This window comes from Terrapene carolina, unplaced genomic scaffold, assembly GCF_002925995.2.
Source record: "Terrapene carolina triunguis isolate 2854851 unplaced genomic scaffold, T_m_triunguis-2.0 Scaffold66, whole genome shotgun sequence".
In the NCBI taxonomy this organism is placed as follows: Eukaryota; Metazoa; Chordata; order Testudines; family Emydidae; genus Terrapene; species Terrapene triunguis.
The window spans coordinates 15,204,652-15,268,654 of record NW_020664417.1 but is presented as its reverse complement, the minus strand read 5'-3'; the positions used below and the strand labels follow the sequence as shown (position 1 = coordinate 15,268,654).

The following is a 64,003-nucleotide window of genomic DNA, read 5'->3' as shown; positions in this document are numbered from 1 at the left end:
GCTTCTTGCCCCCTGACTGCGCCCCCTGGGACCCCTGCCCCCCCCTGCTGTCTGTCCCCGGACCCCCCGCTCCTGACTGCCCCCCAGGACCCCTGCCCCATCCAACCACCCCATCCCCTGATTGTCCCCAGACCTCCCGCCCCTAACTGCACCCCACCGCCCTATCCAACCCCCCCTCTCCTTCCTGAATGCCCCCCAGGACCCCTGCCCCATCCAACCACTCCTCCCTGACCGCCCCTGGAACCCCGCGCCCCCGTTCAACCGCCCGTTCCCCGCCCTCTGACCACCTCCATCCACACCCCCGGCCCCGACCACCCCCCAAACTCCTCTGCCCTCTATCCAACACCCCCCCCCCCCGCTCCCTGCCCCCTTACTGCGCTGCCTGGAGCACTGGTGGTGGCATGGCTGCACCAGGACAGGCAGCCACGCCGCCCGGCTAGAGCCAGCCGCGCAGCACAGAGCATTGGGTCAGGCCAGACTCTGCAGCTGCACTGCCCCAGGGGCTTGCAGCCCCGCTGCCCAGAGCATTGCGGCAGCACAGTGAGCTGAGGCTGCGGCGGGGGACAGCAGGGGAGGGGCCAGGGCTAGCCTCCCGGGCCAGGAGCTTAGGGGCCGGGCAGAACAGTCCTGCGGGCCGGATGTGCCCCATGGGCCGTAGTTTGCCCCCACCTGGTATAGAGGGTCCCAGTCTCCACTAGTGTAACATCTGCAGAGAATATGGCCCATACTGGTCTTGTTCATTTTGAGTCCTAGTAAATGAGTTTAGTGATAGGTGACATACTAAGATTCAAATAGCAACTGCAGAAGGGGTTATACTGGAAGACTGAAAAAATGAATGTAAAAACATCAGTCGCTATTGTTAAGGGACATTTAGAAAATGTCAACTTGTCTCGTTTATAGATCTACTTCAGCAGATAGCAGGGGCCCCTGAACATTCATCTGGAAATTAACAAATCTTGCCTAATGTAGAAGAGATTAATAAAGCCACCATTTCAGTTTAGATAATCCCCCTTCTTGGGGGTCTACAATCCTGCTGACCTTTTTGTTTGGGGGTTTTAAGTAGTTCAGGAACAGTTAAAATGCATTTGCAATACGCTTACTTTAAATGGGTAGAGAATTTTGTGTGTGAGACATACAAAAATTGTAGGGAAAATTAGACCTAAATTTCTACAACAGCAGTAGCATCTTTGATCTGTTGCTTTAAGAGATGAGAGCTACCCATCCAGTTTTCCTGGATCTGAAAACTAGTATGAATGCAGGTTTCCAATTCAAATAGGGAAAGTCATCTGACAGTATAGGAACTAGATGGTTTTTAGAGAATGCATTGGATGGACCAAAGACACAGAAGAATGATGTTGCTATTTTACGCTCTGTGAGGATCTTCAATGTGGTGTACATACAAAGTTAGGGAATTTAAGTAAGGCCCTTTTTAATTTGGAGCTCTGTTTATTTAGCTCATACAATTGTTGATCACAAAGCCTTTTCAGGACTTTAACATTTAGGCTTGCACAGAAGCTAATCTTCAGTGGGTGGGTCTATGCCATGGGTTCCATGGCACTCTCCCAGCAAAGATCAGAATGCAGGCTTTTCCAACACCCACTCCCTCACTCTGGAGATTGTAGCCACATCAGTGTTTCTTCATATATGGTAGGTGGTCTACACAGATGATATTTTGGTGACTCAGCTTGGATATGCTGAGAGACCAAACTGATCCTCAGACATAGCAGAGAGTTGTCAAAGGCTGATTGACAATACCACTTCAGCAGATGACCCTCAAAAGGAAATATGAATTCCTGCCTCCACACAGATCAACATTTTAAGAGCATCACCGCAGATCAACATTTTAAGAGCATCACAATGTTGAGGTGTAACTGCTGCTTTATTAGAGGCATGTCTTCCTCTAAACTGTTGGAAGGGTATTGAAAATTAGGGTTGTGTTTCAATGGGAAACAAAAATGGTCTGGCTGAACTCTGCTATGAATGAATAGCAAATGGATTTGACTTACTCTAGGTAATTGTCCATAGGGAGGTTGCTTACGTTTCCATGTCACTTGGAAAATCTTGTATAAGCTGTTCTGTCTGCTACAGTCCTCTTGCTTCACTTTGATCCCTGCTTCTAATGTTTCCCATGAACTTTGGGCATGGAGGTGATCTGTTTTGTTTTTTTAAGGCAAACATTAGACAAATGCTTTCTGCTAGTTACAGACTTGATTATTGTGTGCAAAAATAGAGAATTAAGCCCTCAGATTGCCAAAATAATGGTTTTAATTGTTTGTTCTAAAGCCATTCATTTTGGTGTTGGGCAAGCAGATTATCAAACACTGATTTGAGGATGTTGAAGTCTGAGGATATGCCATAATCATGATAAGCAAAAGCCTAGTCTCTCTCTTCACATTCTATACTACTACTCCCTGCTCCATTAGAATCTGTTGATCCTCCTGCTGGTTCTTCCCCAATTACACATCTTATAACATCAGCATCTTTGTTTTGAGTCAGATCTGATTCTTTTTCATTTCTCCTGTGGGCTCTCAGGGACTGGAAATTGCTGGTGTGAATATCGATTTCTTTTAAAGGGACACCAACTTTGGCTTGAAATGCAATCTGATATATTCATTTGTTTCAATGGCCTTGTTGACTCAATAACCTTTGATTGTTCAGAATTATATGGGTAGCCTCCAGTTTAATTTATTAATCTATCCTAGACCTTGCAGATAAACTTTTGGAAGCCTTCAGGTAAAATATCTTTGTAAAATGAGTTGAGGGTAGTGGCACTTAAGAGACCTATACCAGAACATTTTTCTCTCTCTTTCTGGTTCTAGGCAAGTAGTCTTTATCCACAGGAGAATGGATACATTTACTGTGTTGCTAATATGTTATTAAACCAAAATCTAAATAGTTAGATTCACATGAGGGCAGCAAACTCTTGTGCTCCGAGCCTGGCAAAGACATGTCCTATTACAAGAAATTGAAGGCAGATGAACTACACATGCTTGACTACGTGGTGTAGTATTCTTTATTCTTGGAGGATGCCCAGCAGAACATGTAGTCCCCTCCTAGATGCTCATTGTGATTTGGGTGTGACTTAGATTCCAACCTCCTTGTTTGTATCAGGGTCTGCAAAATCTTCCCACAAATAAGCCTCTGTAATAAGGTGATTGTCCCAGCTCCTCCTTATGAAGGAACAGCACATAAAGCAGTTTGCAAATCAGTCCTCAGCCTAAATACTGTGGTGATTTGTGCCCTAGATCGCCTTTGTCTTTCTGCCAGGTAATCTGGCTAGGACTAAGCACTGCCAAGACAGCAGCTTGTCATTGTAATCAGGAACCCAGTAGTTTGTGGAGAGCTAGCATCAAGTCTCTTAGGAAACTAGAGAAATGGAGGAACCTGAGGTTGCTGAAAGACCTAGTAATTGTAGAAGAGCCAAAGCAGCATGAAAAGAAGGGCTCTGACCTGTAATGTTTGCTGCAGGGTGTCTTTTGTGGACATCAGGAACAGGGAAGTGGGATTAGGCTGTTTTTTTTTTTGTTTTTTTTTTTTGTTTTTTTTTAGTCATGCTCAACACATCGTGCCTTTTAAGGATTCTAAGGGGTTTCCAGGAGATTCTGATGCCATAATTTGGCCACCTTGCATTCCTGTATCTGTTGAACCTCCCTCTGGTTTTGGCCATTTTAACTACAAATCTGACGAGGGTGTCACACTGACCTTTGCTCAAGTTAAGAGGAATTAAAGCACAAAAGTCAACCTGACAAATCTGAGCTGGGATAATTTTGGAAAATCAAAATCGTGTTGGAGCTGGGTTTTGCTCGCCATTAGTCAACCTGAGTGGAAAGCGGAATGGGTTAGAAAGACTTGACTACATGAATTCTCTACTTCATTCTACCTTTTTGCAGTTCTGACCTACTTTTAACTGCTCACTGGTGAAACAGACAGTCAAAAGATCATCTGGGACCTTGCTTTGATGATGATCTCCACCTCTGTGATGATCTGTGGTGCGAGAGCCTAGACATTTATGGAGTGAATACAGCTTTAAGCCTTAAAAGGCTAAAATTAAAGGGGAGACTATCGTTCCACAATCCCAAACAAGGGATCAGAGCCACAATAATGTTGCTGTGTTCAAGAGGAACAAGAGAACTCAGCAGGGCTGCGAGAGGGATCCACAACCACCACCATGTGCTTCAGGCACAAAACAGCCAGTGCACCTAGTTTGCTTCTAGCTACCGCTGGATGTCCATGTAGTGGTAGATGTAGCCCATCTGCTTCCCTTTTCCATTGGCTTTGGACCATATTGATTCATACTGTGTGGTCCCATTTACCCCGCTGCTGTTTGTGGGTGTCACTTATATTGCAGTAGAACCTGAAGATGCCAATCAGGATTGCAGCCCTATTGCACTAGTGGCTGTATTAAAACACAAGAAGGCATTGTCTCTGCCCTGAAGAGCTTTCAATTTTGACCATTTTCGCTTGACTTGACATCCCCACTGAAGGTCCTATTGGTGGTGTTCAGAGTATGGGATTCCCCAGATCAGATTCTCTGTGGCTTTTATTTCATCTGCACAACAGATGTATCCTAAACCCCATACATGCCTCTGGAGGCCACCTCTGAATTTGGTCCAGTGGTACCAGATAACTTTTTTTAATTATTTTTTTTAAAACACAACGAGCAAAGGAAAAAGCACTATTTCCCATTTAGCTAAAACATGGTCCTTACTAAATACATTGCCCCAGTTTTTTTTATCATAAATAACATAATGTTCGAGTATTTGGATGGGAAACTTGAGACCGAGGACCAACTTCACCCATCTGATAAAAGCAGACACCACTCCACTAGAGTCAATGGATTTGCACCTACTTAAGCCAGTGGAGAATCCGGGGATATCTCTATGGAACTAGCAGCCTTAAAATGATATTTTGGAAGTAGTGATTATGAATTGTATTCCAAATTACTTCAAAAAATTGTTGCAGAATTATGGTTGTATGTTTACCTGTCATAGATCAAAGGTTTTGAACACTCTCTGATTTCTAACTATCCAATGGATCCTCCTTGTGTCTGTCTTCTCACTCCAGTAAGCAGAAGCTGCCCTTCTCTAATTTTATTTTAAGTACACTTGATTTTTAAATAGACTTCATCTTTTTTTCAAAGGAACTAGGTATATCAATTCAAAGCAATGAATTATTCAAGCCATAAAACCACAGGTGTGGGAAACCCTTTTCACAAGTTTTAACCTGTTTGTATGTAAATAGATGTTTGTATGAAATATTTTCATGGTAGAATGAATATATTTTAAAAAAAAAATTCCCCTCTATTTGAAATCAGATTTACAAGAGTGTCTTTTTGTAAGATCTGAGTATAATTGAAAACAAATACTTGAAACTTTTAAAATGTGGAGATGCATCATATTGTCCTTACAGTAGCTAATAGGTCAGCTATTGAGAGAGAATATGTATGTAGTGTTGCATATAACTGTCATAATTTCAATACCGTGGCCAGTCACATCTTTAAGACAAACATTTCAATTGTTCCTCAGTTATATGTATTATATAATAAAAGCTTCAGTATCTGTCTTTTCCTATGAAACTTTTTTCAACGGTAATTAATTTTATTTCAAAATAATTACTGTACTGAGTTAACTAAAACTGAGGCTGGAAACAATTCCATTTTATCTAAGCTGCCAGCTCTGACAGTTTCTGCTATTTTTTCACTTTTTAGGCCACAATTGTTCAGTCTCTAAATTCTGATGTATTCTAAAGAATCCACAGTCTGGGGGTAATCTTACATGTGAATTGAGAAATTAATCCCACAATAATTAGCTTGTATACAGAACTTGATAGGTGTTTTATGACATTTGTACTAGAACTGTGAGCCTCATTGAACATCATTAGGTTTATTTGACTTTTAAAACAATGGATAACTCTAAAGAAAGATGTTTACATGAATGATGCCTGCCCTTCCTCTCATGTTATGAATGAGGTGTTTTTTTTATACAGTGTGTTTGGGTGCATGTGCCCAGATGTAGGAAAGATGTTTCTGGGGGAAAATATTGACAAACATTTGTGATAAATGAATCTTACAGACTGTGTTTAATTGCGTGATGAAGGCAATGCAGGTATTAAAATATTCAAACAGAACAATCTCTGTTCTTTTGTTTTTTAATATAAAATCTTGGCCTGCCACCACTCTGCCCTGTTTTGTGTTTTCTGTTACTCTGATGCATCTCTGATCCCTGCAACCATATTTATTGGTGGTGCATAGGTAGAATTTGGCCCAGTTTCAACTGTCTTTTGGGCTATGTTATACTAATACAAAATAGTGAACTAACAAGAAAACATTTCTTGTACTAGTCAGTTCCCCCATGGAATTAGGTTTCATGTAAAAGTAACATGAAGTGTGTCTTGTGCATTGGAAGAATACAGCAGACTTTTGTTTACCTAAAATACTTCTAAAAACACTTTAAAAGCTATTTGGTTGTAGCTGGGACTCTATTCTAACTCTTACTGCTGCAGTCAATGTTGTGTGCATGGGGAAAGAGAGGGAGAACTACAAATGCTTCCTGCCTAATGTGACCAGAATGCTATAAATAGCTGGGATACCACATTGAAATGTGCATCAGTCCTTGCCCCCCATGCACACCTCACTCATTCATGCTGATGCTCATTCTCTGATTGGATGCTTTTCTAAAAGATACGCTCTAGGAATTATTTTGTGGAAGTTCTATGGCCTGTGTTATACAAGCTAGACTAGATGATCACCACAGTCCGTTCTGGCTGGGATCTATGAATCTGGTTGGTGTGGAAAGGAGCAAGGCTATTGTCCTATCTCAGCCTTGTGAGATCTCCAATTTCTTAAATTTTCCTGGTCCTTGTGTGGATATGCTGTCCACTGTGCAGGTGTATAAAGGAAGACTACTTGTACCATCCGAAGAAGTGAGGTTTTTACCCATGAAAGCTTATGCCCAAATAAATCTGTTAGTCTTTAAGGTGCCACCAGACTCCTTGTTGTACTTGTACCTTTGCCCCTTTTCTGCTCTGTCACTGTTGAACTTCCATAATCATAATACTGAAAAAAATGGGCTGCTACCACACTTGTCCAATACCCAAATCATGAAGTAACTTGGAAGATGGTGTTAGTGACAGAACTTGGAAAAGGACTAGCTTAATAGTCCTTTTCACACATAATTACAGTGGAGGATGTGTAGGTTACATTTTGTATGGGTATTAATCCCAAACCTCCTGCATGTAAGGAAAAGGGCTGCCTTTAAAAAAAAAAAAAAACACATTTTTAATATAAGTATTCCTATTTTAAAATTTGGCACACTCCTCAACTAGTGTGGTGGTGTAGCCTTTAGACATTAGAAAACTTAAATGAGCATCTGTGTCCCATACCACTTAAGAATTAAGCTAAATCAGTATTAGCCATTCTGGTACTGATTTTTAAGAGTGCTCACACAAGAGGATTGCACTGATTGAATTAAATCTCTTTCTAAATCAATAGTGTTTAGATGATGCTCTATCGAGGCTTAAAACTGCTGCTGTATTGCCATGGTACAGGGCCATGAAATCTTGATTATAATGGCTTTAGAGTCTAGTTGAGAGATGGTATAAGGGGAATATGGAAAAAACACAACTGGAGGTTGTGGGAAAAGTGGACAAATAGGTCATGGAGACTGCCTTTGTGTGCAAAGTGGAGGAGGTTAGAGGATGATGTTATAAATTGGAAAAATGGATAAAAGGAGGGAGGCACTAAATGGTTAAGATCCTTTAAACGTAAACCTGTGGTGGTTACAGTGGAGAAGATGAAGCAGTGGAGGAATTTAGAAGGATGACATGGTCAGAATTATGGGGGAGGAAGAGACTCATTGCAGCCACAGAAGGCCAGGGAGGAAGAGGTTGTACTAGTCAAGGGGAATTGAAGAGATGTATGAAAGTTTTAACTAGTCATGGAAAAGTCTAGGTTTTGAAGGCATAGGCACCGACTTCTGCTGGCGCAAGTGGGTGCTCGACCTCCCTCTGCCCCCGGCCCTGTCCTGACTCCACCCCTGCCCCGCCCCGCCCCCTCCCTTCCCTATTCCAACCCCTTCCCCAAAGTCCCTACCCCAACTCCGCTCTCTCCCTGCCCCTATTCCAACCCCTTCCCCAAATCCCTGCCACCTCACCTAAGCATGCTGCGTTCCCGCTCCTCCCCCCTCCCTCCTGGAGCTTGTTACGCCATGAAACAGCTGTTTTGGGGTGACAAGCACTGGGAGGTAGGTGGAGAAGCAGGGAGAAGGCATGCTCAGGGGAGGGGGAGGAGGGGAGCTGGTGAGGGGAGCACCCACCAATTTTTCCCTGTGGGTGCTCCAGCCCCAGAGTACCTAGAGAGTTGGCACCTATGTTTGAAGATATTGTGCAGGGAGAAATTTTGAACTTGGCCTGGATGTGTGGGTCTAGAGAGGATGGTGTTGACACCAAGGTTATGGGGCTGAGTGACAAGGAAGAGGGTGGTGGTGTCAACAGTAACCAACAGGTTGCCTGGGGAGCGTGTGGGAGGGAATACAAGGAATTCAGTTTGGGTACATTAATTTTAAGTTGACATGTCCAGGAGATGTTAGAGAGGCCAAGCAAAGTTGGGTTGACTGGAGAGAGACGGGCATAGAAATAGCACTGGAAGCTGTGAGAGCAGATCATGTCACCTGGAGCTGTAGAGGGAGGAGAGGAGTGACCCCAACATGGAGTTCTATAAGAGATCTGCAGGCTGGTGGAGAGAAGAGATCCTACTGAAAGAAAAGTTCAAGAGAAGATCAAAGAAGTAAGAAAAACAGGAGAGGATGGCATTGTGAAAGCCCCAGGCTGACATCTTTTAAGGTAATATTTCCCCCTAGCTTTTCAATCTGGAAGCCTGGGTAGAAAGCAGTGGTGCTAATGAGGGGGGGAGGGGGAGGGGGAGTTGATGGCAGTGGCAACCCCCCTTCAAAGTTTTTGCACTTGCTCAAAGTTCCATGGGCTGCAGAGCTGAGGCACCTGTGGCCTGATCGCTTACAAGCAATGGTCCCATATTGAATCAGTACGGTTGCTGCCAGAGCTGTCTGGTTTGGTCACAGTGCTACTGAAATTTGACCCGGCTGCCCCTCCATACAAATGGAAGAGTGGCCAGAGCATCAGTGAGCGTGACCCTGTGCACCAGGTTGCAACACCAATGCCACTCAAATTTGGCCTGACTGCACCTCTCTGGCACAGGGGGAGGCTGTTCATGGATGGTGGTGAGCAGGGGAGTCTGCCTAGAACTTGACTCCTGATGGCACTGGCTTATTTGCTGGGTAGGGAGTAAGAGGAGATTCCAGCTGGGTGGAGGAGACCTGGAATCCCTGTAGGAGGAAGGGAGGGGACATGGGGGGACTGGAATGGGAGGGGGAGGACTGGAATTTGCCCCCTCAGAAGAAATACCTGATTAGTGCTGCTGGCACAAAGTGGACACGGGTCCCAAATGTACAAGAATGGTGATCTCCCCCCATGCACAGGGGAGGGTTGTGTGCATATTACAAAGCCGCCATGCCTAGAACTGTGTGTTCTGCAGAGTGGAGAGAACAGCAATTGGCCATAGTTCCTGCCCCACCGGGTGCTGGGGCTGCATGGACAGGACTGCAGTGCAGAGCAAGGCTCTAACCTTCCCACCTAGCTCTTGTGAAAGCGCTTGGCCACATGCTCCTCCAGGCAGGGCAGAGCTTTTCTTGCACAATAACCAGACTTGGCACCACTAAACAATCTGAATATATTTGCTGTTTGCCTGCTGGGACAGCAGCTGTGTGCCCAGTGCTGGAGCAAAGAGATGAAGCAGTTTGCCAGGGGTGGGGCATGGTCGCCTTTTAGCTTCTGCCCCAGGAGTTTCTATAAGGCTGCCCGAGAAGCGGGGACCACCCTTTACTTGCCCTGCCTGTCTCCAAGAGTGGCTTCTCCAGGCTTCCCTTACTAGCCTGGCGCTCTCTTGGCTCAGCTGACAGGTGCGAGGGGTCTGTAACAAGCTGTCAAAAGCAAATCTACATGAACACTCCACATGCACAGCCTAGAGCAATTCACCAGCCCAGCGCATGCCACAATCTCCCTAGCTTGCTTGTGAGGAGCCCATTGCAGTGGTAATTAGAATGTCATAAAAATGGTCATAGTACATCAGACCAATGGTCCTTCTCACCCAGTATCCTGTCTTCCAACAGTGGCCAATACTAGATGCTTCAGAGCAAATGAACAGAACAGACAATCATGGAGTGATCCATCCAGCCCCTGTGGTCCACTTCCAGCTTCTGGCAGTCAGAGGCTAGGGACACTGAACATGGGGTTGCATCCCTGACCATCTTGGCTAATAGCTGTTGATGGACCTATCCTCCAGGAACTTATCTAGTTCTTTTTGAACCCTGTTATAGTTTTGGTCTTTACAACATTCACAGTTTGACTATGCATTGTGCAAAGAAGTACTTCCTTTTGTTTGTTTTAAGTCTGCTGCCTATTAATTTCATTGGGTGACCCCTAGTTCTTGTGTTAGCTGAACCCGTAAATAACACTTCCTTATTCACTTTCTCCACGTCATGCCTGAGTTTATTGACCTCTTATAATTTGACCGCAGTTGTCTCTTTTCCAAGCTGGAAAGTCCCAGTGTTTTTAACCTTTGCTCATACAGAAGCTGTTCCCCATCCCCCATCATTTTTGTTGCCCTTCTCTGTACCTTTTCCAATTCCAATCTGTTTCTTTTCAGATGGGGAGACCAGAACTGCACCCAGTATTCAAGGTGTCAGCCTTGAGGGCAGGCTGCTCAGTCACCTCCAACAGCCATGATGGTGCTGGAACGGCAGCCTGGCCTGATGACGCTAGTTACATTAACAGCGCTGCTCTCCATAGCGCTTGGCCAACAGTCTTTGCCGCTCCGCACTAGTCAGACCGCAGTTATCAATCCGTTGCCTGGTGAGCACCGCCCAGGGCAGGGCTCTGGGGAGTTGTTGGCATGGCGGACTCCAGGGTCCGACTCTGCGCCGCCGAGCAGTAAGTGCAGGAGCGGGCGCCTTTGCAAACCGGCCCGTGGCTGCTGGCGGCGGCACTGCAGGGGTTAAAGCCAGAGGCGAGGGCGGCCCCCCGGCAGGAGCAGGCGCTGAATGGGAGCCACTCAGCAGCCGCGGTGACTCACCTGCCCAGGTGCGCCCGCCCGGGGCTTCCCGCTGCAAGGAGGAGGCGGCTGGAGCGCTGCTGCCTGCGCCGGTGAGTTCGTTCCCCCGGCCGGCGGCGCCCTTCGCTTCGGCTGCCCGCAGGCTGGGCTGCCCGCTCTGCTGGGGCTCGGGCTAGCAGGGGGCCCACGAGCCTGTGGGGCTGGGGCTCGCTCCCACCTGCCTTTCCGGACGCGCACCGGGCCAGCTGCAAGGCCGGCTTGGGGCCGCTCCCCGTAGGGCTCGGGTGGCTCCACGCGCGCTTCTCTCCCCTCCCCCAGCTTACTTGGGCCCCGACGGGCTTTTGCTGTCTGGGGCTGTCAGTCCAACGCTCCGCTTCGGCCCCTTCTTTTCCCCGGGGCAGGTGAACCGGGTGTGGGTGAGTGATTCCGATGCAAAGTCCTTTGCTTGAGCTAAGACTAACCTGCACAGACTCGGGCAGGGGTCGGGGCGGGCAGCCACGCGGAGGGCTTGCTTACAGAAAAGGGCAAAATAATTCATTACCCTTCCGAGGATGCGGGGCACCATTCTCCAGCCCATTGTTAGATCCTTTGATGAACAACAGTGCCGTTTTTTCTTTCTTTCCTGGCACAGTCCAGAAAGTACCCAAATCCAGCATGGTTTTAACGCTATTGCATCTCTGTATGCTCACCCGGCGGCTCTTCTTAACGTTGAAGTAACACAAGAGTGTCTTTAAAGGAGAAAACTGCTACAATAGGAAGAACTTGAGTCACCTTTCCAGCCCTCCTGGGTTCTTTTTCCTTGAAGCCGTTCCTTAGGACGAGGCTTTAAGACTTCTGTGAGAGTAACAGACTTTCAGTATAGTAAGGTATAGCATATGTTGGCTAGGCTGCCTTAATCTGAGTTAAGTAAACTCCAGACAAACATTTTGTTTGTGTGGGTGTGACCCTTCCAGACTCCTCGTTTTTTTTTGCTGATACAGACTAACATGGCTACCACTCTGAAACCGGTCATCTCTTCTGGAAGTAAAGCTTTTCTATACAAGAGCCAGAAAACATAGTGGACAGCTGATTTAATTAGTTGTCTAGGCATACCCAGGCCTTAAAAATCACACTTATTAGAGTATGGGGTGTAGCTGTGTTAGTCTGTATCCACAAAAACAACACGGAGTCCAGTGGCACCTTAAAGACTAACAGATTTATTTGGGCATAAGCTTTCGTGGGTAAAAAAAACTTCACTTCTGTTGCAGCTGTTAGCCTTTAAGGTGCCACCGGACACAACAAGGTATGTTAAAAAGATTGTGAGCCTTTGAATTTATTTTTTGTTGTTGACTTTAATATATATATAACTAGGGGGGGAATCAAACCTGTAAGGTGAAGCATCACTACTGATTGGCTAAAAAGTTTTGTTTAAAGATGTATGTAAAAAAAAAAAACTTTTTTCCCGAGTTAAATTTTGACTAGTCTTTTAACATGACATTAAATGCCCCAAATACCAGCACTATATTCTTGATAACAGTTTGGTATGAGTACCACCATTTAAAGATCCTCTTCAAAATTAAATCATCACATGCCTTACCACACACAACTGGTGCTGAAGGGAGAATAAGTCCGGCCCCATAATATTTTGTACTGTGGGAGAATCCACTGTCTCTCACCAGTTCCATTCCTAGGTTAGTGGGGACTGGAAATGTTGAGCCATGTGCCTGACTCTTTGTGTTGGGGACAAGGATAGTGTGTATCATTCAACAGTGACTTTCCCTTAAAGGAATGTCCTTAGGTTTAAAAAAGTCCTTATTTATGTTACTAACACCTTTTTAGATTTAAAAACGGTAACTTTGTAATGTTGTTTGAGCTGAAAATTACGAAGTAAGCAACACACCAGTTTCATTTTCAGCTTCTCTCACAGTAACACAATAATATTCCTGACACTCTCAGAATGAGCAAAATTTAGTTGTCTAGTTATGGTGGATTCTGAAGGTCAAACTAAACTGTACTGGAAACCTTGTTTAAAGTAGGCACTGTAGAACTGTTAAGAGGGGATTGCTATTGGAGAGGGTCTTTACTGTAGGTGCATTATGATAGCTGGTGAACGTATATGAATGTGATCAGACAAATATCCATGTTTATTTCCTGGTTTGGAAGTATTGAGCTAAAACAAAGACTTACAGAAATGAAGTTCCTGAACTGTGGTCTACAGAGTATTTGCAGGTTGTGAGTAGAGAGCAGGCTGATCACGTGAGGCAGCTCTGTGTTTTCAGTTACAGAATTGTATTAAGATGGCTAAAGCACTTACTTTCTTAATGTTAAATGTCCACATAAGTAATTGCTGTAGTTGTCAGAGGAATGGGGGGTAGTCTGCATAATTGTGAACAGGAAATTCATAAGACCCTCTGTGAAAGTGTGGACCATAAAGTTTGAGAACTCCTGTGAAGCTGTTCTTTATTTGTTTGGTGTTTTGTATGTATGTGTATTTTGGGGTTGACTAACATTATTGTACAGCAAGCTGGCAGGCTGAAATGTCATTAACGTTGTGTGTATTCATACTAGGAATCTAAATTTCTTTAAATGTTTAGCTTCCTTAATGTCATTTAATTGTAGTGAGGTCAGGACAGTACAGTAGTAGATTAAACCCTGGATTTGTGGAGGTGATGAAGTAGCTGGAATCCTGTCATTTTAAATGTATTGCTTAATGATATAGTAAGATAGTATTGTAACATCAGTGGCAACAGTTTTTGAACATGGAGACAATACATTTAAAATATGTTGAAAACATGCTACAATCTGCATCTTGTTATAGCAAAGTTATTAGCAGTTTTCTTCTCTTTTATACACTAGAGCAGTATAATCCCTGATTCTTGGTCCAAGGAATGACCACTCAAGTATTGCTGAAAGGGAACCAAAACCTGGCTTCTAAACAAAGCTTAAGAATAAACTGAATCTTACATGTACTACTGGTTGTCTATGATAATTTTAAAGGGGAAAAAAATGGCAGCAGAGGTTGTAAGTAAGATTTACCTGTCTAGGTAATTCTCTATATCCAGAAACACCTTAATGCATGCATTTAAAAACAAAGCTTTTGTGGTGCGTGAATTACTTTTCTTATTCTTGTATTTTCCCCCACATCTTCTGGCAAGCATAAAAAGATAAGTTCCATGTACATGGCAAAGCTAAATGTTTGACGCTGTGCTACTATAGCAGATCCTCATGCTATTAATGGCAAGGTATGTCAACAATTTGTCAGATGATGCTTGTTGAAGTGCTAATCCTCTTGCACCTTCTTTCTTCTGTTTAGGGAAAACAGTTAGGCTGACTCTCTTCCTGAAGGATCCTTGTGCTTCTTCCTAAGATCACACAGAGTGTGTGCGCGCACAGGTTCACGTGTGGATTCATTGTAATGGATCGCTACAGATATTTCATCTTTAACCAGAAAAATATGGTTGTGCTGGGGTTCTTGCAGATAGCCTGTGCTGCAGTGTGTGTCATCAGTGGATTAATGGATGGCACCTTCAGAACAGAATCAGCACTGAGTAAAACCAGAGCACCCGTCTGGGCTGGAATGGTAAAGTTGCATATCTTATTTTTCTGTTTACTTATCCTATTGGGGGGGTTATAGTTCAGATGTTGGCTCCCTCTGGGAGAACTTCCTGACTCTTCTCCAGCACCTCTCTTGGAATCTGGTATTTGTCCACTGCTCTGAAAGCACAAGAGTGGAGAGGTACTGGGAAAAGATTTGGGGATATTGTGAGGTGAGCGAGGGAAACCTCCAGCAGGGATTAGAATAACAAGACAAACTGTAATTCAGTTTTTATTTCATCAGGCATAGGATGATTTAGAAAATGAGGCTGTGGAGAGCTGCCATTTTAAAAGTTGCAACCAAAAGAAAAATGTATAAAGCTAATGACTGTATTGAGCTTCAGTGTAGTGGTGGAACACAGAGGACCCCTTCATTTCATAAGATCGACGAGGTGCCCACATAACATAGCTGAACTTTTCACTGAGAATGAATTGTAGTAAGAGTACAACAACACCCTAATTGGTTTTAACTTCATCATTAGGGGCAGCACTGCCCTGCTTCATTGATGTTAGGGATGAAAGCTTAATAACTGCATCAAAGCTTTATAGGTGTTCTGAGCAGCTAAGATTCATAAGGTTTCCCATATGAAAATATTCCTACTATTCAAAAGTAACATACATTGCTACAGCATAATATGATCAGGAGTCATTGCTGCACAGTGATGGTGCCTTCTTGGGTTGTCTGTCTACTGCTTTCGAAGAATAGTTCTCTAGCAACCTGACAACCTGCTCTGACTCGATAACGAAGTGCAACTTGTGTAAAACTTTTTAAATAAACTGTACCCTGGGGGTAAAATCCTGGCCCCCATTTAAATAATTATCAAAGCTTCCATTGCCTGCAGTGTGGCCAGGATTTCATCCTAGAAGTGTAGATAACCCAAAGATGCACATCTTTTAATATGGGTTTAAGGTTGGGGGCAGGAGAGGTGATGTGGAGGGGGATGGGAATGGAAGCCAGAAAGCTTTCCTCAAAAAGTACACTAGAGCTGTGATTTTTCAAACTGTGGGTTGCAACCCAATACTGGGTTGTGGAATGTAAGGCACTGATTTGCGGCGGCTCTGGTCAGCACCGCCAACTGGGCCATTAAAAGTCCTGTTGGCAGTGCTTCCCAGCTAAGGCAGGCTAGTTCCTACCTGTTCCGACACTGCGCTGTGCCCTGTACCCCAATTCCCAGCCCTGAGCGCCCCCAAACCTGGAGCCCCTTCCTGCACCCCAGACTCCCTCCCGCACCCCAACCCCCTGCCACAGCCCTGAGCCACCCGGAGTCCCTCCTGCATCCCAAACCCCTCATCTCCGGCCCCAGCCCAGAGCCTGCACCCCAGCCCAGAGCCCTGACCTTCTCCCACACCCCAACCCCCTACCCCAGCCCAGAGCCCCATCCTGCACCTCAAACCCCTCATCCCCAGCCCAGATCCTGCACCCCAGCCCAGAGCCCTGACCTCCTCCTGCAACCCAACCCCCTGCCCCAGGCCAGAGCCCCCTCCCACACTCCAAACCGCTCATCCCCAGCTCCGTTGGGTTACAGGCATCAACAATTTTCTTCAACTGGGTCGCCAGAAAAAAGTTTGAAAACCACTGCACTAGGGTACCACAAATGACTTTAACTCTGTACTTTCATTCCTGCCATCTTGTGCAGCCACCATATAAGCTACATTTGGGGTATGCAAACTCTTTATTTCCATGCTTTCCAGTGTTTGAGGGTAAATATAACCTTATTGTGAGTTACTTGACTTCCACCAGATTATTTTTACGGCACCTTATATTAAGATTTTATCCTTTAAGTTACTGGCACACATTGACAACATCAGTTCAAATTTAATAAAGCTTTATTAGGGGAATGTTTTTGTTACATAGTGCCTAAAAATACAAACAAAATATTAAAAGTACAAAACTTATTAGTTTTCCCCCTGTTCCTTACATGTCCCCAGATCTCCCCTCCTCACTGTCCAGGTACTCCAGCCAATTTACTGGAGAAGCTGCTGACCCAAAGCTCCTCTTTCATCCTGGACTCATACCTACCCCCTGAATAATAGCTTCTTTCCTTTCAAAAAAGGAGCAGGGAACTACTAATGTGTGTTGGAGTAAGCAACTTTTTAGTAGCTCACTGGTACCTTGACACATGTTATTGACTATTGCACAGCTTCAAAGCTGTTTTGGTGTTGTCAATACAGGAGTTGCAATACCATATCAGACTGGCCCATCTAGTCTGGAATCCTGTCACTGACTGTGGCCAACATCAGATGATTCAAAGGAAGGTGTAAGAGCTTAGCGGTAAGCTAAGCTTACCCCACAAATTAGGTCTCATCCTGATCTCTACTAGTTAAACTGGCTTAAGTCCTGAAGCAAGAGGCTTGCCACCTTTACCTCAACCCTAGCAGGCCAATACTCTGCCCCATCCTCATCTTTGTCACTCTTACCAGAGTGCACCGCTTTGGGCTTGGTCTCTGGGACACTATGAATGATAGTAGAACTGTTTGGTCTCTGCCCCTCCAAACTGGGATTTGCCAGAATACAGCCTTGCTCTGATGTCATCAGTGACTTCAGCAGGTCTGTGCTTGCAATCATTGTCTGTTTGCCCAGTCAGGGTCACAGTGATTGACACTGAAGTACAATGTAACTAGAAATCAGAAGATCTGGGTTCCAATGCTGGCACTGGCTTGCTGTTAAAGACTGAAAGTTCAGAAAACTGGAGATTTTAGAAAGTAACTTAATACCGTGATTTGCATTTTTGATTGATGTTACCATATTTACATAAATGACAGAAAATGTCCTAATTTCCCGAACTTAAGCCAAACAAGGCTGCAGCATGGAATGAGCTTTAGAAAACAGGAATTCCAGATACAATGGTAGGTAGGTAGTGGCAGGCTTTAAGCTATGAACAGTCTGTTGCAGACACTGTGACTCTAGGTCTACAAAATCAGCTTGAATAACTCAAATAGCCAACAGGCTTAACCAAAAATAGAGAACCAGCCCTCACTGAGTCCAGTTAAAGAAACCAAGTTTGGAGTTTCTTAGCTAAGACACTTAAGATGACATGTCAACGACAAACCAGTATTAAAATGGCAAAATACTACTTTGATAAATGCCTTCCCGATTCATATGCCTCTCCCCCAGCCCACTATACACATTCTCATGACAGGAGCATACATGGGATATTTCAGGTGGATTGGCTGAGCATTGGCAAAGTTAGGGAGAGCATCAAAACTTGTGGTAATGGAGCGCTATCTACAGTCTCTCCGTAATACCTTCAGCATATGCTATAAAGGTTGATGGAATTTAAACTACTATATAATTTATAAATGTGCCGACACATGTGGTGATAAGTTTTCCTACACCGAAGGTTATATACTAAAGAGAGCTGTCAGTTAATGCCAATGGCCCTTAATTCCCTGGAATATTATGTGCTAGTTACACACTTTCACACTAGCGGAAATGTAACACTGCTGAAATGTGAAATCTGATTCCAAAATTATAAAGCAAGGCTGGAATAACTGCTAATTTTGACACTAACCTTCAATAGCAGAATGTTTCATTTTCTAAAGAAGTGACAGAATACCATTCCTTAAACTCCAGGATCTGCACCGTTAAAACCAAGAAAGTTGAAGTACGTCAGTTATTGTGACATAAAATGTCTGCTCTCTTCATAGGCTCATTCTTATTATCAAGTGGGGTGCAAACGTCCTAGTTTTCTGTGTGGTAACTATGAACTTAAATAACTTTGTGAGTGCTTATAATTTAAAATGGCTCCTTATGGAATATATTTTTCTGAAACTTTTCATACCCAATATAGTAGCATAACTTGTTAGCATGCTTTCTGTCCAGTTGCAAAATCATCTGTTTATTTTTAACATGCAGGTCATGGGTGTTCCTGGAATTCTGGCTTTATTTTCTTCCCAGAAAAAAAATCCAGTTCTTGTAAGTTTGTAGAATTTTTTTTTTTTAAAAGGGGTAGGTGAAGGAGTGACAAGATACATCTTTTGTAAGCAACACTAAGTTGGTAGTGGCCTGGTTCACTTTATTGCACTTGGTTCTAAATCCTGCTGCAAGATCCTCACTCTGAGTTCTGTGTAGCAGTATTAAATTCTGTAGAAAAATGAAAAATTCTGGCAGCATTTGCTGATCAGTTACTCCAGAACATGTGATTTTACCCCCCCCCTCCCATTAGCTGGTTTTAGATTCCTTCAAGTTCTGTATTTTCTAGCAGTTGCTTTTGAATGTACTAGAGAAATATTTTCACAAATTTCATCTGTTTTGCTGGACTATATAGTATGATACGAATTAAAATGGAATGTGTAAAGAGCTTGCTTCTTGACTTTCTGGCCAGCTAAACTCCAAAAGGATATGTTCTTATTTGTAAACGAGTGAACTGCTAAAAGACCTAAAAGGGTTTTACTTAATCTAATTGCTTTAACAAACATACATCTCTGTGGTCAAGATTTGAGATTATAGGGCATATATAATATAGAGGTGGTAGTGGCTTGGAGACACTTGTTGAACTTGACCATGGTTTCATAATAATTCTTCTTGCTACTGTCCTTTGTTACCAATCTATCACTATAAAGCTTTAGGAGCTGATGCAAATGATTTTCTATTATGATCCTGATTTTTGCCCCTCTTAATGTCAAAGACTCAAAATTGGAAAGTTAGACTCTCCCCCCCCCCCCCATAAAAGGAAATGAATCAGACAAGGGATTCCTGAATTGTGGATCCCTTAAGAGGGGAGAAAAAAACAGCTGGTAAATATAGTAATGAGTATTGTGGGGAGCTCTTGATGCACTCAACAGAATACAATCACTGCAGTATTATGGGTGGTGGTCAGAACATTTGAAATTATTCAGGTTTGATTAATATCTTTCAGAGTGGCTTATTAATTTTAAAGAAAAAATAGACAATGCACTAACTCTTCCTGTCCCCACCCCATATTTGCCTTGAATTTTTTCCTATGCAGGTGAATGCAATGATAGTAGCTTCTATATTTTCTTGTTTTGCCACCATCATTGTAGTTGTCTATGCTTCCTTAACTTTAAGCTATGGTGAAGAAGATGAGATGTTCACACATGAGCCAGTTCATGTTATTCATACGGTAAGTGGCCGTATTTTGTGACAAAATTGCACTTCCTTTTGTAGGAATGCAATCCAGACTTCACAGTTCCTTTCAGTATGTGCAAACTAGGCATATACCAACAATTCTAAAATCAGTTTATTATTGCTGAATGCAGGAAGCTCTGTGATTCTCTGGAGAATCACAGTATAATCTTCTCCTGGTACTTGCTATTGTCCAAGAGAGAATGCAGAACTAGATGGACCACTGGCTTTCTCTGATGTGGAAATTCTTAGGATACTGAACTTCTATCCTAGGAGACATCAATAGCAAGGAACCTGGTGGTCAAAATATGTTAGGAACATGGGGTCTTCCCCATAGAGAGAACATTCAGTGGTAAAGATCTGGGTTCTTGCCTTGTAGAACATAAATGCTTTGGAGATGTTCTCCATGAGATGGGAGTACTTGGTGGCTATTACAGCATGTAGCCTATATAACTGGAGAGTTGGTACCGATAGTCCTTGATATGAAATTGAGTGTAGGAGAATTGGAACAGGAACAGTTAAGATCAAAACCGTCAACATTCTAACTTGATTTGATCTAAAACCTGTTGCCCTTTGGGCCACAGAATCCATTCATACAATTTTAGTGGATTATGGAGACACATAGGAACACCAACCAAGAGTGAGGCCCATTGTGCTAGGAAGTACTGAGAAATTAGAATATCTGTCCCAAGTTCAAACAACTAATATCTTTGAATGGGATAGGAAGGGAAGCCATTGGCTTATTATTATAAAACAAATTACAAGATAACTCAGCATCTTCACTAAACTGCAGTGTAGTCTAGAGCAGTGCTTCTCAAAGTCGGGCCGCCGCTTATTCAGGGAAAGCCCCTGGCGGGTCGAGCTGGTTTGTTTACCTGCCGTGTCCGCAGGTTCAGTTGATCGCGGCTCCCACTGGCCACGGTTCGCCGCTCCAGGCCAATGGGGGCTGCGGGAAGGGCGGCCAGCACATCCCTTGGCCCACGCCGCTTCCCGCAACGGAACAAGCAGCGGACTGGCTTTGAGAAGCACTGGTCTAGGGCATCGGCGCCAACTTCTCCTGTTGCCGGGGGTGCTCAACCCCGCCCTCAGCCCTACCCCGACTCCACCCCTCCCCGCATCCATTCCAATCCCTTCCCCAAAGTCCCTGTCCCGAATCCTCCGCCCCCTCCCTGCCCCTATTGGACTTCTTCCCCAAATCCTTGCCCCGCCTCTTCCCTGCCTCCTCCCCTAAGCACACTGTGTTCCCACTCCCTCCCAGAGCTTGTTACGCTGCGAAACAGTTTCGCAGCGGCAAGCACCGGGAGGAGAAGTGGGGACGTGGCACGCTCATGGGAGAAGGCGGAGGTGAACTGGGGCGGGGTGGGAAGCTTGGCTGCCAGTGGGTGCAGAGCACCCATCAATTTTTTCCAGCCCCAGAGCACCCACGGAGTCAGGGGCTTGAGTCCCAACTCCATCAAAGCTTGCAATATGACTCTGGGCAAGTCACTTAACCTCTCTGCACCTCAGTTTGCACATTTGTAAAAGGTCGGTAAGGTGTAAAAAGAAAATTTACCCATCTCTCTGAAATGCGTTATGGTCTTGGATGTAAGGCTATAGAAGCAATAGGCTGTGTCTTCTGAATTATCAGGCCACTTAGGTACCTAGACATAGATTTAGGTGCTGACATTTAGATACTTGCTTTTGCAAATTTTCTGCTGATATCTGGTCTCTTGATACAAAATCCTTTTGGTACCAATAATAGCTTGTTGGGATTAATATATTTATGAAAAAAATGCAAATACACCCATGCACTGCAGGCCAACTTTCTGATGTCATGCCGCTTAGGTGTGATGTGTCTCACTGTAGACAAAGATGATTCTAAAGCAGTTGTCACCAACCGGTCAACACTGGAGACTCTCCTAGTCGTTTGTGATCTCCAGTGGTGCAGTAGGGCTGCCACTAAGGCAGGCTCCCTGCCTGCCCCGGCCCCATGCCACTCCCGGAAGCGGCCAGCGTGGCCCCGGAGGTTGGGGTGGGGGGCAGAGGTCTCTGCATGCTGCTTCTGCCTGCAAGCACCATCCCCCCCAGCTCCCATTGGCCGGGAACAGGGAACTGTGGCCAATGGGCGCTGCGGCGTTGGTGCTTTCAGGCAGGAGCAGTGTGCAGAGCCATGTGCACCCCAGGCCACTGGGGCGTGTGGGTCCCTACTCGGAATGGTGTGGGGCCAGGGCAGGCAAGAAGCCTGCCTTAGCAGCAGTCCCACTGCACCGCCGGCCAGGAACTGCTGGGTAAGTGCCACCTGGCAGGAGCCCACACTTGAGCCCCCTCCCAGAGCAAGCACTCCATATCCCCTGCTGCACCCTGTATCCCCTGCCCCAGCCCTGACACCCCCCGAGCCAGCACCCTGTACCCCCTCTTGCACCCCAACACTCTCCCCCAGCCAAACGTTTTCCCCCCCTCCTACACCCAAACTCCTTCCCAGAGCCAGCACCCGCTTCTGCACCCCCAACACTCTGCCCCAGCCTGGAGCCCCCTCCTGCACCCAAACTCCCCCCCCTCCCCCAGAGCTTGCACCCCTCACCTCCTCCTGCCCCCCAACCCCAGGCTCAGCCTGGAGCCCCCTCCCACATCCCGAACCCCTCGGCTCCAGCCCAGAGCCTGCACTCCCTCCCGAATCCCAGCCCCTCGCCCCAGCCCGGTGAAAGTGAGTGAGGGTGGAGGTGGGGGGGGGGGGAGAGAGTGCAAGCAATGGAGACCAGGGGTGGGGAGGGGGGAGGAATGGAGTGAGCAGGGTGGGGTCTCAGGGAAGGGGCCAGATAGATCCTGGGTTGCATTTAAATTCAAAAAGTGATCCTATGTGTATAAAGGTTGGAGACCACTGATCTAAGGGGATGGTCCTTCGGTATTTACTTTGCTGTACCTTTGCTGCATCAGTAAAACTATTTCCAAAGCTGACATTAGTCAGTGCTGGTGTGCGCTTGTGTTGGGACAAAGTGTTAAATACAATGAACTTTAAACAAAATGCCTGTTAATTTCAAACTTGACTATATAGTACAAAATTGATAGGAAATTATTGTTGCCTCTGCAGAGGGTAGTACAAAGAAAAACACAAATACAGAAGAGAAATGTCTCCCCTCAACATCAGTGATGTTACTGATTTAAAAGTACATCAATACTAAAACCAACTATTGTATTTCCCCCGTTGACATGTAAAAGAGTAGTAAAGATTTTTACAATGGAAAAAGTAAATACACTACAGATAAAGAATTTCAGTCACTAATCAAAACCTTGTTTTGGAATTTAAGTTACAGCTAAAGCCTTCATTGCTGATCCATCTGACATTTCCTTTGTTTCTATTACAGAAGTTTGTGCTTGATAAACTTGTCAAAGGAGCCAACATAGCAATGTTAATTGCATCTACCTGCAGTGCTTTCATTGTGCTAGTTATTGCTTACATGGGCTGCCGAAGTCTTCCACGTTGTTCATGTTATGACAATGTAACTGGAATGGTATGTAAGTGCTGACTTTTTGAACATAGTTTCTAATTCTATTGCATCACATGTGGTACGTAGGGAAAACTGTGTGGATTAGGGTAAATGCATTAGTCATGTATCTGACTGGTTTATCTGATGAAAGGCAGAAGGTCTGATATCTTCTTTTAAACCCTTGGAGTGTAAGATGTGCCTTTGTGACCTTGAGCCGAGGATGCCTCTTTCTAATGCTCGAAGACTTTTTTTTCTAGTCCTGGTAGATCACAAGACATCAGACTTGTAATGCTAGATATGGAAAGGCATTTTAGAACAATTTTAGAGGTTTCTGAAGTGTCTTAGTAATCACCTCTCTTCCTTTTGAGGTCTGTATTAGGGCAGGTTGGTTTACAAATACAGTTGAAGTACCAACTGATGGATAAAATAACCCCTTAATTTTAAACTCTGCACTTCCTATAAACTATAGCAAATACAAACTCCATCATGAGGTGTAAAGGTTTTACTAGCACTTGTTTTGGATGCTCTGCATAAATTATGAGTAAAGTGTCATGCCAAACTCATACCAATAACACTTCTTGTGTTTTAATGTACTAGATTTAAATTTAAATACCTCTCTAAGCTTATTTGCCTGTGTGCATGGACTACAGTAGAGCCAGTCAGGGACAAAGACGCAATTTTCAGGAAAAGTGTCCCTCGTGTGTAAAAACTGCAAACTTTGAAAACGTTCAACCAGCACTATCATTGACCAAGCAGATTTCATTAAGAAGCTGAGCTATGTATTATAAAATCTCTCTGAATATTGTGACTCCAGTTTTCTAGCTCACTTTCCTGATTTTTAAATTTAGTGTAGGGAAGGAGGACTTCGAGTGGATTGAATAAACAACTTGTACAAAATCACATTTTCCCCTATTTTATCAGAATATACATAAAACATTGACTACATGACATATCAAGAAAAGGGATTTGTATAAAGTATCAGGCTATCATATATGCATGTCAAAAATGATACGTAAATCAAAAGTGGTGAATGTCACTATTTAATTCCACATGTTAAACTACACCCTCCTTTGGGAGAAAAGGCGATAATGAAATTTAAATCTACTACATTAAAATTAGCCTCCTTTCAAATAAACTAGAGTAGAACCTCAGTTAATGAACACCTTGGTAATGGAGGTTGTTCGTAACTCTGAAATGTTCATAACTGAACAAATGTTATGGTTGTCCTTTCAAAAGTTTACAACTGAATGTTGATTTAATACAGCTTTGAAACTTTGCTATGCAGAAGGAAAATGCTGCTTTCCTTTTTTATTTTTTTAGTAGTTTAACACGGTAGTGTATATGCTATTTTTTTCGTACACAATCGGGCGGCAGCAGAGACTTCTGATTCCAAATGAGGTGCGTGGTTGGTCAGTTTGTAACTCTGGTGTTCACAACTCTGAGGTTCTATTGTTCACACAAATTCAAAGTTTACTTTCAAGGATAATTTCTAAACTGGATTATAAGATTGCATAAGAACATCCATGTTTGACTAGCAATGGAAAGATAAAATATAAATCTCATCTGTAGGAATGGTTGCAACCTGCTGAGGATCCGCAGCAGGCTGTGGAACTGGTTTGCACTATGCAAAGTAAGTAACTTTCTCCTCCCTTCCAACTCCTAGATAGATCATTCAGGTTTAAGGTGATAATTCCATACAGTATCATCTACTGAATATGTATTACAAGCCAAATCCTGATAGTGACTGAAAACAAAGTAAGGAACTCAGGATTTGGCCCAAGCAGCTACAGTATGTTCAGTTATCGTCTTTTTTTTTTTTTCCCCTCTCTCTTCCCCCCGCCCCCTCACGTAGGTCATGGGAACAGAATCTTTAATTCCCCAGTGCAGTTTCCAGATCAAGACTTAGATGCAGAGGAAGAACTATCCAAACCACCTCCCTACATCAGACTTGCTTGAAGAATAACTAAGAATTTTAATGCTAATAGACTGGAGAACTTACCTTATATTTTGCTATTTTTTTTTAAGGCTTTTAAAAACAAAATCTGTGCACTTTTTCATGGATTCTTTAAACATGGAACTACTGAATGCACAGAAAGTTCAGCAAAGATGGCAGTGCAATTGTCTACGCACTTGTGGATGAAAAGATCTTACAGGTTCTTAAACTGATTTAGGTCTTGCACAGTTAAAATACCTCATCTCTTCTGGGATGTATGAACCAGTCTCCTGCAGCTTTTATATGAGATCTATATTTTAAGACTAGATGATAATGGAATTTGTCTTGCAGCTTCAGTTTAGTAGTGCTAGCTTTGAGCATTCAAATGTGAAATCATATTGACTGTTTTAAAATGTTTGTTAATGCATCTACATTTTCTCAAATATAACTTGTATTTTTCTGCCTTTTAAACAAGTTATACCAGAATGAAGGAGCCACTTGTGGTTAGACATAATTTCTTTTACTTCTGTGGACTGCACTGGATATTCAGCCATCTTCTTCCATCTTTCTTGGGGAACAGGCTAAAACATCTGGTATTAAAACTTGAAGTGCCCCTGTCAAACTATAGATTCAGTTGTGTTTAAAAAAAATCTTATTTATATTTTATCAATGAACACCTAATAAAACAGGATTTTAAGTAGATTTCTGGCTTGTGCTTATCAGTGTCTTAACATGATGGGAGTTTTATTCACAACAGCCAGTCCTATTTGTGAAGTGCTTCAACTTCCTGTTTAACTAAGTGTCTATACAAAGTGCCTATCAATGTGTACTCATTTCTCATTGGTTAGTACTCCTGGGGGTGGAACACCAACTTCAATAAATGTTTTAGTCACTAGCCAAACATCTTAGACTAGCAACAGCTAAGGAGTTGGCTAGAAAAAATCACTCTGCTCTCTGGTGTTGTTGGGTTAGTGCACTAGCCTTGTAACTGCAAAATTGGATCATAAGTTGATATTTGACAGGTCTGATCCTAGAATCAATCACTTACCTAAGTCATAATCGTGCTAAGGGTTGCAGTGGCTATCAAGCTGGTTCAATTGATCCAGGCCTGGAATAATAGTTATGAACAAGCTAGTGACATCCCTGCCCACTTCCTTCATAAAGAGTAGAAGTTGAATCATTAATAAGATCGGCCTTATCTCTGCTCCACTTACCCTTAGGCTAAGAAGGCTGTCAGGTTTTGGAATCAAATATATTGTATAGTGGGGTAATACTACTAAGGCTTTAGGGCTTTATCTGATAGAAGGGTAGACATCAATACCAAGAAGCATGATGCTTTGTGGGTCTCTGGTGACTTTTGTTGTAGGGATTACTTTCTACATTAACTTCAGGAGAACGTCATTGTGATAGTTAATATTAATGTGTGGAAGCTTGGAACTTTCAACATAAAAGACTTGATTGCCATTTGAAACACCAGCAGAACTACAGTGTGTTCAGGAAGTTGGGACATTTAATACTTCTCATATGGACAATGGTTGAGAGTTGGCAGTTTTTTAAAGAGACATTATTAAGGGCACAAGAGCAAACTATCCTAATGTGTAGGAAAGATAGGAAGTATGGTAAGACACCACACTGGCTTAACCAGGAGAATATCAACCATCTGAAACTCAAAAAAAAAAGAAAAAAAAAAAAAAAAAAAAAGTCCTACAAGATGTTAAAATGAGGTCAAATTATGAAGATCATGAGTATCAAAAACAACACAACCATGTAAGGACAAAACTTAACAGGCCAAGGCATGAAATGAGCTTAAATTAGGTAGGGGACATAAATATTAGTAAGAAAACATTTTACAAATACAAGAGAGAGGACAAGGTAGGCCCATCATTCAATGAGAAGAGAGACAATAACCGAAAACGAAGCAATAGCTGAACTGTTAAATGCCTTTATTGGTTTTCACCAAGAAGGTTAGTTGTGATGGTATTGACTAAAATAGTGATCCATGTAAATGGAGTAGGATTTGAGGCTAAAATAGGACAAAACACATTAAGAATTACATAGGTTAGATGTCTTCAGATCGGCAGGGTCTGGTGAAATACATCCTAATACTTAAGATCTCTTCAACCAGGTCTGTGAGCCGTTAGCAATTACCTTTAAGAACTTGTGGCGGACAGGAGAGATTGGAAGAGGGAAAATATAGTACCTATCTATAAAAGGGGGAATAAGGACACCCCAGGGATTATATACCAGTCATCTTAACACTGGTACCCAGAAAGAAGAGAATAAATCAAACAATACGTAAGCACCTAGAAGATAACAAGGTGAAAAGTAATGGTCAACATGGATTTGTCAAGAACAAATCAGATCAAACCAACCTAATGTCCTCCTTTGACAAGGTAACAAGCTTTGTGGATTGAGGGAGAAGTAGGTGTGATATATCTTGACTTTAGTAAGGCTTTTGGTACTGGCCCTCATGACATTCTCATAAACAAACTAGAGAAATATAGTCTAGGTGAATCTACTATAAGGTAGGTGCACAAATGGTTGGAAAAGCATACTTGGAGTAGTTATGAATGGTTCACAGTCAAGCTGGAAAGGCATATCAAGTGGGGACCTGTAAGGATCTGTCCTGCGTGGATTCTATTTAAATTCATAAATGATTTGGGTAATGGTATAAAGAGTACACTTATAAAATTTGGACGATACCAAGTTGGGAGTGGTTGCAAGCACTTTGGAGGACAGGATTGGAAATTCAAAATGATATTGACAAAGTGAAGAAATGGTCAGAAATAAATAGGATGAAATTCAATAAGGACACATGCAATATTACACTTAGGAAGGAATAATCAATTGCACAAATATAAAATGGGAAATGATTGCCTAGGAAGGAGTACAGCAGACGAGGATTTGGGAGTTATAGTTGATGACAAAATAAATCTCAACAATGTAATACTTTGCAGAAATAAAAAGCACACATTGTTCTGGAGTGTATTAGTAGGAGTGTTGTAAGCAAGACGTGAGAAGTAATTCATCCACTCTAATGAGCACTGATAAAGGCTCAGCTGGAGTATTGTGTCCAGTTCTGGGCACCACACTTTGGGAAGATGCAGACAAATTGGAGAAAGTCTAGAAGAGAGCAACAAAAATGACTAAAGGTCTAGAAACCATGACCTACAAGGAAAGATTGAAAAGAATTGGCTTTGTTTAGTCTGGAGAAGAGAAGTCTGAGGGAAGTCATAACAGTCTTCAAGTATGTAAAAGGTTGTTATGAAGAGGAGGGTAATAAATTGTTCTCCTTATCTACTGAGAACAGGACAAAAAGCAATGGACTTTAATTGAAGCAAGGGAGATTTAGGTTAGAAATTAGGAAAAACTTCCTAACTGTAATGGTAGTTAAGCACTGGAATAAGTTGCCTAGGGAGGTTGTGGAATCTCCATCATAGCAGATTTTTAAGAGCAGGTTAGACAAATACAGGGATGGTCTAGATAATGCATAGTCCTGCCTCAGTGTAGGGGACTGGACTAGATGACTGACTGACAGGTCTCTTCCAGTCCTACATTTCTATGACGTGCAGGCTTTAAGCAACTAAAATGCAGGTGAAAATATTTGAGTATTGAATCTAACTGGATCTGGACTATTCAGAAATCACATTTCTATCTACTGTTGTATAATTACTTTTTTATGTTTGAAGAGTATGTTTAATGGGGACATCTCAGGAGACTGGGTAATAACTTTTTAATATTGGTTCAAATCCAGGCTAGAGAAGTAGTGACTAAAGGTTGCTTCTAGCTGCTGGCTTATGTTATAAAGCTACAAACACTAGTAAGTTAATTTAGAAGCAACTTAAAATCTATCCAGTTTTTAAAAATTAAAGGAGATTCAGATGTTCGCGCTGACTGACCCTTAAATGACTATTTGGGTCTTGGCTTTTTAGTTACTTAATTGCTAACAGCAGAGAACAGAATATGATGTGTGTTGTGCGTTATTCTTCAGTACAAATATTGGTAATGAGCAACGTTAACAGTAGACACAAAGCATGAAGTGTTTACTTTTCTAGTCCTATAAAGTTTATGGAAGAGCTCAAAACAATTAATCTAGTTTGTGATAAATTCCACTTATTGTTTTGTAGTCAGTATTAACTGCTATCACAAATCCATGGAGGGAAGTGAATAAGATTCCCTGAGAAAAATGGTATTTAATAAACTGAGCAAGTGCATAGCGTTGATTCTCCTTTATTCTAAAATGGCACATTTTTCTTTAGAGGGAAGAGACATATTGGAAAATCCAGACCCAAAAAAGCACTGCTCAGCTACAGCTGTCATCTCTGTTTGGAAGTTTTGAATCCCATCCAGAAGCTTGATAACCTAATGAATGGTCAAAGGGGATCTCTGACTATAGAGTAATTCAACTAACTGTGTTAAAATTAGTCTACCAAGCACTTAAACATTGATTTCAGTTTCTATAATTAATACTGTTTTGGTAGAACATTAACTAACAAAGGGAAACTTAAAGGTACAGACATGCAATTGCAATACCTTGCTATAGGCAACACCTATATATAATTTGATCAGAAATGATCAAATTGAAATGGAATTGGGAACTACTCATCAAATTAAGGTTATCAGAAGTGGATTCTTAGAAAAGACACATACTGGGCTAGTGCCTCAGCTCTCGAGAATCAGTGTAGTTCCATTGGAGTGAATGGAGCTTCTCTGGTTTGCATCAGTTTGGGATATGGCCCTCTCATTGCATGTGGCTTCGCAGGGACTCTAGGCCTGGTTATACAAAGGCTTCTTAACACTCTGCTGGTAATGTAAAGAGGGCTTAAATTGAGTGTAAATTATTCTCTGACACCCTTCAAGGCATGTCAGTGTAAAAGAGAATTAGGTCCTCTCTAATTCATAAATAAAAAGGTGTAACTGATTTTCCACATCTGTTCATTGCCGGTGGGTATAATTTCAACATGGTTATTATGGTATTACTATGGGAATCTCTCTTAACTATCCCACAGTTAGTGATGCATGACAGTGATTCCTTTCCACTAAAGGAAAGGAGAACAGCTGCAGCAGAAATTTTGCGGAAGTTTAGTACCCATTTAATGTCACCCCCCCCCCCCAATTGCCTAGCACTGCACAAAATATATTCACGATTGCAGCTTCCTGTCCTGTGTTTACTAGCCTATTCTACATGCTAGCTAGCCCTCCTTTCATCAGAGCTCTGGCATTTCATGTTTTTCCTCCTTCCTAGCTTTCTCTGATGGGATCCTCACAGACATACTCCTTGCTAAAAACTCCCTTTCCTCTAGCTTCATTTGCTCCCTCTAGGCCAGAGGTTCCCAAACTTATTTGGCCTACCGCCCCCTTTTCAGAAAAAAAATTACTCAGCGCCCCCTGGAAATCTACCTTCTTTAAGCGAACAAGCAGAAAGATGCGGTGACAAATTTGCGTTCTTTTATGTATCTATATTTCTACCTACGTCCTACAATATAGTAAAGAAAGATGTTATTGTAAATAAGACACCTTGAAGCTTGAAATTATAAAATTATTTATTAAAATCAACCATAGTAACATTCGCATTACACACAGAAAATGAAGATAACGAAGGATAATATTAAAATAAAAATTATGAATAACATTAAAAATAATCCTAATGAGAAGGATGAACCTGGTGCGCTGCTATCAATTTATTAATGTTCGGCTCTATTTTTGTCAGCAGCATTCTTAAATTACCGCGACTAGCTATTTGCAGTCGGTTTCTTTTTTTAGTTAACAGATTTGTGACCGCACTGAACCCACGTTCCACTAAATAGGATGAAGGAAATGCAATTAAAAACTTTTGTACTATAACCCATAATCCAGGATAAAGTGTAGGTATCTGCTTTTGCAGCCAGAACTGTTGGTAGCCGTCTTTGAATTTAAATTTAAATTTCTCATTTGTTGTTACTTCTATCAGTTCTTCTTGTAATTTTGGAGATTCTTCTGTGTTTGTACTTGAAAAAGGGTCCAAAACCCAATCGGGTATGTTCATTTTAAGAATATCTTCAAATCGTTGATTGAAGTCAGAATAGAGAGCCTCTAAGTGCTGACAATAGGTAAGCAAGTCTTCATCATGTTTTTCTACTGTTGATAAATTTGGAAACTGGCTGAATTCTCCTCGTCCTAAATTTCGTTTGTACAGAAGAAGTTATTAAATAAATGTTAATAGTTAACAGTTTTTTTTACGATTTCATTCCCCTGTTTTTGTTAATACTGTAATAAAAAATATGACAAATATATTGACTGTACACTTCAAATAGTACTGTACTGACACAAGTCTGCTACGATTTTATTAGTAAGCACTAGAGACACAGAAATGTATGGTAGATATGTAAGAAAATGTATAAAAATACTCACGTGTAAATTGCTGTTTTATTGAAACAACAATAATACAATTTGCTTTGTATGTGATCCGTAATCCGTAAAGATCGAAGGTATCGAATATGAATAAAAAATTTTAAATACTTATTGCACTATTGTTAACTGCTTTTTACACAATTCAGAAACAATCTAAATTGGATTTCATACATGTCGCCTATTTATAGTATCGTATTGTAAACAAATCATTACACGCACATATTCCTGCCGATGCATGCTGGACTTCCCGACAATGCGCGACACGCTCGCCTGCCAACACTTGCTTGTTAAGAGCTGTTGGCGGACTTGACACCTGATCGGTTATAATTTGTGAATTTATTTGGAAAATAAAGTAATCACTACAACTTTAACTGTTACACAACAGATGAAACGTACGAACGGTTTTTCAAAAATTTCTTATATTCTCTTCTTTCTTTATGCCTCCACCGCCCCCTTATTTTTATTCAACGCCCCCCAATTGCACCCGAGGCTACTACTGCCCCCCTGGATCGTTCCAGCGCCCCCCAGGGGGCGGTATCGCCCACTTTGGGAACCTCTGCACTAAACAAAGTTCCATGCTATCATATACAATTGACATATACCCCCCTCCCCCAGCCAACCATGGCAGAAGTCTACCTTGCCAAAGGTGGGCTGAGGAAGATTTCTGTATCCTCTGGCTTTGCGTACAACAATCTTCTCTATCTGTCAGTGCAGCCAAAGGGGCCAGGGAAGTCAGTTCATCAGGCACAGGAATCCAGCTACCTTGGAAGAGCCTAGAGCAGAGGTTCTCAAAGTGTGGTCACAAATCTGTTAACTAAAAAAAGAAACCGACTGCAAATAGCATCTGGTTTAGTGGCTGACTGTGATTAAATGCTCATAAATTTGAATATGTAATGCTTAGGGAGGGATGTCTTAACTAAATACTCTCGTGTGGTGTATTAATTATAAAGTCAGGCTCCTGTGTAGGCATGAACTGACCCATGATACTTAAGGTGGTAAATGACCAATGGATTTATTTTTTTGTTTTGTTGTTTGTACCTCACCAGACAAAAAATATAGGCCACTTGCTACACAGGGGTGCAGAAGTGTGAAAGTGAAAGGTTACATAGTAAACAAGCTGTATATTTGCCTGGCTCAGCACATTTACAGGAGTGTAATAAATAAGGCCATTTAGCACCAAGGTCTCTTTTGGCCCCTGTAGTTCTGTTGCTGCAATCCCCAAACAAGTGTGATGGCTGCTCCTTCCTGCCCATAATCTGTAACGCATGCAGAACTGAAAGGGTTGTCAGCTGGGCCACAAAGACTCAGCAGAGAGAACTGGCCCTACCTGAAAGAGGGTGGGAAAGTACAGCAGTAACCCCAGTGAGATTGGTAGTCTGCCCTAAGAAAGGGAGGTGGATAGCTGCCTGAACTGGCAAGGCAGCTACTGGCCTGGGTAAGGTAAGGTATTTTGTTCAGACTGTATTTCCTAATTGTTCATTTAACTTTAGAGGGGTAGCTGATATTTTAAATGTAAGTGGATTTACATAGCAACCTAGGCTTAGGATCCAGCCAGTCTGTCCAAAGAACAATGTGTGGTGTTGGGGCTGAAATTGCCTTATCTTATTTACTACAATGCACTCTCTGCATAATCAAGATTGTGTTAGTGCAAAGTATGCGATGAAATCATGTGGGCTTATTCTGGGTTCCCTTTTCAAATAAATGGAAATTATTTCCTAGTCTTCTCCAGCAGCTGTAACAGGAGGCCCCTTAATTTTTTTTTTGATAGAACAAATCATCTAATTGATCTAATATGACAGAACTAAAGCACACTTCCAAAACAGGGGTTTCACCAGCACTTTGTGCAGTACCATCAGCTCTGCTGTGACTGTTTGTCTTTGTGTTTACAGGTTTCACATACATACAAATCTGAGATGATGCTCTTTAACCAATCTGTAGTTGCTCAAGTATTTTAACAGAGAGAAAATAAGTGACTCTAGACTATTCCATTTGTCATGTTAGACATTTAAGTACAGATGTTGCATAAATCAGTTTCTCTGTTAGTGCTAATATCTATTCAAAGAGTACATTCCAGGATTCCATTCAAACGTTCAAAAATGAGATTTTCTTAAATACTAGGATTTTTAAAAAATACAGCTGGAGTGCTTTTAATTTTGCCTTTCAAATTGTGAACTCAAGTTACATTTTTCAAATTTTTCTCCACAGTCATGCTGCCTAGAAACTTTTAATTAAAAAATAATAATTAAAGTCCTGTCCTCCTCACTTGCCTCCAGGAGCTGGAACTTTATGAAAAGAACCAAGAATTGCAAAACTCCTGATAAAAGGGTGGGAGTTGGCAACAGTGATTCCAAAGTAGTGGTTTAGGCAGCCTGACTGTGCTACTGCAACACCCACAATAGCACTTCATAGCAACAGTGAGAATGAATAATCTAAAGGTGGGAAACAAGAAAACATTTGCCAGGTTGTGGGGCTATTTCTTGCAGCTGAATGTTCAGCCATGACAGTCTAGAAACCTTTGCTGTCTCCAATTTCTGAGCGGGTTGATTGAGTGTGTGGTAGTAGAGGGAAGGAAAAGCTGTTGCATGTATTTCAGAATAATGTATACTATGTTCTCCCTTGGTGGACTGTTCAAAGTAAACACAGAGGCTGCGCTATGAAAAGACAGCAGAAAAGGATCACAGGCTACGGTTGGATGGTTCTTGGTTTCTTTATACAGACCAGCTTGAAAGCAGCCATGCTGCTTTTCCTGCTTGTGCACCTAGGTTACAGTGTAGTGTAGAAATGGCCTTTGTTTGATAGTGTGCCCTGTTTGCTTACAGCACTGTTTAAATTCACTTACTAAAACAAAAAACAACCAACGTTGTGAAGGTGGAATTTAGGTTGCTACCTCACACCAGTGCTGCCTTTTTTCCCCCTTCTGGAAGGTGAGATGACCAAAACTGAAATGATAGAAAACAAGGAGAGGCTGAGCTAATGTGTCTCTTGCTCTTTACACAATATCTGTCGTATAGAGGAACCACGGACTCGAGGCCTGGTGGGCTTTAAATAACCATGTATACTAAAGACATGTACAACCGGCAATTCCTAGCAGCGCGTATACACTGCTGCTATGAGAGGATTCCGGTGGGTTCTAAAACATAGATTACAGTGAAGGCCACTGGAGCGTTCACAACCTATTTAAAGGGATGCTTCCCAATTTCTATATGCTATATTCTGCGTGCCTTGATTAAAATGTTAGTTACAAAAGAAACAAAATACAAATTTATAGAAACCATACAATGAGCAGCTAGGGTGCTATTTTACTTCCATTGCAAGTAAAATAGCACCCTTAACTCTGTCCCTGCGGGGTGCTAGTGTAACCTGCTTTGTCTGAGATGCTATAGCAGAAGGGACCTAGCTGTCTTGGCCAGCTCATAATGAACTAAGCATGCTCAATGGAAGCAGCTCACGCTGGCTCGAGGCAGAGAAAAACAGGCTGTTCGAGATCTGAGATCTCCTACAGCTGAGTGTATATGTTAACCTTGACTTTAAGAAAAGGGCTGTCACCGGTGTCATTACTTGCTAGTCTGTGAAGGATGCTGTTTGAGACAACTACAAACTTCTTGGATTTGGGAGGGTTGAAAACTCCACTTTTTATAAACAGTCCCAAAGACTGAGGATCAGTGGGGACACTGGGAGCAGAGAGAGTGAGTGTTTTGATTATGTTCTAATGAGTAATTATTGAAATAATTGAAAATTTTTCTTTCCTTTTACATTACACCCTGTTAGTAATAAAGAAATTATTTCATTCAACAGTCTCATTAATAAGAGGATTACATAAATGCAGCATAAAAGTAGTCCAGATATTGTTTGAACCTAGTGGGGTTTTGTGCGCCTCGCTCTGCATCACTGTTATACAAGCATATTATGCATCGTTCTTTTAAAGGTGGAGAATATTTGTCTAAACTGCAGGGACCAGATTTTATGTTGTTTAACTGAGATTTGTGTAGCTGGGAAAAGCAAGGAAAAGATGTCAAATGTGATCGCTGGAAACCAGCAGCAATTACTCTTCATATCCATGGTGCTTCACACGCTGCGTTGATGATTCTATTCATTCTTCTGACAAGGAGTCCTGATTTGGATTTCCCTGTGAACAGAGAAAATGGCATGTTTTCTTAAGAGGAAGTGAGACTCTAGTTCTGCTTCTCACTTCCACTAATTCCCTTTTTCACCCATTGAGAAGCAAAAATGAGCTTTGGTGTAACTGAAATTCAGGTCCATTCTGAGGATTCCAGTCCCTATTGCTATCTTAAAGGGACAGAGTTAATGGTAGGTGGCTGTCTTGTATGTTATGCACCACCACAGCTCTGCATGTCCTGGTTTTCATGACATTTGGTGTGTGTGTGTGTGTGTGTGTGTGTGTGTGTGTGTGAACACTAACATTAGTTCTGGGGATATGCAGTAGATCTTAGCTCAGTTTTGCCTTCTTTTCGCGCCCTCCCCCCCCCTTAATGTTTGAGTTTTGATTTTGAAAGTCCACTCTTTCGGAAGGGTATAGGGAACAGAATACACTGTGGGGCAGTAACGTTAACTTCACCATCAAGAAGTTTGTGCAGGTGAACGTGCTTGGTTTTTGGGGCTAGGAGGAAGGTGGTGGCTGACTCATTTGTCTGACAGGCTGAAGAAGACCTTTATAGACCAGTGAAGCAGCACAGCAGCTCCAATACATGAGGATTCCAAGGACTGGGGAACATGGAGGATGCCATCAACTGTTATGGAGTTGAGGTGATGCAGAACTGAGAAGCGAGGCAGCCTTTGCCTCTGACAAAGTTCCTACTTCACCAGAAGTTGAGCTCCTTTTCAGCAAACTAAGGGAACTTTGTCAGGAGCAGGGGCTGCCTCACTCTCCAGCTCTGCATCTGTCCAGCAGCCCTCTGGATCTTCGGAACCCATGCAACCCCATGCCCCTCCCCTTGATTACTTGGCCATCTGTCACTCGGGATGGGTAGAGATTGAATCCCTGTTCTACTTTCACTTCAGTTGCCCTCATAAATTTCCTCCTAGGCTCTACTCTATCCCCACCCATCACTGCCTGTTCCGACTGCCCCTATACGCTTCCTTTCACCTCAGTGACAAACCCACATCTCCCCCATGCTGAACCATCCCAGGGGCAGGAAGAGGAGAACAGCACAATCAGTCTGAGGCACCAAAGGCAGGAAGTTGGGGAGTGGCAGCAGGAAGGAGGAGTGACCCTGGATGTGGAGGTGTGGCAGATGTCAGTAACAGGAGAAGACGATAATAAACTTATGGGGCAGGGATGAGCCTGTGATGTAGGGCCTCACTGGAGCTCCTAGGCACTACTGCAACACAATTAATAAACAAGAAAGGACAGTTCCTTCCATGCATTGTAACACGCAGCTTAAGACGCGGTGGCAGTAACAGTATTTGGTGAAAGTATGCATGGAAGACCACGTAGCAGCACCGTAGAGGTTCACGATAATTGGTGTTGCTTTTGCTGTCTTGAATGAGACCATAAATATGGTGGTGGGGCTAGGGAGGTCATTGTCAAATTGGTCAATGAGGAATAATTTGGAGGCAGCTTTAGTTAGCCAGGCTGAATAGAAAGGCAGTGGGGGGGCCTCCAAGTTATGCCTCACTGACCCCTGCATGACCCCATGTGACCCCCATAGGCTTCCTATGCACCCTGATTGATCCTGACAGCTTCCAAATTATGCCTCATTGAGCCCTGCATGACCCGCAGCACCCCCTTGCTGTGCCTGACCTCATGTGACCCCTCAGGCTTGCTATTCACCCTCATTGAATCCTGTATGACCCCCCCGGCTTCCCCCCAGCACGCCAAGCTTTGCTGTGCATGACCTTGTGTGACCCCCCCCACCCCCCGCTTGCTATTCACCCTGAGTGCCTCCAAATTATGCCTCATTGACCTCCAGCACTGCACGCCTTGCTGTGTCTGACCTCTGGTGACCCCCACCTGGCTTGTTGACACTCTCGCTCCAAATTATGCATCATTGACCCCCTCCCCCCGCATAATCCCCAGCACCCTAAGCTTTGGTGTGCCTGACCTCATGTGACCCCCCCATAGGCTTGCTATTCACCATCATTGACACTGCCGCCTTCAAAATGCCCTTGTGTGACCCCCCCCCCCACAGGTTTTTCACCCTCTTTGAACCTTCTATGACCCCCCTCCAAACTTTGCTGTGAATGACCTCGTGTGATGACCCCCCCCCCCGCCACAGGCTTGCTATTCACCCTGATTGACCAAGACTGCCTCCAAATTATGACTCATTGACCACTGCATGCTCTGCCTGACCTTTGTGACCCCATGCCTTGCTATTCACCATGATTTACGCTAAGTACCTCCATATTATTCCTCATTGACCCTTGTATGAGCACTCAGCACTTGAAAACTTGCTCTCTCTAGCCTCGTGTAACCCCGCTGCCTTGCTATTCACGCTGATTGACCAAGACTTCCCACAAACTATGCCTCATTGACCCTTGCGTGACCCCCCCAGCACTTCAATACTTGCTGTCTAGCACCGTGTGTGACCCCCCACTTCCTTCCTATTTACCGTGAGTCACCCAAATTGCCTCCACATTTTTCCTTATTGACCCTTGTATGACCCCCCCCACCGCCCAATCATTCACATTGTGTGACTCCACCTTGTTGATGCTCAAGCTCATTGACCTTGCTTGACCCCCAAATGCCGCCAAGGTTTTCTTAATTGACTCTTGCAGGACCCCCCCCCCATCTCCAGCCTTGAGCTGAGCCTGTCTGACCACCTGAACTGATTTTTCATGCTCAATGAGCCATATGTGACCCTCCACTAAATGTATCCTGTGACCCCCCCCCCAAGAACCTCAAATATGAGGTACTGCAAAATGGCCTGAACACAAGCTGAGGTGTTGAATCCCCTTAGACAGTGATCAAAAGCATCCTGTCATGGGAAACCTGGAGGGCCAGATGCCTAGTGGTTAGAGTTCCTGGCTCCTGGTCCCCTGCTTGGTTGTTGGGCATCAGTCTTTAAGGCTGGGGCAAGGAGGTAGGGCAATCCAGGCCCTCCCTGTCTGATGGGTCCCAGGCCAGGGCCTTGTTTTCATCATCCCCTGAACAGGGGCAGCCCTCCTAGCAGGGTCTCTAAATTACCTGCCCTGGGCTACTAATCTGTTCATTTTGGGGCATGACCCCTCTAGTCCACTTAGTTGGGCGGTCTGCTTCCCATAGGGGCTTGAGTAGCACCTTGTCATAGTCCCAAGCTCCTTCAGGTAGGTAGCCACAGGTTGGAGAGGCCGAGTTCCACCATGTCCTTGGGCGTCACCAACTCAGTTAACTCCCAAGGTGGCGGCTCCTATGTCTGCTCCAGAGTCTCCCTTGGCTGGGGAGACAATGCTTTCTCCTAGGTCGCTGCCTGGGTGGGCAGGTTAGTGTTCCTTCCCCACATTTAGCAAGGTAGCTAGCTCCCAAACTGAGCCAGGGTCTTTCCTTTTTTCCTCCCTCCAAGCCTGGGATTGGCTGCAGGTATACTGGGATGGGCTAGCTGAGCCCACAGATACAGCACTGCAAATCTGCGGACCATGTTTGCGGATTGCGGCTCAGATGCAGATACAAAACTTTGTATCCATGCAGCGGGCTACCCACAGGATCGCTTTTATCACTGATGTGCTGGCTGGCTGGTGCTCTGCTTCAACACGTGCCCTACTAAGCAGATCTAGTAGATGTTGTCTACTGTTAAGGAGGCCCTGCTAAACTGCTTCCAAGCATTGTCCTTCTGCCTCATCAAGCCTGTTACCATGCAGACCGTGAAGTGTAGGTTGCTCAGCAATGGCTAAACAACCTGGCCAGGGTGCTGAGTCATCAGGTTGGGAAGCAAGGAAGAGAGTAGACAGACCGAGAAGGTTGGAGAACCAACACTGTCTTGGCCAAGCCAGTGCAAGACGTATGAGTGTGGCATGGTCTAACGTCAGTTTGAGGATAATCTGAAAGATGAGTGGGTAGGAGAAAAGCATACAGCAGGTTCACGCTCCAGTTCAGATGGACGGCATCAGTTAGAGATCCTGGACTGAATCCCCACCAGGAACAAACTTGACAGCACTTCTTCATGTCTTTCATTGCAAATAGGTTGACTGAACAGAGACCTCATCGCACTGCTATTTAGTGACCACTTATAGTTGTTGCAGAATGTCCTTCTGAGCTAGTCGGCCAATTTGGTTTTGAGAGCCCAGTAAATGTGCTGCTGTGCGATTGTCATCCTCCTGCCTGAAGAAGTGCCAAAACTTTATTGTTTCCTGACAAAGCTGGTTGGAGTGGGCTCCTCCCTGCTTAATACATTGCAGTGGTGATGTCAATGAGCGTGCGAACCACTGCTCTCCTGATGCCAGTCAAATAGGCTGCTGGCCTGACAGTGAAGAAGGATGGGGTGATTGGTTAAAACTAGACCCAGTGGCTCGTCTCTTCTGTGATATATGTCCTTTTCTAGGGAAGTCTAGCTGCCTAGCAAGATAGGATGCCTGACGGAAGTATTACTGTGAGCAAGATTGATGGTGTTGTTGTTCACCCATAAAATGACGCTTCTTTGGGGCCTGGGTGTAAAAAACTCAAAAGTCACTTAGGAATCCTTATAAGAATGGCACCAAACGGTAAGTTCTCTGTGGTCTGTAGAACCTCCAGAGCTATGCCAGAGTTCTGTAACCATAAGGCCCTTGTCTTCATCACAACTGAATGAAGCACTTGCCATAGCTGCATCTGACTCTAATGACATCTTGGCCACCAAACAGTCTTTTGCAATAAATGCCTTAAACTCTTCCCTGGAGGATTCTATTAACACATCCGTAAATCTGGACATGGTATCCCAACTTACAAATTCATATTTCACTAATAATGCTTGCTGGTTGGCAATATGGAGCCATAATAAGGAAGTTCAATAAACTGGTCTTCCTCTCAAATTTAACCGTTCATACTGTCTTTAGTTATAGCTATATTCATCTCCTGCAATACTCTGTCATTTGCCACCACCACAACCAGAAAATTAAGCAGTGGATGTGAGAAAAAACACACAGACCCCTGCATGGGGATACAATATCTCTCATCAGTATGCTTAGCCACGGGCATTATAGACATTGGGATATTCCATAAAGATTTGGCAGGTTCTGTACTGCTTCATGTGTAGGGGTAGGTATAGGGACTCTCCCAGGAGCTGAGGACTGTGGAATATCCACTAACTTATGGTTGTTCTCTTAAACAAACTCAGCCTGCATACCCATGGATAATGCCATTCATCTCAGATGGGCATGCTAAGATTTAAAAATCCTCTGGTATCAGAGATGAAGACTTGGGAACCAGAGCATCAGCTGGGGAAGAGGAAAACAAAACTATCAGAATCTCTTATGGTAACACATCTGACGGCATCAAAGGTTCAGGTTGCAAGAAGTCAGAGCGAGTCCCCTCAATCTATGGCTGTGGCCCAGGTAGAGAGTGTACCATAGAAACAGAGGATCTAGCCCTGGACTGAGCAGGTGATCATGACCTTGTTGAACAAGGAACCTCACAGGGATTCCAAGGAGGCCATTGTGCATAGAGGTAAGGCATCAGTGGCCTGTAAGAACCAGACCAGGAAGCTTTTTGTCCCTACTGCAGGAATGGTACCAGTCCCAGTAATGAAGGTGATCTCTAGGTAGTGTGACCAGATGTCCCGATTTTATAGGGACAGTCCTGATTTTGGGGTCTTTTTCTTATATAGGCTCCTATTACCCCCATCCCGATTTTTCATATTTGCTGTCTGGTCACCCTAGCTCCAGGTCTTGATGATTTCCAAGAGCAGTAATGCAAAGGAGAAGCTGTCTCCATGTTTGATCCTAAGGACCCTTCCAAGCAATCCACCTGGAATGGCTCCTTCATTACCACTGGCCCTAGTCCAACGGGTACTGCTAAGCAAAGTTTTCCAGCTTCAGTGTGCTGGGCACATGCACACCCAAGTAGAATACATGTCTACAAACACTCAAAGAGTGAGGTTCTGCTTACCAGCTCTACTTCTGACAGCCTGAAAGGTACATAAGGGTTGCTGGGGACAGGCCCCAGGTATGCCTCTACAGAGTAGGGAAGGTGGCCCTAGTGCTTTTGAAACTGATCCTTTATTTAATGGAGTTTCAAAAATAGTGTTAGATAAGCAAGGGGCCAGCAGCAGTGTCTTGAGAGACAGACAGATCTTTCACACTGCCTTGTAAGGACGTACCTAGGGACAAAATGAAATCATCTGTGCACCATTAAGAGGATCAGGGGAAGCCTTGAGCACACTTTCCTGAGACCCTCCCCCAGCTCTACACTAGGAGGGAGCTAGGGAACATGGTGGTAGTGGGGGAAGGAGATATACTCTGGTTACAGCAGTTCTAGCTGTTGCAATGGAGTTGGCACACCTAGTTCCAGAGGCAGCTTTAGGGCCAAGCCCTCCCTGCACTCCAAAGCAGGCAGGAGGAGAGGGCGCTTGCTCACCACTACCATCTCAGCAGTCCAACTGCCCATGCCAGTCTTCAGGCAGCCCAGACTATGACTGGAGAAATCTAGCTCCACTCAAAAGTACAGTCCCCTGCCCCATTCCTCCTGCAGCAGGAGTGAGGCCAGGAATTGCACACCTCTCAGCATTATAGCAACTAGTTCTATCCCCCCACCCTCTAGGATATGTGTGTGAGAAACTAGTAGCTATAGTGTATTTTGAGGGGTTGGGGAGAGTGTGATGGAATACACCCCTATATTCACGCCCTACACACTAATGTAATAATCTTTGTGTAAAGGATCATCTGAAAACTCATGGGCTGGTCAGTATTGTCCTGATAAAATATGTGTGGCAACATTGTATTGTGAAGTTATTAGTAACATCATACAGGGGAATCTAACACATGTTCCAAACCCCACAGCCCTGCCCAGGTCGAAGTCAGCAAACAGCTCTGTCCTCAACAAAGGAATGCATGCTCGCCTTAATTTGCATTTAAGCACTAAGCAGTCATCAAGCAGGAAGAGAAAACAAATTAAATTCAAGGGGGGGGGGGGGGGGGAGAGAAAAGCAGCAGCGAACATCCTTCCACATCCACTCCCTGACACTTAGTTTTCAGCTAGCAATGCTTTTCAAAGAGGGACTGCAACTATAAAAAGGAGGGGGGTAAACACCCCAAGACCTCTCCCCACCTGTCGCCTTCTCTGCATGCTAGATGACAAAGGAATCAGCCTTTGAACTCTGGTGGAGGGGTTTGGCCCAAAGAGTTTGGTCAGTAAACTTGCTGGAAGCATGTGGTAAGAAACTGCTTCAATCTAATATCGCTCGTTAAGGCAGGCACTAGAAAGCATTTTATCTTTTTTTTTTCTTGTAACCATTTCTGATTGTTATGCCTCATTACTTGTACTCACTTAAAATCTCTTTGTAGTTAATAAACTTGTTTTATGTAATCCAACATGTTTAAACTGAAGTGTCTAGATAACTCCATTTAAGGTAATAAGCGGTATATTATTCATTTAAGGGAATAACAGACTGGGCGCACGAGCTGAGATTAGGGTAAATCCATAGATGTCTATTTCATGTAGTGAGAAAGTCACTCTGCAAGGGAGCAGGAAGTAGAGGTCCAAGCACTGAAAGTCTCTTTCACCAGATTGCTGTCCAGATCAGTGAAGACTATGGATTCCTTTTTATCTGATTATATTGTAGATACCAACACATAGCTTCATCATGTCCCCCATGTAATACAAATGAAGACCATGGACATTAGTTATGGCAAAGCCACTTTATTAGGTTGCTGGGATTGTGCCAGTGTTTTTGTTTGTTTATAAAAAACAGACAAAACAACATTTTATTGTGGTAGGATGAAAATACATATACAAAATATTCAATACCTTTGACATCCTTTCTGTGAGTAGAACATTACTACAGCAAGTCAGGAAGCATACTGGATCCTGAATTCAAGACCACAGTCTCTAGGGCAGGAATATCAAAACATGCTTGGTGCTGAAAAGACTAGATTACATAGCTAAACATTATTTCATGATTCAGGGCCCTTATTTACAAATTGTAAGTAATTTGCTTAAATAAAACTTATGATAGGTTCCCAGCTCCTTATTACTGAGGCTTGGTCTACACTTACCCCCCAAGTCGAAGTAAGGTACGCAAATTCAGCTACGTGAATAACGTAGCTGAATTCGACATACCTTACTTCGAACTTACCGCGGTTCAGACGCGGTCCACACGCGACAGGCAGGCTCCCCGTCGACTCCGCGGTACTCCTCTCGTTGAGCTGGAGTACCGCAGTCGACGGCGAGCACTTCCTGGTTCGATTTATCGCGTCCAGACCAGACGCGATAAATCGAACCAGGAAGTTCGATTTCCAGCCGCCGAACTAGCGGCTAAGTATAGACCAGCCCTGAGAGTTGAACATTTCTATTGTGTCTACAAGATTTACTGCCTTACTTTCAGTCCTCGGATTTTGGAATATTAAAAAATAAAAAAAAATTAAGATTAGAAAGTTTGTTGAAATACTTTAATACTATACAAACACTTCAGATCAGTCCTTTGAAAGACGATTAAAGGACATGAGTGAAAAAAAATAAATCCTCCAGGAGGACTGTAAACCATATTTATTTGTAGTACTACAAATACATTTAAAATCAATCCTTTCTTAAAGGTCCCTAGTGTTAAAAAGCTGATTATTTCTAGAAGAACTATAGATCAAATTCTCTTTAAGGTCTGAAACAGATAAAAACAGAGTTCCCTTTTTCAAGTATTGCATAAATAAAATTGTCACCAAACTACAAAAATAGTTAGTTGGTTTCAAAATGAAAAAAAATCCTAAAACTCCTTAATCCCAATATGATTAGGCCAAATAGATCTTTCTAAACCTAGAATAAAGCCAGTGGATTTTCTCCTTCACAGACGCAGTGTGTAATAGAATAATTACATCCTTTATTACTTTTCATAGTTTGGTTAATACAATTACCTTGTTTCAGTTATTTAGTTACTATAATATGACCATCAGGATAATAGTAGACAAAGCTCTAAAATGACCTTTGTGTTTAGTTTCCAGTCAGCATCCTACAATACACATATCGTAAGCAGAGTTCCTCATTTTTAAGTTTTTTCTTTGAACATGTAATAATCAAGCACACTATTGTTAGATCACTGCATACGAATGTTATATGCTGAATTAAGTTCCGTGGCTTACATTCCCTTTTGATATAACCATACAGTTATGTGCAATCCAGAATGCTTTTGAATATGAAACATGACCTTCAAACAAGCATACAAAAAACAACTGAAATGAAATGGTTGCAATACCAAGCAAAGCGAGAGGAAGCAGAGGATTCTAAAAATCCAACCCAGTTCATCTTACTTCTGCAAAAGAACTCTAAGGGGCTACCCAAGCAGGATTTAACCTGAAGATCTATTAGGGAAAATCTGTTTGGGGATGAACAAAATGACATGGTAGGTCTTCTCCATACTTAATTTATGTGATTCTGTATTTACACATTTTAAAGGATTTCCAGTTTCTCTGTTCTTTAAAGAGAATATATCATTCTACTATAATAGTGGGCAAACGGGCATGAATTGAACACTATTTGGAAGTTTGTCACCAAGTTCAATTACAGAACATCTGCCTTCATATTTTTCTGGCAGAGACCAGTTTACTACCATTAAAACATAGTGGCCTTGACATTTTCAAAAGCTAAGGCATAGGTCTGTATGTGGCAACTGGGCATCGGAACTAGCACTTTTTCCAAAACACTTTAGTCCCTAAAATGCCTAATAAGTTTCCTCTTCAAAATTACTCTTTCAGATTATTTTAAAAACAAAACTCAAGTCAGCATTTGTTTCTCTCAACCTGGCTCAAATTTTAGACTACAGGAGTACATTTATTTACCTTGAGATACACAATTCAGAGACAGCATATGTTCTTAAATGATCCAAGTGAAGAAATTTGAATTAGGTTGGAAGTTGTCATAAGAGTTATGGCTGTCGATATTAGCTTGCCATCAGACATGTACAATACACCATAAAATTATGCTACTTTGAGGGGGGAACATGCTGCAGAGTGATGGTTCTAACTCTACAACTATTCAAGTGTTGCGTGGAGCTGAGCTTTTTCACTGAAATCACAGGAGCAACATGAGCTCATGTGATGTTACTGCATAACAACATTCTCCAAACCCAATTCACTTTCTATGAGAGCAGTTTGATTTAACTCTCCTCCCTATTCTGCAGCATATGAGTGCAGGAAATCCTGAATCAAGATTAGAAATCTGGATCCTCCCTCAAATCCCATCCCTGTGCTCTAACCAAACTATCTTTCATAAGAAGGATGCATGTGGGATAAAAATGTGCAAATTACAAAGAATTTATCAGGTTTTAGGCTTTAAATAACTATCTGAGGACAAGGACAATCTGTAGATTCTCCCCCATTTGCCATGTATGAATAGTCAGGATTTGAGGTAGAATGACACACTACTGAGACCAATGGTGTTCCCCCACATTCACATTCTAGGTTGATCTTTATTGATGGCCCTCCTTTCACAGCACACATCTACAGCTATAGCTGCTTTGAGATGCAGTGAAAATGGGTACGTCTTCTGTGTCATTATCCCAGACACCCACAAAACCAACACTTTGCAACACCCATCCTCTGCGAGCCAAAGATGTGAGTTCTTTGGCTACTCCAAAACAATGGTATAATGCAGGAGAATCAATGAAATGCTAACCAAAAATAAACAACAAAAATAAACAAACTGGATTATTAACCATACCAGCAGTGATGGAAATGCTCTCAAGCAGCAAGTAACTTAAGTGAACTTGCTGCATCAAAACTTCATTCGAAAGTCTATTTTTCTGTATATGTACAGTGAAGCTTCAGTAATTGAGCTAGCACAAAGTGCAGAGATACGAGTGTGGCACATCTACACAAGAAAAACACACATTAAAGTGCCAAAGAGATCATACATAATTGATACTAAAAACCTGCCAAGATCATATTTTTAGAGTATTTGCAAACAAGACAAGGTGATAACTGCGTGAACACTGATCTAACACCAGCAGGCCATGGCAGGTTTTGGCTCAGGCTTTAAATGTATCTTATCGTTATCTGGGGGTTGACTAAGCATTAATGGCTTGTGGCTCTTCAATTTATGAGCCAGTGTCATAAATATGGCTTCCACATGGTCATTGTCATTGGGGTTTTTAGCAGAGGTTTCAAACAGTGGCATACTGTGAGTATCAGCAAACTTCTGGGCCAAGTCCGTAGGCACCTGAATAGCACTTCTCAGGTCACATTTATTTCCAACAAGAATCCGTGGTATATCACTGGCAAGCAAGTGCTGTTTGCATTCTTCTATCCATGATGGCAGACTATGAAAACTGGCAATGTTGGTCATATCATACACAAACACAACAGCGTGTACATTCCTATAGTAGTGCTGCACCATGCTCTTTCTGAAGCGCTCCTGTCCTGCTGTATCCCACAGCTGGATCTAAAAGGGCAAAAAGGAACAGAGAAAACAAAAGCAGAACTGATTTCAATTCATGCTGGTCAATGACATAAATCATTCTGAACTATGAAAACCACATAGATCATCTCTGTATTAGTCATATTGTGAAGTTTAGTTCTTGAAGAAAATTCTATTGCTCTTCACCAGTTTTTGAAAGTTACAAAATGTTATGTAAATACGGTTTTCAGAGCCACCTGTTCATAATTAAAGATATGAAAAAATTAGTGTTGTGTTTAGCTTGATCACCACTATAGATTTCTGTAAGAGTTTACTGACACTGATATTTTGTAAAATCTTACACCAAAGAATATTGAAATCTGCAGTAATAAAAGCCTTTTTTTGAAGTAGCAACAAATATACATCTCTCAGCACACTTGTTATTTTGCTGAAGAGTTTTTCTTCCGCACCGATAGTGCTGAGCTGGTCAGAGGATAGAGCTCTGCATCAGACATGCTTCCACACCTACAACCTTTTCAATAACTGAATACGGTAACATTTTCAAGGTATGGCCTTCAGGAGATTTGGGGGTTTTAGAGTTAGGCATGCATAAAGCAAAGTTATTCACAATGGCAGATAATTGTATAGCTTGACTAGTTAACTATAAATGTGTCATTCCCCTCGCCCTCTTTTTTTTTTTAAACATTTGTCAGTAGTGTGCATAAAGAAAAGAAAGTAGAGAAACTGAACTTCGGAACAAGTTCCCACCATGTCTATCCACACTGAAAGTGGACTTCCTCTGTGCTCTATAATTTAATTTTGGTCAACATCAGGAGATCAAATTGGACTAATATTTTTTCTTCCTTTAACTTCTCAGAAGTTCCTCTGGAAAAACTACTTCTTCCAGCATAAAAACAGATTTTCTATTTTTAACCTTGTTTGTTTACTTTGTCCACTTAACAACACTTTTTTAAGATGCGTTTCTTGTTTGCAAACGTTTTTCACATCTCAATAAGGGAAAGTAATATTTTCAAAAGAAGATGATGTAACCATAAACCATAAAATTTAGCAGGGATTACTTAAGGTGCAGGTGTAGTATTGGAAACTAATTTTTTTTAATTGACTAGGTTTTATATGTGCATCCCTTTAAGTGTCTTTAGTTTACACAGCATTTCTTTATAAAAATGCCCATAAATTTTTTTTAAAACAACTAAGAGTCTGGTTGTGCAGGAACTAGGACTCTTAAGAGGTCAATGGCACTTGACTTTCAGACTCACTACAAAGCTATGAGATGCAGTATATGGAATAATATCTTATGCTGTCGCTAATAAAAAAATGTCCAGTTTAAATTGACTATTTAAGTTACTTATAATAAAATTGTACATGGTACCATATGCTTTAGCTATGGGAACATACAGTTTTGGGGCGACTGGACTGAGCATAAATGAGAGATCACTTGATCTCTCACATTTTATGCTGTTACTTCAGTGTTTCTCTTAACTTCTTTCCTGATATATGCAGAGTATTCTTGAAAAGGAGCCTATTATTGCAATTAGCACCTGAATTAAATGCAAGAAAGCTATTTTAAAAATTATTTCACTTTCCTTCTCCCTTCTCTTCCCAATTATGATAGTGATTTGCCATTAAAGCTCAGAGAAAGAACATGGGTCCCTGAATACTCAAGAATCCTCTTCTGAAAGGAACTGGATGAATCACAAGATTAGGCTATCAGCTTTACACCTCTAATACACTAGTTTAAATCTAAACCAGGCTAGTGGTGACCAAGAAGTCATCTGAATAGACATCCTACACAAGTTGGCATGTTAAGTCCATTTCCTAAAAAAAAAGTACCAGCATCATTATAGGCAGATGAGGCTGCCCAACACTTTCCATTAGGAGGCTCTGTAGCTACTTATAACTTTGCCAAATTTTAGCTAATAGGGCTGAAATTTCCCATGCCAGGTGGCTCAGGCTGAACTTTTTGAAGTTTCAACTAAAACTGTTCAAGCTGTTTCTGAGAAAGAGATTAGTGAAAAATATTTTGTCCATGTTACAAAATAAAAATCTTACAACTGTTCCATTGAGAAGCGCTATTACCTCCATGCTTTGTAACAGAAACTTGAAATTTGGAGGAAGAAGGGGGAAGGGCTTCCCCCTGGTATCAGAGATGTGCATTTCGCCATTTCTGGAAATTCACATAAAATTGGCCAAATTATAAACCTCCAAAAAATTCCAAGCAGCACATGCTCAATAGAGATTAGTAAGAGCTTTGCTGCTCAATTCTTCCAAGATTCCACCTGCTCTGAGCATGCTCCATCCCCACAGTGCAACAGAGAACATTCCCCTGGGCTACAGGGGCTGAATAGGACTGCCCCTGCAACTACTTCTCCCCACTTCCATTGTAGTAAGCAGGCACCAGGAGCAGCAGACTCCTTGCTGTCAATTCTCCCACGCTGGCACCAAGGCAGTGTGAGAAGGACACCACCTGACTCAAATGCAAAGGGGTAAGGCGGCTGCACTGCTCTTGCCAAAGCTATACCTGTTTTGTGACTAAATACAACTGGATACCTAAATTAGGCACCTAAATAATTTTTTTTCACTACAATTAAAGGACTTCAGTCTGGCATCCCTCTCTAACACAAAGTTCACTAAATAACAGAACAGGGAGGGGATTCTCAGCTGAAGTCAATGGAGTAATGACAATCCACACCAGCTGAGGACCTACCCTGTTCTCTCTTACCCTTCATTATTCCCAGAGGCTGGTTCAGAGGAAGCTATTTTTACTGGATATTTCTCATCTTTCCTGGGATCTGATTCTAGAGATTTGGCAAGGAAGCCTGAAAAGCCAAGAGATTTATGGAGGGTTTTAATAATGGCAGGTAAAATAGAGTTCCTATGCAGGGACAGAGTATGGCTGAAGAGTTACAGAACAGCCTTATGATACACTATTAGAACACTAGATTTTAAAATTGACTTATTTACTTGGGCACTTGCAGAACTTGGAGAAACTCTCCCCAAAAAAGTGGAGATTACAAAAACTATACTAAGTGATAAGAAAGTGACAGTGAAGATTTGGAGCAAAGAGGAGACCCAGAGCATTATTACTGTTCGCTGATGCATTAGAAAAGGGGGGGAGGGGAAGAACAGTTTTATGAGAAGCTGCAATTTAAAGACAGTTTGTTTACTTGCAGCTATTTAGACTGTGGACTTGAAATCTATTAATTTACAATTATTTTTTAATATATATTCTTGATATGTTAAACCATGAAGCAGATTAGTGGCTTTCTGCATCTCTCTAGTGCTGCACAAAGTTTTTCACTTTTTATATACGCATTTCTTCTGTTAGCCAGCCAACTCTTATAGACACCCCAGTATTTATATGAGATTCTGCAGACTGTACTCTGAGTGCTTTTTGTACTTTCCCCCTCTCTGGCTCCTCACAAACACAGCACAGATGATTAAACACACTTTGAAAAATGCATATTGGTGGACAGACATTGAGACTATGATTCCATCATAATTTAAATAAACTGTCCATCAAGGCGTTGCGTTTTTGTTCAAAGTATGATGCAGCCAAGACCCCTTTTGGACATTATATCTGAGGCAAAAAAACCCAACAACATGATAAAACTATTGACGCTGAGGGATAGGTATTTAAACAATATGCTGACTTAACACCCTCCCCCCAAAGCTAAACTACTTGGAGTTGAATTAGATGGGATGAGTATACTTAAAAAAGGCTTCTTCACCATGAACAATTTGTATGCATTATTTACACCAACTAAAAAATATAAATGGCCTTTTGATTAAGACAGTTCATGTATTTCTCTGCACCTCATTTTGCTTTGCAAATCAGTGAAGCGCTCTAAGGCATGGGATATGATTTATGGGATTTCCTCCTTTTTATTTCATTTGTGTCATTATTTACCTCAATTAAATAAAAAGAGTTAAGACAATGGGTTTTGATTGCTCAAATCATATAGATGAGAAATTAAAATTCAGAAGATCCTCATTTTCTGAGAGAGCTTTAGTGCATATATATCACATCTAAGCACTGCTGCTTCAAAAAGACAAAAGTATTCAAGTCATTAGTCTACAATACAAATGTAACATGAACACTGGCTGCCCCTGTATTTTTTTTTTAAATTCCCAGGTAAGAAAATCCTGTAGAAAAGAATTGTGCCTGTGTTACTACCAATGACACAGCATTTCCACAGCTGCAGGGGAAGTGCTCTGTGCATGAGTAGCCAGCAAAAGACCAACCATCCAGCTACCTGGAGGAGAGGAGAAGAACAGCAGAGAGGAAGAGGAGACTAATACATAAACCCTTCCAGAGTAACAAGGGAAGAACTCTATTTTTAGCAGCTCACCTAGGGCACAGCAAGAACAGCAGCCATGCCTACCCTAGGAGAGCTCTGCAAAACACTCCTGCTGTGAACATAGCTTATACCAGTAAAGCTGTGCTTTTACCAGCATAGCCTACTTCCTCCCCAGTGAAACAGCTATAATGGTAAAAGCACAGTTTTGCTGGTACAACCATCTCTGCACTAGAGGCTTTTGCCAGCATGGCTACTTTCAGTCAGAGAAATTGACCTGCTGGCATGACTATAAATCTGTAGTGTAAACATGGCCTAATAGATTGATTAGGCTCATCAGTTTCCCTCTCTGCTGCTCCAGCAGGCATTGCTCGAAAGGTGTTACCACCATATACAAGAAAATAAGTGGGCAGGAGCCAGAAAACAGAGAAACGGGTTGAGGTTAAGTAATTAAAAGAAAAAAAAAAAAGAGAAAAGAAATATAAGAAGTTGGGGTCCTATGGATGTGTACAGTATGATTGCACATGGCACCCTTCCTGCATGTGGCAATCCCTTGCCAGAACACTGGGACTCATCATAGCAAGTGGAAAAGACTTAATTAGAGCAGATCATCATATAGCTTCATGGGAATGGGATGAATGGAAGGAGTCTCCTAATTAAGAAGGTGGAGGACTGAAGGAACTGGTGTCCCCTGTAGGTAGCCTCCTTTAAAAAAAAAAAAAAAAATACTGTAATACTATGGCCCTATGACCTACTAGAACATCTCAGAACTGAAGACCAGGCTGGATCCCCCACATTTCCTCAGCACCTATGAATACCTTATCAACTGTAAACACATCCACCACTTACATGGTACTGGGCGGGGGGAGGAGATGAGGGATGATATCCCTTTAGAAGTGAGAGATTCAGAAGTGGGAGATGTGATCTAGCTATGCCACCTGCCACATTCCAATGCTCAATTTCCCTCCTTCCTGCCCCTAGCAGTGTGACAATCTGAATGAAGTACATCAGTCATTGAAGAACATTACATTCTTTGATTGTTAAAAACTGACACTGAACACCTTGAGTTAACATGTAAAATAGCCACAGTATCTCACACCCCTCCACTGTCTTGTTCTTAGCTACATCCCTCATATATAATATTTGTAGAGTTCTCACTGCTGTTAAATTGTTTGTATCAGAAATGATAAATCTTGAAACTGACACTAGAGATAAAGTGTCCCAATAAACAGAATCTTGCCTTCTCCCCCTCCTGCACATCACCTTTGGGATTTATGTCTGCATTACAAAGGAAGCTTAATTTGGGAAACATTTCAGATCACTGCCAGAATAACTTGACAGCCTTAGGCCCAAATGCACATTCCAGAACAGTGGCACATACCCACATGGCGTGAATGTTTGCATTGTACAAGGAAGATTGGTGGTGCTACACAGAAATATGGCATCACTGTTAACATGCATCTAAAGCAAAGTCACGGTAAAAACTGACATCTCTCTCAGTAGATAAGTTTGGAAATCAAGACACTTTTTAAAGGGCTAGTTTTGTCCTTTTTAACACCAGTCAGAAGCCAAGCTAAGGGGTTGTCAGTTTAGTTACATCAGTGCACGTTTTCTAATACTGACAAGGGATTGTGCACAAACCTGTGAAGCAGGTGTGGCCAAACCACAATGATCGGACTTCTATAATATGGTCCCCTGATGCTTTGCTATGAGATATGACCTGAAGGGACTACAGATCCCAACATGCAAGAGTCCAGCTTTAACTAGGCGGCATAACAGCCCCTTACACTGGGCTCCCTAACCTGCGCAGGCGGCCCCTTTGCACCGAGGGACGGCACCTCCTACTTATCCTATTAGACAATCAGCCCGGCGGCACAAGGACCCCAGGGCAGCCGCATTCACCCGCCGGGCGCCGACAACCCAGAGGGCAGCACAGGGGGTCTGACGGCCCTGAAGCCCCCACGCCAGGAGGGAGACGCTGCCGCTGGGGTGTCAGGGCCGGAGGGGGAGCGGGGCGGGGCCGGGCCCACGGTGGGGCAGGACGGGGAGGTCACGGCGGCAGGAGGGCCCGGGTGTTCGTGCAGAGCCGAGCACAGCAAGGCCGCTCCCCCCGCTGGGGCCCGGCGGTACCTTGATGCGCTCCCCGTCGATGGTGACGGCGCGCTCGCGGAAGTCCACGCCGATGGTGGCCTCCGTGCGCTCCGGGAAGCGGCCCGCGCAGAAGCGGTAGGTCAGGCAGGTTTTGCCCACGTTCGAGTCCCCGATCACAATGATCTTGAAGATGCGGGAGCGCGCAGGGGGCAGCCCCCCAGGGCCCGCGCCGGAGTAGCTCAGCTCCAGCGAGGACTCCAGATCGGCTGCCTCCATCCTCCTCCCGGGGGCCCGGATGGAACGGTTCGGGGACGGAGCCCCCTCCCTCGCGCGCGCTGCCGTGCGCGCGCCCACCCGTTAGCCTCAGCGCGGCTCCTCACTGGCGCGCGCTCATTGCAGCGGCAGCCGCTCAACCGCCCTCACCTCGCTGCCGCGGCAGGCCAATGATCGGAGTAACAACGCCCGCCCGCGCCTGCCACGTACGGTGCTTTGCCCTACTCCCTCCTAGGGCAGGTTAAGCCTCTCATTGGCGGAGATTAGGAGACTTCCCGCGAGAATCTCCCTCGGTAGCCGCAGCACCGTTGTATTAGAAATATCGCGAGAAGTGGGATTAGGAGCTGGGCGGTGCCGGGGTGCCGGTGTACCGGCCCCTTCTTCAAGAGCGGGTAGCGTAGGGGCGGCGCTGCGAGTCTGAGTGTAGCGGGGCAGACGTGGCCCACGCAGGCAGCGTCCTTCCCATCCGTCCTGCCGGCGCCGCCCATCGCCGGTTGCGTCTCCCCTCGCTCCGCCCCTTGTCTGCTGGGCGCTCGCGTGGCTCGTGCCCCTCCCGCCTCCCCGTGCGCGGCCGCGCGGCCTGTCCCCAGAGTCGCCAGCTGCGAACTCCAGCCCTCCGGGGCTGTTGGCTCGCTAGGGTTGCCAACCCTCCCGGAATTAAAGAGTATGTCATAGGCTGACACCTCCAGGAATACAGCCAACCACAGTTGGCAACCCTACTCCCCGCCCCCACAAACATGCTGCGTCCGGGCTCCCATGGAAAGCGGGGCCGAGGCGGTGGGTCCTGTTCTCCCGTCCCTGCGGTGCCTCACGCAATAGGGCTGGGGGGGCGCTGCCGGCTTAGAGCTGCTATTAGTGCCCTGGAAGCAGGGAGTTGTGCTGGAGTCAGGGCTACAAGCTAAAGCACCTGTGTGAGGGATAGCTCAGTGGTTTGAGCATTGGCCTACTAAACCCAGGATTGTGAGTTCCATCCTTGAGGGGGCCAGTTAGGGATCTGGGGCAAAAATCTGCCTGGGGATCGGTCCTGCTTTGGGTAGAGGGTTGGACTAGATGACCTGGTCTTTGACTGAAGTCCCTTCCAACCCTAATATTATATGATATATATTGCCAGCTAAACCTCTCCAGTCATGACTGGATAGCAATTGGGATGGGGGGTAATAGGTGCCTATATAAGAAAAAGTCCCGAATATCAGGACTGTCACTATAAAATTGGGATATCTGGTCACCCTTGTTGAAATTACCAGTGGGGACAGTGAGACCCCTCCTGCCATGTGAATTAGGCCCAGCAAGGGCAGACACACCACATCAGTACCCATGTGGTAGAGCATGAGGTTGGGGGGCACTGTGAATCAGTAACCTTCCCTCCCCTTAAAAATAACAGTCAGTACTTTTTAAATATTACATGTCACTGATAATGGCAAGGTAACTTTGAAACATTTCCCCCTGTTTTTGGCTACTTTTCATCTGTAATCTGCCTATGGGTTTTTTTTATAGCTGAAACAGTAGTTTTTGTAAAAAGTAACATATTCAGAAATTGTACATAATCACAGTCACTTTGAAATAATCTCTGGCCCCTATTTAGTCCAGCTTTTAAGAGTTTGCCCTAAGGCCTGATCTACACAACAAAGTTAGGTCCACATAAACTGCCTTGCGTCGACATAATTGTGCACTTAAATTTGTCTCCCACCAGTGTAAGTGGCCCGTTACGCCAACAGTGCACCACTTCTCCAGGCAGCACTGAACCAAAGTTTATGAGGTCAACCCATCTTGCTTGTAGAGGCTGTGTTACCTATGGACCCTAATAGTCCTCCAGCAACTCTCCTACAATGCCCTACACTGACCACTCTGGTCACCATTGTGAACTCCACTTGTTAGGCCCTCAACAGAGGTCTCCCTGTTCTCAAACTTTTGTACTGGTGACCCCCTTCACCTAGCAAGCCTCTGAGTGTGACCCCCCCCTTATAAATTAAAAACACTTTTTAATATATTTAACACCCTTATAAATGCTGGAGGCAAAGCAGGGTTTGGGGTGGAGGCTGGCAGCTCGCAACCCCCCATGTAACAACCTCACGACCCCCTGAGGGTTCCCAACCCCCAGTTTGAGAACCCCTGCATTAGGGTTTATTTTTAACATTTTCCACAATAATTTCATGATTCAGCATTTCTGCTGACACTAGTCCACACCTATAGAGTCATATCCAATCAGAACAAGTCTCTCTCAAGCAGGCAATAACAAATCTCAGGCTGAAATTCTCCCAGGCCTGAGTTAGCTTTGAGGCAGTCAGTGTGGTATCATGGCATTGCTGACATTTTGTCAACACTGCACTCATGTGTATGGGCAGAAGGGGGAAGGTAGAGCTTGACATTAAAGTCTCACAAAGTGGCACGTGTGTGTTCTCCTGTCATCTTCTATAACAAATGAGATAACAAGTTCATTGTGATAGAGATACGTTTGGGCCTAAAATGAGTGACATATTTCATAATGAGATGAGAAGCAGGGCATTGTCTATAGCAGATGTTTGAGGACCCCAGTTCCTCCAGCATAGGAGGGGGGGTATTATGTAGACATCAAGTACATACAAACTCCATCTGTAAAAACTGCAAAGAAAATTACCACACTAAGAAGTAAAATATTATTGTGGCAAAGGGGGTAGAGAAATGAAACCGTTAAAAAATATCTGACCTACCCTACACAGAATCCTGCACAGGTATTTGGGTAAGATGCTTACACATTAATTGCCACACTGGCATCTATTGTTTTAAAAACAGCTATTGTTTATGTGGTGCTGAACAACCAGCTCCTCCCCCTGTCATTATCTGATTGGAGAATTCGGATAAGGAGAGTGTGGCTGGACATTGGCTCTGACTGTACAGTTGCCTACCTGGTTGAACAGGAGTGGCTTTAAATGACACCTCCCTTCCCGAAGTGACAGACTAAACTCAATGCATTTGGGATAGAAATAAGGCACAAAGACTAACAACTGAGAAAAGCAGTATAAAAAGAGCAGTAAGAGAAGGTGAGTTAAGGAACACGAAGGAGGAAACGTTTAGCTGACGTTCAAAAATTCTGTAGATAGGTTTTGTTGCTGCTTTTATTTTTATATTTATTTAATGGTGAATAGGAACAGTGTAGATACTGCAAATAAAAAACATCCTAGGTCTGTCTGTGTGTCTCATTTCTCTCATGTTGAGGAATTGATCTTTTCCAGCAATCTGAGCTTTTTTTTGACTGTGTGGAAGTCTGGTCAACATCCCCTCCCCCCATTTTAAAATAATAGTTTGCACCAATATAGCACATTTCATCCAAGTGTGTCACAATTCCTTTACATCATACTCAAATGCACAATCTTATTTCCTACCACAGCTAGATTAAGATGTAGTCTGTCTAGACATATGTATTCTGGTAACGTAGAGAAAGTGTTATTTGAGCATATGTGCACACACAAAAATATGCAGCCAGAGTGCAGATTGTGCATTTCCATGTGATTTTGTGAAGTTTGATGATGTGTGTATTATGGTTGATCATATGTTGAAAGCACAAGGGATTTATGTAGAGGAAAGGAGTCTGTGAGCTTGTTTGGGTATTGTGATGTTTGGCTATCAAGGCATGTGAAAAAAGGTTGACTGTCTTGATTTTTAATGATTGCTATGGTGGGATCTGCCCTTGAACATTCTTAACTCTAAATGAATGTTTTTGTATGGAGGAGAATTTCACAATGGATGTATAGCAACACTGACAGTGTTCATAGGAATAGCTATAAACATTGGAGTAAGTTATCCTTCATATGTTCCACAGTCTCTGTTATAGGCCCACTTCCTTAACCAACCCATCACATAGCTGTGCTCCTCTACCACGTCCCTTCCAGAGCCCCATTACCCTTCCATCTGTTACCTCATGGTCTACATGCACGTACTCAGCCTTTCCCCCTCTATACATCCCCACCACCACATTCAACTTTTAAACATTGCTACATAACTTCCGAAAGCTGAATGCTGTAGCAGGGCATGGTGGGAAGCAGCGATGTAGTCAAGGGTATGTTACTGACTAGGGAGATCTGGGATGTAGATCACAGAAGCAGTGTTACAGGGGAGAAAAGAGGATTGGGCTGGGTGGGAACCTGGGTGGGAGAAGTAAAATCTTGTCCCATGGTTCATCAGAGCAGCTGCAGATAATATTCATCAGAGATCCTCTCTGTGCTGCATATCCCAGCTTTTGACTAAAGCCTCACTTTTTCTTCCATGTACTTCCCTTCACATTCCCGCACACTATTTCCCTGCTAAATTGCCCACTCCCTCCCACACCTGCCCACAGAGGTGCACTTTTCTGTGGTAGGGAGATTGAATAGGGATGGATGGAGATCAGGAATGCATGAAGGGGAAGGGAGCTAAAGTTTGGAGAGCCAGAGCTTTGCATGTGTTGGGGGATCCTACTTTTTGTGCACCAAGGAGTCTCTAACAATGCTACTGCTTTGCATCCCCATTGAACAGAAGCAGCAGCAATATAGGATGCCTTTGATATGCCACTGGCACTGACACTCAGCTACATCAGCGCTGTTGCCTCCATGATTGTGAGGAGCCCAGAGCGGTACCTGTGGTAGCACCTACCTCTTGGTCCTGAGCATGGCCACTTTTCAGTCTTGTAGTGCTTGTAGCTTTTAAACATGGCAGCTGAGTTTGCACATGGGGGCTGAGCCAACCATATCACTCTGTAGACCAGAGGTGGGCAAACTACGGCCCGCAGGCCACATGCGGCCCGTGGGGCCTTGCTGCCCGGCCCCTGAGCTCCTGGCCCGGGAGGCTAGCCCCCGGCCCCTCCCCTGCTGTTCCCTCTCCCCCGCAGCCTCAGCTCACTGCGCCGCCACCGGCACAATGCTCTGGGCATCAGCGCAGCTGCAGAGCCCGGGCCTGACCTGGTGCTCTGTGCTGCATGGTGGCATGGCTGCCTGTCCTGGTGCTCTGGGCGGCGCAGCTGTAATGCTGCCAGCCACCGGTGCTCCAGGCAGTGCGGTAAGGGGGCAGGGAGGGTTGGATAGAGGGCAGGGGAGTTCGGGGTGGTGGTCAGGGGGCGGGGGTGTGGATAAGGGGCAGGATGGTCAGAGGGTGGGGAACAGGGGGATTGAATGGGGGCAGGGGTCCCAGCGGGGCAGTCAGGAAAGAGAGGGGGAGGTTGGATGGGGTGGCAGGAGGCAGTCAGGGGCAGGGGTTCCGGGGATGGTCAGGGGACAGGGGTGGTTGGATGGGGCAGAGGTCCTGAGGGGGCAGTCAGGAAGGAGAGGGGGGTTGGATGGGACAGCAGGGGACAGTCAGGGGCAGGGGATCTGGGGGCGGTCAGGGGACAGGGAGCGGGAGGGGGTTGATGGGGCAAGAGTCCCGGGGGGGGGTCATCAGGGGGCGAGAAGCAGGGGGGGTTGGATAGGAGGCGGGAGCCGGACCACGCCTGGTTGTTTGGGGAGGCACAGCCTCCCCTAACCGGCCCTCCATACAATTTTGGAAACCCGATGTGGCCCTCAGGCCAAAAAGTTTGCCCGCCCCTGCTGTAGCCCATTGAAAGAAACTCCATAGATCAGTTTGAGAAGCTCTGATCTGGAGCCCTGATTACCCTGCTAAAACAAGAGTTTGGCAGCTGTTCAGCATGATTTGACCACACCTCAGTTAACACTATTTGTTTTGGGGACAGGGCCAAATTGTGTTATAATTAGATTTCAGTTGCTTAAACTGAGTTCTAAACATGGTTTTAATGTCAGCATCTATCAGTTTCTTCAATTACAGTATCCGTAGGCCATCTAGTGGTCACAGAATTTTTGACTCAAGTCTAATTTTACAGCAACTGGGTTGGACTCCCCACACTTTCCCCTTAAATGCTTTGTCAGCAAGCTCTCTTTGGAGATGAGGGAGAAGCCAGTAATCTAAACCTCTATTTTATTGGCAACAGGGTCAACAGAAGTATCAACATTAGATGTTCTTGCCACTGGGAGTGGGGGTGGTAAGAAAGCCTGATTTTTCTTTTAATCCATGTACTAGTTGTCATTGCAGAGTAACTCAGCAATTCTCCCCTTGTGTACAGGAGCGCCACCAGCTTTTTCGCTGCCCTAGGAAGGTCCCACCCCCGACAGAGGCGGCAGAAGGTCCCGCCCCCAAAATGCCGATGACGACCGGGGCGGCCGAAGATTCGACCGCCGCGGTCACCGCCCCCCAAACGTTAGCGCCCTAGGTCGCCTAATGGGTTGTGCTGGCCCTGCTTGTGTGGCCCTCTTCAGGAGTTCCAGTCAGGACCTCAGCCATCGCCTGTCTCTGGGCAAGGGCCCTTGTCCCACTCCCCTCTGAAGAAAGGCGGGCTTAATGCTGCACAGTTTCCTGTCGGATGCCTCCAGCAATCCAGTCTGCCTATGGGTTTGTCTACATTTACAGTGCTGTAGTGGCGCAGCTGCACCAATGCAGTGCTTAGTGAAGACTAAGCCAGTGTAGCACTTAGTGAAGACATTACCTACGCTGACAGCACAGGTACTCCACCTCTCCAAGAGGTAGTAGCTATATTGATGGGAGAAGCCTTCCCATCGACATAGCACTATCTACACCCGGGGGTAGGTCGGTATAACTGTGTCGCTCAGGGGTGTGGATTTTCCATACCCCTGAGCGATGCAGTTATACTGACATAAGTTTGTAGCGTAGCCCAGGGCTAAAGGCTTCACGCTTCACTTTAATGACTTTTAAAAAATACTGACCTTCTCTTTATATTCTTGTCAACTAAACTATTAGAAGAGAAAACACTTTCCTTTATCCTCTTAAAATGTAATTCATTTATGGGAAGAAAAGTTTCCACTCCATAAAGGGATACTGTCAACTGGGAAAGTTTTAAGATGGACTAATTTCAAAATCCAAGCTTCACATCTTTATCACGCCATGTATGCACAACTGCTAAAGGTCAGAACACTGTTCTTTGTATGTATCTTTCAATAAATAATACTGTTTAGTCCATCTGGCAGTTGCACAACAAGATAACAAAGCTATGTTTCTATAAGTTATAGCTAGACCTATGGGAAATGGGCAGCTTGGGTTTGCAGAGATTCATGGGAATATTTGCTTTAGTTTCAGTCTGCTTGGGGCCATGCCTGCCCTAGGTTTTGGGTGTTCAAATCAATCCCCAAATTCCAAGCTCAGTCAAAACGTCTGCATTTCACTTGATTTTGCATGAAAACCATGCAAAACCAAAACTATATCGTTTTGTTGGGAAAGGTATAAATCATCCCAAGTTTGCTTGAGATTTCCACAACAGTTTTGCAAACTTTCCAACAAACTTTGGGCTAAGTTTCAAGGTCCTGTGTCTGCTTCCACAAAGTCAATGGCCGAATTCCCATTGACTTCAATGGGTGCAGAATCAGGCACCAAGTTGTGTTATTTAGAGTTTCATATCACAAGGGTTGCACAACTCTTGTGAAATATGAGTCTCTTTCCTGTTTTATTTCTTAGATAAAAACAAATATTTCTAATGTAGCTCATCTATAAATTAAGATCAACTAATTTTGGAGACAAACATGAGGTACCACCACTCATTTGAAAGTGAAATAAACCATTTGGTTTTTTAAGCATCTTTCTAATTTAAGCTTTAACATTTTTTCATTATTTTGGAGCACCTGCACCCGAGGAGTGAAGTTCTGGAACAGCCTTCCAAGGGGGGTAGTGGGGATAAGAAACCTAACTTGTTTCAAGACTGAGCTTGATAATTTTATGGAGGTGATGGTATGATGAGGTTGCCTACAATGGCACATGGCTAAGGCGGTGTGTCTGTCATGGAAGTCACGGATTCCGTGACCTCTGTGACTTCTGCAGCAGCCGGTGCGGCTGGCTCTGGGGCTGCCCGAACACTGCAGATCAGTTACTGCTTACTTCAGGGGGCTCCCCAGAAGTGGCAGGCATGTCCCTGCAGTTCTTAGTGGAGGGGCCAGGGGGCTCGGTGCACTGCCTGTGCCTGCAGGCGCCACCCCCGCAGCTCCCATTGGCTGCGATTCCCGGCCAATGGGAGCTGCGGAGCCAGAGCTTGTGGTGGGGGCAGTGCGGGGAGCTCCCCTGGCTTTCCCTCCCCTTAGGAGCTGGAGGGACATACGGAGCCAGGTAGAGAGCCTGCCAGCTCTGCCAACTCTCCCCCCCCCCAGCACCGGCAGGGGTCCCAGACCATGTGCAGCTGCCCGGCCCTGCCTCCCAACACCAGCGGGGGTCCCGGACTGTGTGCCACCGCCCGCCTCACCCCCAGCACCAGCAGGGGTCCCGGGCCAAGCCTGGCACCCACCTCCCCCCCAGAACCAGCAGGGGTCACAGCCCTGAGCCACTCCCCCCCCCAGAGCACCCACAGCCTCCTGGCCCAAGTTTTAGTTAGGGGTGTATAGTACAAGTCATGGACAGGTTACGGGCCATAAATGTTTGTTTACTGCCCGTGACCTGTCCATGACTTTTACTAAAAATACTAAAAACTGCAGAGAGCTCTGAGTTACTACAGAGAATTCTTTCCAAGGAGTCTGAGTGGTGGGTCTTGCCAACATGTTCATGGTCTAACTGATCTCTATATTTGGGCTTGGGAAGGAATTTTCACCCAGGTCATATTGGCAGAGATCCTGGGGTTTGTTTGTTTTTTGCCTTCCCCTATAGTGTGTGGCATGGATGACTTGCTGGTTTGAACTAGAGTAAATGGTGGATTCTCTATAACTTAAAGCCTTGCAATCAAGATTTGAGGACTTCAGTAACTCAACCAGGGGTTATGGGCCTATTAGGGGAGGAGTGGGTGAGGTTCTGTGGCTTGCAATATGCATGTCAGACTTGATGATCATGATGGTTCTTTCTGGCTTTAAAGTCTATGAGGGCATTCAGCAGTTCCCAAGAGGGGGGTGATCACTTCGTAAGATTGGAACTGTGGACTGTCTGCAGGGTTTTCTTCTAAATTTGGGCCTGATACTAGCAGATAGATAGCACCATAACTCCCATAGAAATCAAATCAGTGGGAGCTCAACAGAACCTCCAAGGATCAGCCCCTCCCCCCATGTTGACCATCTGTTGTAATGTCCAGTATTTTCCGTTTCAGATATGTAGTAGCTTAAAGTTTAAAATATGAAGATTAAATCATTGACATTTGTTTCAGCATTCATTATAACTACATTTAACTTTGTATTGCCTCTTAAGATTTACCAACTTCCAAGTACACAGCAAGCAATGCACAGAAATAACAGAATACATTTAAATGTTTCTTGTTACTCAAGCATTTGAGAAAGCATTTTTTCTCCTTTACAGAAACTAATTCTTTGAATATAGCATTCAAATGTGTTCAGTATGCAAATGTGCAAGAGCATAAGTTTGCTGATAGTCTTCTTTGGCAACTGTAGAGGAATTCTAAGGAAGATGCTTCCTGAAACTACAGTTACAAAATGTTCTGGACGTGCTCGTCATTTCAAGAATAGATAATTATTCCCCCACAGACACTTTTTAATTTGTCAGTCATATAAATATGGAAGAAAGTGTTTACATCTGAAAATTAACATCTAGAGGGTTTTATGGTGGAAAATTAAGGAACAAATTTACACTTAAAAACTAAGTATGGGAGTCTCTCTCTTCCACTGTCATTGTCTGAGGGGATCAGAAAACTCTCCCTAGGTGATGACCCTTTTGAATTTGTGAAAGTGACAGACTGATAACTCTGGCTAGAATCAAATTCAATTCAAGCAGGTGCTGTGTATGCCACAGATCTCGTGTGGCTCTCAATCCAGAGTATTCCAGTACTGGGTTTATCTACATCAGAGATTCTAACAACAGACTCTAGCAAATTCTCTGGTGGTGTGCAAATTGAACAAACATGCACTAGAAAGCTAGACTGAGACAGTGCTGCTAATTAAGGGCCTGAACCTGCTCCCATTGAAATCAGTGGGAGTTTTGCTCATAATGATGGCTCCAAAAACCACATTGAAACTCAGATCTCCAGAGTTAAAAGGCTCAATGACCCTATTGATTTCTAGACAGTGGGTGATTTATTCTACAACCAATTCCTTCAAGGCTACACTTCCTTCAAGGCTACACTTTTAAAATATGGATACAGTAAACAATACTAGATTCATGTACTTTTATTTTAATTTAGACAAGTTTCAGTGCTCTGCAAAATAGCAGAGACCAAAACTCAAGCAATAGGTAGCAATTAATGCAGCGGTTGCCACAAGAAAGTCAACACTTACCAGCAGCTGACACAGAGTGGTATATGATGAGATACTGCAGTAGTTCTACTTATGAAATGAGATAACTGTGATATCACTGACTTTTTTTAAAATGACATCTAC

General features: G+C 43.7%; 2 protein-coding genes across 2 annotated transcripts; one reads left to right on the top strand and one right to left on the bottom strand.

Annotated features, from left to right (window-relative positions):
- The first annotated feature begins 14,458 nt into the window (after positions 1 to 14,458).
- LOC112105666 lies at positions 14,459 to 25,859 on the top strand. Its single transcript, XM_024198544.1, has 6 exons — positions 14,459 to 14,681; positions 18,552 to 18,611; positions 19,645 to 19,779; positions 23,123 to 23,269; positions 24,815 to 24,875; positions 25,098 to 25,859. Exons 1-6 carry the CDS (start codon positions 14,517 to 14,519, stop codon positions 25,199 to 25,201), a joined length of 672 nt encoding a protein of 223 aa, XP_024054312.1. The 5' UTR covers positions 14,459 to 14,516; the 3' UTR covers positions 25,202 to 25,859.
- Positions 25,860 to 43,970: 18,111 nt separating this feature from the next.
- Positions 43,971 to 53,884, bottom strand: RAB33B (RAB33B, member RAS oncogene family). Its single transcript, XM_024198543.2, has 2 exons — positions 53,460 to 53,884; positions 43,971 to 47,058 (listed from the first exon to the last, which is right to left on the bottom strand). Exons 1-2 carry the CDS (start codon positions 53,694 to 53,696, stop codon positions 46,615 to 46,617), a joined length of 681 nt encoding a protein of 226 aa, XP_024054311.1. The 5' UTR covers positions 53,697 to 53,884; the 3' UTR covers positions 43,971 to 46,614.
- Positions 53,885 to 64,003: the final 10,119 nt, after the last annotated feature.

Coding starts and splice junctions, on each gene's coding strand:
- LOC112105666 (XM_024198544.1), top strand. CDS start 14,517: ATGGATCGCTACAGATATTTCATCTTTAACCAGAAAAATATGGTTGTG. Junction 18,612..19,644: donor AGAAAAAAAATCCAGTTCTT/GTAAGTTTGTAG, acceptor TTTCCTATGCAG/GTGAATGCAATGATAGTAGC. Junction 19,780..23,122: donor CAGTTCATGTTATTCATACG/GTAAGTGGCCGT, acceptor TTTCTATTACAG/AAGTTTGTGCTTGATAAACT.
- RAB33B (XM_024198543.2), bottom strand. CDS start 53,696: ATGGAGGCAGCCGATCTGGAGTCCTCGCTGGAGCTGAGCTACTCCGGC. Junction 47,059..53,459: donor TCGACGGGGAGCGCATCAAG/GTACCGCCGGGC, acceptor TTGCCCTTTTAG/ATCCAGCTGTGGGATACAGC.